Below are 72,089 nucleotides of genomic sequence, written 5' to 3'. Positions count from 1 at the left end.
CTTCCATTCTTTCTACCTCTTTCAACTCTCAACCCCCGCCACCGAGATTTTATGCATCCCATACCATATCCACTCCTGTCCCCCATCTCCTTCTGCAACTAGCTTCTTTTCCCATTCTCTTTCTTCCATTTCTCCTCTCTGCTTATCTTAAGGCTACCTAAAGTTGTACTGATTATTCCCGACACTTAGGAATGAAAAAGTTACTGGTCCCTGAAACAGTTAACCAAGTAGAATTGAGAGAAAGCTATCTTGTTTCTTTGAACAAAAGACCTGACAGGTCCTAGAATGTCTCAATATGTATCACTGTGTATTATTATTGTCCTTCAATAGGTCTGTGTCTTAATTCCTTACAGGACTGTGAGCTCCTTTGGGACAGGACTTTGATCATTAGTATCCCTTCCAGCACTGAGTTCAGCACTCTGCTCATATGGTCAATACATTCAGGAAGTGTGATTTTTTTCTTCTTCTTTTTGGTGAGGAAACTCCTCCCACCAAACCAGATATAACTGTTTATAATATAGTAGCTAAGTCTCAAGAGAGCTGCCTGAGGCTTAGAGGTTAACTGAGTTTGAAGGATTTGAACCCAGGTCTTCCTGATTCCAAATCCAACAACACTATCCTCTCTACCATGCTGCCTCCTGTTTTGCCTGTAATAGGTGCTTAACAAATATTGGTTGAATTATTGGATTGAATCTTTATATCCCCTATGTAGCCTTAATAGCTAGTGCTTTAAGGTCTGCCAAAGACGTTATCTCATTTGATAAAGCAGGTGTTCAGTAAATGCCCATTAAATGAATGAATCACTATTTTAGAGATGGTGAAGCTGAGGCCAAGTCCAGGGCAGAGCTGGGCCTTGAACTCAGTGCTCCTAACTCTGATTCTGGAGCTGCTTTGAAAGACCAGGTGGGCAAATCCAGAAGTCCAGATAACCCAAGTCACTGCTATTGAATGAGGGGGCCTCAAATTAGGAAGGAAGGCACTAGCTAGTCCCCACAGGAAAGGTCTTCTGGATCCAGAGAAAGGGCAAGGTTCATTGAGGAGGGATGAAGGAAGAGAATGGGAGTAAATTGAATTAATTCCAGGTCCAAGACAGAAAAATCATTTGATACACTGATTTGATGTGTTATCTTAGGGGTAAGTCTTTTACCTTCTCTGGACTTTGTTTTCCTCATTTGTAAAAGTAGCAGAGGGGAGCAGACCAGCCAGTCACTAAGGTTTCTTCCAGATCTGGAAACTGACAAAAGACATCAATGTTAGGACTGATGCCAGCAGGAAGGTAGCAGAGTCAGAGAACGGGAGTGCTGGAAGGGATTTTCAAGACTATCGAGCCCAATCTTGCCATTTTACAGATGGGAAAACTGAGGTCCTGAGAGGAAGAAGAACTTGCCCAGGGTCATACAGCCAGGAACCGTAAGAACCATACTGCAGGGTCATGTGTCTGAGTTCCAGTTCTAGCCTTTGGTCTACCATGTGGGCTTCCTTCTATCAAAGCCAGACCTAGCCCTTTTTACTCAATGGTAGAACTGCAGTTTGGGGGGGGGAGGGGTAGATCCACACACCACCATACACAGCTTCATCAAAGTTACATGCAAATGTTCATAGAGAAGTTCTTATTTATTTATTTATTTTGGAGTCATGCCGTCTTTAGCAATCTGGAGAAGTCTGTGGTCCCCTTCTTTCAGTAATGTATTTAAATGCATATGATAAAATACATGCAATTATAAAGAAAACTGATTATGTTGAAATATGGTTATCAAAATATTTTTTAAAAAAAAATAAGTTCCTGGACCTCAGTTCACCAACCCCTGATAAAGAATTAACTGGGTGAGTTAGACTGTTTAATTAAGAGATAGCATGGTGTAGCAGACAGACGTGAAGTCATGAAAACTTGGGCTCAAATCCTGCCTCTTTGACCCTGAACAAATTACTCAATTTCTCTGGGCCTCAGTTTCCTCATCTGTGAAATGAGGATAATAACAGTACACACCCACAGAGTTATAGGGCATTTGCCCTCCAGAGGAGACTTCCTGCAGACATAGCAGAGGAAATTTGGGCATAGAACAGAGCAGGGCATTGAAATCTTCCTCTCTGGAAGTTTTTAGGTCTGGAACAGACCCCCGTTTCCTTGCAGACATTTTGGCCTCACAATTGCCCAGAGGGGTAAGGGCAGCCTGGGATTATAGGATTTAGAACCGGGTGAGACTTTTAGAAACCATCCAGTGCAACCCCCATTTTACAGATACGGGGAAACTGAGGCCCAGAAAGGGACCTAATTTGCACAAGGTCACGCACCCCATTTTGTGGAACACTTCCTCACGCCTGTAGCCAGGTGAAGATCCCAAGAAGCCAACCCGCATGGGAGAACTGAGGGCGGAACCTCAGTCCGGGGAGGCGGACTCTTTCTCCTGTAGGTTGGCCCAGGCCAGGCTGAGAGTCCAGTGAGCGCGTGGATGGGCGGGGCGGCCCCGCCTCTCTCTATAAGAAAGCAGTCGCGGACTGGTTGCCGAGGGAAGACGGGTCGGATCTGATCTTACCCGGGTCTCCACCCCGAGCGGAAAAGCAGCTCTTCCGAGCTGCAGCTTCTGAAGACGGCTCCGGTTGGGTCCTGCGGGGTGACAGACGGGACGGCACGGGCTTCCTTTGTCCTGGCTGCGGCCCCGCGGAGAAGTTTGGTGAAGGTAGCTGTCCTGGGGTCCCGATCGCGGACTGGGACAGGGTCTAACCCCGAGCAGTCCCAGACTGAGCGGGGCTCTCCCTGCAGTCAGGGCTGACCCTCCACCTATCTTTCTGCAGGGTCCCCTATTTCCCCCCGCCCCGCCTCTCTCTCTGTCCCTGAGCCCATGACGGATCCCCTGATGCTCCCCCTGAGCCATGGAGTTCCGGGGCTGCAGCCTCACCGCGTGGGAGTGGGGAATCTGCCCACTGGCCCCCACGTATTCCGGACCCTACCCCCAGCGGCCGACGGCTTCCCTCACCCCTATGCTGGGCCAGGCCTTGAGAACGGTGACCTGCGCCTCCGGTCCAGCTCATCTGTCCAACTGGGATCCCAGCCGTCAGGGCCCGGGACTCTGCTGTACCCGGGTCAGCCCGGACCCTTCCCGGGGCCCCCGCGGCCGCCGCAGCTCGCGGCCAGCTTGCATAGGCAGAAACTCCACCCGTTCTACCAGGGCCACCCTGCGGGGTGTGCCCTGGGTCCGGGGATCCCGCGGTGCTGGCCGGGCCCTCTGGGCCCAGACCTGGCGCCCCCCGCGCTGACCTTGAGCTGTGTGGACGCCGAGCTCATCGACGAGGAGACGCTGACTTCTCTGGAGCAAGAGCTGGGGCTAGACCGGGTGCAGGAGTTGCCCGAGCTCTTCCTGGGCCAGAACGAGTTCGACTGCCTCTGGGACTTTGGGGGCAAACAGCAGGCCGGAGCCGTGAGCTGCTGAGGGCCCCAGGGCTCTGGCTTTTTCGAGGATTTCCCATGTCCTCTCCCTAGCCCAATTCCAATCTCTTAACAGCTTAGCAGCCTTGTCCCTGGATCCTTTCTGGCTGGTATCTGGAGTAAAGAGACTAAAGCTTGGAGGGAGGGGGTCATGTTTGTGGAGAAGCTCCCGCCAGCATTAGCTGTCTGTGTCCCTGGGGTTTAAAAGGTCTGGGTTCATGATTGTGAAGGAGACTCCGTGGCATTTGGAATGCCTATCAGGCTCTCTAGTCTGTCCTTATTTAGGATGGACAAGGGCACAATCAGAATTTGAACCCAGGTCTTCTAGCTCTAAGCTCTTTCCCACCATACCAGACTTCTTGACTATGGGGGCTGTTTGCTGGGGGTGGGAGGGGAATTACAGATGCCTGCCTTTGAACCCTCCCCTGCTGAGCCATTTCAGGCTTAGGGTCTCTACCAGACCTTTCCTTTCCGCCTTCCAAGACTCTCTCCCATCTGGCTGAAAGGACTACGGGCACTTGGCAATATGGATCCCTGTACTTATCTCAGGGGCACGGGCAGGGTGTGCCTGGGTCACTGCCATAGTTGGACTTTTTTCTGCACGCCACTGGCCCCATGCTGGGGCTCTTTGGGGGGATTTCCCAACTCGTGGGTGACTAACTGGCTTAAGGTCACTGCCCTCTTTCTCTGCCTTTGCAAGCCAAAATAAAAGTTTCCTTTTGGGTTTGGAGTCTGCTGACCTTATTTTGGGGGGACCTGCTGTGGGAGCATTTGTCAAAGATCCAGTTTGTTTTACTTTGAGGGGATTTGGGTGAGTGGGGTAAAGGAGAAGTGGAAAGCAGATTCAGAGCTGAGGGGGGTGGTGGCATCGGGTGTAGGGTGTGGGGTAAGGCAGGGCTGGGGCATCAACAGACCATTGGGAACTGCAGATGTCGGCTTCTTTTGAAACTGCCCCAAGTTTTGCAGTTGAAATGGCGCAATCTCACCCAGCTTCCTTCTTGGAGAGAATGGCAGTTGGGCCATGAGCTTGTTCCTGAAAGGTTGAGGCCCTGAGATCGTCCTGGGTTGGTCTGGCTTGGGGTGGAGTTCTGGAGACCGGGAGAACTGCATGGGCAGCTAGCTGGCCACGGCTGCCCCCCTCTGCTCACTGATGGTATTGCTGCTAAGGGGAGGGAGCCAGCTGTCAGAGCAGGGCGACACAGCCCTCCGCAATAGAAATCGCTACATTTCTACAATAAAACCCCCCTTTTTAGTTTGAACTTCTTATTATATTGGTGTTAGGAACTCCCTGGTGAGGAAACTCCCTCCATCATAGTAGATTCACAACTTTTAGTCTTAGACCTGCCTGGCTTGCCTATTTAGCTTGCTTCTGTTTGTAAGACAGGACAGCTAGATCAGTGAGGTGGACAGAGTGTCAAGCCTGGAGTCAGGAAGACCTGAGTTCAAATCCTACCTCAGACATTTACTAGATGTGTGACTCTGGGCAAGTCACTTAACCTTGCTAAGCCTCAGTTTCCTCACCTGTAAGATGGAAGCTGGAGAGGGCTGGAGAAGGAAATGGCAAACCACTCTGGTATTTCTGCTAAGAAAACCCCAAATAGGGTCACAAAGAGTCAGACGTGACCGAAGAACTACTAAACAGCAACAGAACCACCATTGTACAAGACACCATTGTGATCACTGTGCTCCAGATATAGTCTGGCCAGGGCAAAAGACAATACTATCTCCCCATTTTGGATAATATGCCTCTTAGTACAGACTAGGATTGCATTAGGGGTTTTTTTTTGGTTCTCATGTTATACTACAGACGTACATTGAGCTTTCAGTCCACTGAGACACCCAGATCTTTTTCATTATGAACTATTGTCTAGTCACACCTCTCCCTAATGACTAGGAGGTCACTTAAGGCTTTAGAAAGTGGGAAGGGAAAGGAAATGAAAGTCAGGACTCCATGGGTTGAGGGATGAGTAGGGAATGAGGCAGTAGGGTCATTGGTTGAAGATGATTTTGGGGGGGGGGAAATAGGGGTTAAGTGACTTGCACAGGGTCACAGAGCTAGTAAGTGTCAAGTGTCTGGGGCTGGATTTGAACTCAGGTCCTCCTGACTCCAGGGCCAGTGCTCTATCCACTGCGTGACCTAGCTGCAGTTTAAAAAAAAAGTTTAGCAGTAAAGAGGAGATGGGGACAACAGTTTGAGGGACTTGAGGCATGAGAGGCAGCATCATGTAAAGAGAAGCTGGATCTGAAGACTTGAGTTCGGGTCCCAGCTTTGCCATTTGACAGCTACGTGACTTTCAACAAATCCCCTGACCTTTCTGAGCATGTTTTCTCCCTCTGTAAAGTGAGGATAATTCATTGTGAAGATTAAATGAGATAATTGCTAGAATGTGCTTCGTAACCATAAAGCACGGTGTAAAGATCAGTCTATAGGAGTCAGAGCTGGAAGGACTCAAAGGCCTTATTTACCCTCTCCCTCCCCCAATTTTACAGAGAGGTTGTGACTTTCCCCAAGATCACACAGTAAGTAACAGAACCAGCTCATCTGCTTCCCAAACCAGTACTCTTTTCTCTACACTGTGCTGGCCTCCTCATTGGATATGTTAAATTATGTCACTTTTCTCTTTGGGTCTCAGTTTTCTCATCTGTAAATTGAGAGGATTAGACTGGAGAAACTCTAAGCTCCCTCTCAGCTCTGACCTTGTGTGAGATAAAACAGCAACAGTGATTGCATTATCTGCTGGCTTACATGGTCTCAGTGACCGTTGGGACAGGATGGAGAGGGATGGCTTTTGTCAAGTGATGAGGCAACTCTGAGGCAATAGATCTGGTGGGGCCTCTGTGTAGGGACAGCTAACACATCTATTTGGCTCTGGTCCAAGAAACATAATCAATCCATAATCCTTGATGGTATAGTGAAAATGAGCCCCCTCTCCTCCAGGACTGTGCCTTGGCCAAGGGTTCTGGGAGGGGATATATCCTGTCCTTCACAGGCCCCTTCCTAAATGGCCCATCACCCAGGGGCTTTCCTCCTCCAAGCTGCTCAACCCAGGGACCTCTACTCTTTCAGGATTACCCCACCTCTGGACCAAGTCCCATTTATTTCTGGGGTCTAAAGGATCATGGCTAGTGTACCAAGTGTATACCCCTCAAGGTGAGGGGAGCCATTATGACAGAAATAAAGATCTTCAGAGTTGGAAGGGACCTCAGAGGCTAAGAAACCCAACCCTTATCTGAGTAAATATCCCCTTTATAACATTTCTGACAGGGTCAAACATCTACTTGAAGACTTTAAGTGATGGGGAACTCACCACCTTATGAATTTTATCAATACTGGATTATTCCCTCATCTGCTAATATTCACATGCTTCTAAATAGAGCTGGAGGAAATCATAGAAGTTATGTCAGTTGAACCCCATTACAAGTATTTGTTATTGAATGTCAATCCAGCCCTCACGAAAGAAAGTTATTCCTCTGTAATTGATTCTCTGCCCTATTCACAATGACTGTTTTAAACCTTCCCATCTCTCTTCAAGCTTCTCATATCCTACTCCCCTCCCAGCCTTCCCCAATCTCCTCTTAGCTGAGGACTTAGCCTCCTGCCTCACTGAAAAAATGGATGCCATTAGCTGAAAGCTCTCTCTTCTCCCCTCTTCCTAATCCCGCATCCATCTGACATCATGCCTCATATCACCTTCTTCACTCTAGTCTCTGATGAAGAGGTGGCCCTTCCCCTATCCAAGGACAAGCCTTCCAAATGGATCCTTAATCCCATCACCTTGTGTCTTCTGGAGACCCCACCATCATCCCCAGTCTGTCACTAAATCTTCAGTCTCTTCCTAGATATTGGATACTGGCTGCCCCATAGGCATCTCAAAACCAACATACTCAAAACAGAACTAATTTTCTCTACCGCCCTTCTTAACCTCCCTATTATTGTCAAGGCACCACCATCCTCCAAGTCACATAAAACCGTGGTATTTTTTTTTTAACAATGACAAACAGTTTTTATTCAGGCAATGAAACATGAAAAAATATATTAGCACCTATTATAATAATTCCATTTGTGTAAGTACAACTCTTACAAATATTTACCTGACATATAAAAAGGGAAATTATTGTACATATCAAATTTATGTCGATGATCACTACATACACAATGTAATCTTGGTAGGAGTTAAGCAGCTTTCACTCCTCCCTATGGGAGGGTAATCAATCACTCACCATATGGCAGTCATAGGGGCACAGCAAAAGCAGGTGTGCAATTAGGGTGGTCACCTACTGGCACATTTGTTACTATATATGGAAATCTATTGGCAATGTATTCATGCTGACAGCAACCCTGAGGAGCGTACTGGCACCTTTGAGAATTAAAAGGGGCACCTGGATTGTACCACAAGGGAGAGAAGAGTCCAGGTTAGATTGAGTTAAGACTTGGGGGTTGGCTTAGAGTTCTGGTTCTCATGACTACAAGACCATTTGAGTTATCAAGTAAATACAGAAGATTATAGTTATTAGCCTGGGCACTCCTCAAGGGCCTGAACTATCTGAATTTTGTATCTTCCCCAGAACCGACATAGACTTAATACATGTTTGTCAAACTGATTTAAAAATTTGGCTGGCAGAGAACTTCTTTAGAATGGATTTGAGATGCCACTTTAGGCAGAGGGCAATACAGTCTTTAATAGCTCTAAAAATAAAGAATGATTCAAAAATATGAAGACAGCTTGGCTGCATGTCTGGCCTCTGTTGGTGTGGCATTATTCTTGATTCCTCACTCTAACCCCACAAACCTAATCTATTACCAACAACATAAATCCTGTAATTTGCACCTCCACAGCACCTTTCATATTTGCTCCCTTCTCTTTACCCACACAGCCACCATCTTAGTTCAGGCACTCATCACCTCTTGCCTGGGCTATTACAATAGCTCTCTCATTGTTCTCACTGATTCATCTCTCCCTATTCCAATTTATCTTATGTTGAACTGTGTAAGGTTATTTTTCTACATTGTAGGTCTTACCATGTCACCCCCTCCTACTCAGTAAAATGCAGTGGCTCCTTATTATCTCCAGAATCAACTATGAAGTCCTCTGTTGGTTATTTAAGGTTCTTCATAATCTGTCCCCTTTTTAACCTTCTAGTTTATTCACCTTTTCCTCATCTCCATAAATTCTATGATCCAATGATTCTGGCTTACTTGTTGTTTCTCTCAAAAGTCACTCCATCCTCATCCCCATCCCCATCCCCCCCCATCTCCACCTCCATCTTTATTTTCATCTCCATCTCCATCCCCATTCCCATCCCCATCTCCATTTCCATCTTCACCTCCATCTCCATCTCTACCTCCATCTCCACCTCCACCTCTACCTCCATCCCCACCCCCAACTCCATCTCCATCCCCACTTCCATCTCTACCCCTAACTCCACCTCCATCTTCATCTCTGTCTCCATTTCTATCTCCATCTCCATCTTCCTCCCCTCCCCCTCCCCATTCCCACCCCCTCTCCATCCCCACCTCCATCTCCACCCCCAACTCCATCTCCATGCCCATCTCCATCTCCATCCCATCTCTATTTCCATCTCCATCCCTCTCTCCTTCCCCTTCCCCATCCCCCTCCCCATCCCCATTCCCATCTCTACCTCCATCCCCACCTCCATCTCTATCTTCATCTCAGTCTCCATCTCCACTTCCATCCCTTCCTCCATCTTTATCTTCATCTCCATCCCCATCCCCACCCCCATCTCCAACTCCACTTCTATCTCCACTTGCATTCCCACCTACATCTCCATCTCCATCTCCATGTCCAATCCCATTCCCATTTCCATCTTTATGCCTTTGCAAAGGTTTGCTTCATGCAATCTCACCTCACCTCTGCCTCTTAGAATCCCCGGCCTTCTTCAAGATTTAACTCAATTGCCACCTTCTTCAAGAGGTCTTTCCCAGTCCCCCAGGCACCTGATGTTAAAGTTATCTTCCTTCTATTCTGTATATATCTCAAAAAGGCCTGCACGTTACATGCTGTTGTCTCTTCCGTTATAATATGAACTCCTTGAAGCAGTTAGGTGGCACAGTAGATAGTGTGCTGGGCATGGAGTCAGGAAGAATTGAATTCAAATCTGGCCTTGCACACTTACTAGGTATATGACCTTGGGGAAATCACCTAACCTCTATTTACCTCAGTTTCCTTCATTGTAAAATGGAGATAATAATAACACCCACCTCTCAGGGTTGTTATAAGGATCAAATGAGGTAATATTTGTAAGGCATTTAGTAGAGTTCCTGGCACATAGTAAAAACTTAATAAATATTTGTTTCCTTCCTTCCTTGAGGGCAGAATCTATTTTTGTCTTTCCTGCTTCCCAGCCTTACCCTCTACACCACTCCACCCCAACATAGCCCAGAACCAACATCCTGATACCACTGCATCTACCTGCCCCCTGCCACTATGGGCTGAGGACTCACACCACATGGGAGACCTGGGGTTAGCAGGGATGGAACATGATGGCCTCAGAGCGTCATGGGCTATCTCAAGGTTCTTTTTGCCTACTCTCCAAACTGAATTTGCCCCAAGTGCCAGAATTTTGGTTATGACTCTGCTTAGAAGACAGAATATCAGCGCTGGGAGGGCCCTTATAACACAGGATATCAGAGCTGGGAGGGGCGTTAGAACCTAAAATGTCAGATCTGGAAAGGTCCTTAGAGCCAAGAATGTCAGAGGTGGGAGGGGCAGAATGTCAGAGCTGCCTTAGAGATCATCTAGTGCAGCCCTTTCCTTTTACAGAATTCATTACCTCCTAAGCCCTCCCCCCACCTTCCCTATTACTGTATATGGCAACCCTAGCTTCCCAGTCCCTCAGGCTCATAAGCTAGGTGTCATCCTGGGTTCCTCACTCACTCTCACACCCCCATTTGTTGCTAAAGCTTGTCAATTTCATCTTTGCAACATTTCTCCAAAACGCCCCCTTCTGACCGCTGACTCTGCCGCCGCTCTGGTGCAGGTTCCCAATCACCTCACACCTGGAGTATTACACTAGCTACTACATGCCTGGAACGCTCTCCCTCCTCCACCCGACTTCTGACCTCCCCGGCTTCCTTTAAGTCCCAACTAAAGTCCCGCCTTCTACAGGAAGCCTTCCCCAAGCCCTCTTCATTCCAGTACCTTCCCTCTGTTCATTATTTCCCATTTATCCTCTACGTAGCATGCTCTGTTTGCATTTTGTCTTCCTCACTAGCCTGTGAGCTCCTTGAAGGCACGGGCTGTCTATTGCCTCTTTTCGTATCCCCGGTGCTTAGTACACTGCCTGGCACATAGTAGGTAGTTAATAAATGTTTATTGAATGGAATTGAATCACACATGAGGTAAGTGAGGCCCAAAGGGAGGAAATAACCTGCCTGTGAGAGCCGGGGCTAGACCCTAGAGGTGGGGCTTTCGTCTCCTAGTTTGTATAGACCTAAATGACAACATATCAAAAAATCGGGTCACTGTTTTGGCTCTGCTAAATCCACGATTTATTTGAGAATTTCAGAAAGTAACCGCAGGCTTATGGCCAGTCTCCCTGACAAGCAGAGGCCACAGAATCACAGAAGAGGGGTTGATTAATGTTTATTGAGTGCACATTGTGCTCTCAGAGAACGTAAGGGAGAAAAGCGTCCATCTCCAGGATTCTCTGAACTGGCGGGAGAAATAAGATGTAGAGTGGCATTGTGCAGAAGCAGAAAACAGTACGAGCCCTGGCCATAGATTTAGAAGGCCTGGGCTCAATCTACACTCTGACATTGATTTACCTTGGGACCCTGGGCAAATCATTTTATTTCTCTGAGCTTTAGCTTTCTCCTTTGCTTAGCACCTGCCCTCCCTTCACTACTTCCCTTTCCCTGATTCAGGGCAACATGTGGGTCAGCATTCACTAAAAACCAGCTGACAGGTCCTCACCTCTGTGTTTCCCTTCAACAGCCAGCCAGAAGACACATCAGTTCAAAACAAAAGACATTTACTAGATGTCTTAGCAAATAAAGTGATAACTTTAAAAAGTCCCCTTTTGCTCTTGGAAGAGACTGTCTCACAGATTTATGCATACAGATGTAATGCACATACTGATGGAACAGTGTCCATTGAGAGATTCTCTTTCAGACATGTAAGGGCTCCTCAAAATGTCTGCGAGAGACCTTTCCTCTTTCTCCTCCTTGGAGTTGGTCCTAAAGAGAAACTAGAACCATAAGTATCTCACCTCCATGACAGCACCAAGATTGTTTCTTCTTTCCAAGGCTCTTGCATCAACTCTTCCTCTCAGGAAGGTACTCCACTGAGCCAGGATTTTCTCCATCTAATTAGAAAAGTCACATGCAAAATGATCTAGATTTGACTGGAAGCCCTACATGCATATGTGGAATCCAAAACAGAATACAACCCTTCAGAGCAGGTATAACAGGACAGAGGACAGTGGGGCTATCACCTGCCCCTTTTAATATAGTCTAAGGTCATATTAGCCTTGGTTTTTTCTGGGGGGGGTTGTCATCAATTAATAACCTTTTATTAAGCATCTGCTATGTACCAAGCATTCTGCTAGGTAGTGGGAATACAAATCTAAAGAAAGAAACAATCCCTAATCAAAGGAATTTACATTCTAATAATGGAGATAATAAGAATGTTTGTGTGTGGGTTATCCAGGATTATCACTCCCATTTGGTGTTTAAGGAAAATCCAAGGCTGAGAGAACTGAATTTGCAAACCAGATCATTGCTTTTATATACACGTATATCGTGAAGGGAATTATGATTTTCATAATAATCAATATGATGTGCATAATGAATAAACGAATAATTTAGATTTTTCAGAATTGCCTCTTCTATCTTGTGAGTCAGAATTAACAATGCTGCTTGAAATGATCAGTCAAACCCTCGACAATGCTCCCACAGTCACTGCACGTGTACTTTAAGTGAAGTGAATCAGAGATTGTACAACCTGTTCCTGGCACAGAACTCTGGTTCTGTGCCCTGGGGAGTGGGGTAGTGGTAACAACCCCCTCAAACTTGAACACTATTGCTCCCACAGGACTCTAGAATTGTTGTATTGTCCTCCACTTGTGGGCTTGTCATGGGAAACCACTCAGGTCCTGGAAAATAATTGTTTGTGATCCACCTAATGACCTTGGATGGATTAATCTGTACTGCTTGGGTCCAGTGAGTCCGTCAGTTCTCCATCTATTTCACTATACCATCACTTAATCCACTTGCCTCCATTTCATCTCCATAGGAGGAAAGACTATTAAATACTGAATTTTAGGGGTTCTTATAAATGTAACGAGGTCTGCGAATTTGGATGAGAAAAATTATCTTCATTTTTACTGACTTTTAAGTGCAATTTGGAGCAGCACAGTAGAAAGAGGGTCAGGCTCATATCAGAATGGCTCATCTTCATGAATTCAAATCTAGCTTCAGACGCTTACTAGCTGTATGACCCTGGGGCAAGTCACTTAACCCTATTTGCTTCAGTTCTTTATCTGTCAAATGAGCTGGAGAAGGAAATGGCAAACCACTCCAGGTCTTTGCCAAGAAAACCCCAAGTGGGGTCATGAGGAGTCAGACAGGACTAAAGTGACTGAATGACAACCACAAAAACTGTAGTTCAGCATTTCCTTTAATTATTTTAAAAACACAATTCTGAGAAGGCACCCACAGGTTTCACTAGTCTGCCCAAGGCGTCTAGGACACCAAAGGGGTGAAGAATCTCTGATCTGAAGCATTCCCTTCATCTACGTGCCTGGCGTGTCAAAAAGGGAAACAAGGTTAGTCTGATGTGAAGGCCAAGGTGGTGTTTTATGCATGTGAAGTCAGAGAATTAGCCAAGACTCTGACTCCCACCCTGGGGCTTCTTTGCTATGTGAGGTATTAAGGTTATTGTGATTGTCCTTTCCCCTCACCATTTGATATTCTCTCTGTGTCTCTCTATCTCTCTGTCTCTGTCTCTCCTCACTCTCTATCTTTCCTCTCTCTTTTCCTCTGTCTCTGCCTCTCTTTGTTTCTGTCTCCAACTCTGCCTCGTCTTTCTCCCACTCTGTATTTCTATCTGTTTTCTTTCTCTCTGGGAGTCTCTGTCTTTCTCTGTCTCATCAACTCTCTCTGTCTCTGTGTATCCATCCGTCTGTTTCTCTTTGCTCCCTGGTGTTTTCTCTCCCCTGAAGCCTCAGTTTGACTTCCCCTTCATATCAAATACCGGCTGTGAAATGTTGGGAAAGTCCCTCCCCCTCTTTGGTCCTCAGTTTTCTCTTCTGTAGAATAAGAAGATTTGACTAATCTTGACTAAGTGGTCTCTAATCTCTTTACCAGCTCTGACTTTGGTTTTTAAGGTTCCTTCCAGTTCTGATACCACTCATTCTGCATTATTAAGTGTAAGTCCAACTAGGTGGCACAGTGGGCAGAGCATTAGACTTGGAGTTGGGAAGGCTTGAGTTTAAGTCATACCTCAGATACTTCCTTCTTCGCTGTGTGGCCTGGGCAACTCACTTTAATCTCTCTGGGCCTCAGTTTCCTCATCTATAAAATGAGGAGCTTGGACTCCAAGATCCCTTCCTGCTCTAAACCTATGATCCTATGAACATTTTTTAAAAATTTTAAATTTTCATTTTTTATGAACATTTTTCAATCTAAGATCTTTTCCAGCTCCGACATTCTAGGTTAATAATAACACATTCGCATATTTGAAGTTTGCTAATTGCTTTCCTCACAACATTCCTGAGAGGTATAGCAAGGCTCAGAGAGTTAAATTTATAACCCCAAATGTCACATAAAACTGTCAGAGCTTTGGATTCAGAATCAGGACTCTTCTGATTTGAAATCTAATGTGCTTTCCATTAGACTATCCTTCCTTCCATCTCACTATGTGCCTGTGTTCTAGGGCCCCTTCCAGCCTTAACATTCCATGTTCTAAGGTTCCTTCCAGATCTACCTTTCTGTATTTTGGGTCCCTCCCATCTTACGTCCTATGGATATAAGATCCTAGGTCTAGATTTCAAAGGGATGCCAGAGGCCATCTAGTCCAATGCCTCCATTTTACAAATAAGGAAACTGAGGCTTGGGGACATGAAGTGATTTTCAGGGCCTTGCAGGCAGTTTCAAAAGCAGGATCTTTAGATTCTAATGTTCAGTGCTCTTTCCACTGTACCAAGGCTCCCCCTCAATACTGGCATTCTACATACTAAAGCCACTTCCAACTCTGCCAATCTGTATTCTATGGTTCCTTCAATTAATCAACAAGCATTTTTGGGCACCTGTTATGTGCCAGGCCCTGCGATAGGCACTAGAGATACAGACACAGAAATGGAAGAGTCTCTGCCCACAGAGAGCTAACATTCTGTCTTTTGGTTCTCTTGTCTTGTTTTCTCTGTTCTAAAGGTCCCTTTCAGCTCTGATGATCTCTGACTCTATAAATAGATCTCTGCCTTGAATAAAGCATAGAGAATGTTGTGTGGAGACCATATGGAGGAGGAACCGTCCCCCCTGCAGGATGCTGGTCTGGAATTCACAGTCACAGTGCCATTCATTCCCCAGGGATCCCTGGACTCTCCCTTTGTCTCTTCCCTCCATAATGCTAGCTCACAGTGCAGTTGGGTGGGTTTGGTTTGAATTGGTTTTTATAGCTGAGAAAGCATTGGAATGGGGTAGTATAAGTATTATAATCTCAGTTTTACAGACCATATCGGCATTGTGCCATGATGGATTGAAGGCTAGGTTTGGAGTCAGGAAAACCTGGGTTTTCTGATTGGCTGTGTGGCCATGGGCAAGTCATTAACCAATCAGTAGCCCAGGCAACTCTCTAGGACATCATGTTAGAGATAAGTAGTCTCTCTTCGTTAGCTGAAGATGTTTTCCATGCCAAGCATTCCTCACATGGGTGAAATCTCAGGCCTTGTTTGTCACTGTTGTTAAGTTGTTTTTCAGTCTTGTCTGACTCTTCAGGACCCTCTCCCTCTCCTCCTTTTGGGATTTTCTTGGCAAAGATACTGGAGTGGTTTGCCATTTCCTTCTCATTGTACAGATAAGGAAACTGAGGCAAACAGTTAAGTGACTTGTATAAGGTCACACAGCTAGTATGTATCTGAGTCTGGATTTGAGCTCAGGTCTCTGCCCTGTTGACTGAGTTACCTACCTAACTGCCAAACCCCCAGGTCCCACTTAAAAGTTAAAATGAACATTTAAAAAATATATAGATGAATAAAAACTGAGGAAGGAGTAGTCTGCTCAAGGCCACACAGCTAGTAATGTGACAAGGTTGGAACACAAATCCTGGTCATCTAACTCCGAGATAACAATCTTTCTTCTATGAGATTCATTTGAGTGCTTAAAATGGCTGTAATACCAAATATTTCCAGAAGGTGGAAGCAAAGTCCTCCTCGTCTGGGGGCAATCGCCTTCCTATGGTTTGGCAGTTTGCAAAACGGTAATCTCAGAGTATGAAAGAACCGGCAAATGCAACCGCTGAGCCTCTGACAGTGGTATCTCAAAGGCTATGGAGAGTAGGAGAGGTACCACGGGACGGGAAAAGGAATAAGGTCCCGATTTCCCAAATAAGGGAAAAACATAATCTGCATACCATGGATCGGTGACCTTGACTTTAATTTCTTGAAAAATTCTAAAACAAATCTTTAAATGGAAGGTTAGCGGGGCTGTAGGAAAGGAAGGCATCATTACAGAGCCACAAGGGCTTCCGCAAGAGCAGGTCATAGCCGATTGACTTTGTTTCCTTTGGGCAGGGTTACTAAAATGGTCAATGAGAAAGATGCTGTAGAAATAGTTTGCCAAAATTTTAGCAGAGCATTTGATCAAATATGTCTTTGTCGGTTCCTCTAGCTCCTGGCAGTTGAAATTATCATTAAGGGAGGCCCGGTAGTTATCAGTTGCTCTGCTTTTAAGAGAGAAGAAGAGAGGAGAGGAGAGGAGACAGAGCCAGAAAGAGAGCACCTCAGCAGACATTCCCCCCTCTATCATGCCTCAGTTTTGTGACCTGTTTCTCAAACTCATCAGCTATTTCCTGTCTCTTTCCAGGTAGTCTGTTAAAAGTTGATGCTGAGTCATATCTGACTCTTTGTAACCCCATTTGGGCTTTTCTTGGCAAAGATACTGGAGTGCTTTGCCGTTTCCTTTTCCAGCTCATTTTTCAAGATGAGGAACTGAGGCAAACAGGGTGAAGTGACTTGACCAGGGTCACACAGCTAGGAAGTGTTCTGAGGCAGAATCTGAACTCATGAAGATGAGTCTTCCTGATTCTAAGCCCAGCATTCTATCTGCTATACCACCTAGCTGCTCCATGTCTGTTACATACTGATGACAAAATTGCTTCTGCTTCTCCCACCACTGATTTTCATTCAAATAGTCTCCATCATGCTTCTGCCTTTTAGTTCCAATGATTCCTTACCTCAATACACCTTTTTAATATATGATACTCCCCAAACCCACTGCCTTTTCCTTCTCCTTCTTCTAGAGGCAGCTAGGTGCTGGAGTCAGGAAGATCTGAGTTCAAAGCCTGCCTCAGACACTTGGTGGCTCTTGACCATGGGCAAGTCATTTGGCCTTTCTCAGCATCAGTTTCTTCATCTGTAAAATGGGGATCATAATAACCCCAACCTCCCAGGGATGTTGTAAGCCTTAAACAAAAGAGCATATGAAGTCCCTTGCCAACCTTAAAGTAGCAAATAAATGCTGGCTGTTATTATTATGGCATTCTCACAAACACTGTTCCAGTTGTAGGTTTCATCTTTGCAAGTCTTAATGTGGGTCATATTTGCCTCCTGACGCTAAGACTCTAGACCCTCTTGCTTGCTGCCCAATCTTTGAGCGTTTGCACCGTCAGGCCATGAGTTTTACAACTTGTTCCGTTCTCAGATTTTTATCTCTTGTGAATTTCTGGGTGTCCTAACTGCCACTCCTTGTGGTGTCTGGCTTGGAGGATATAGATAGGCAGTTTTTGTTTCTCCCTTCCCTATCTTTAATACTTTTCAAGCCCTTTTAGTTGGATTTCCAAGATGCCAGGCAAATACATTTAAAATAATTTACTCATGCATTTATTCATTTTTACGTGCATTTATTACCTCTCCCACTGTTATTGTTGTTGTTCAGTCGTATCTGACTCTTCGTGACCTCATAGACCATACTGTCCATGGGGTTTTCTTGGCGAAGATACTGGAGGGGTTTGCTATTTCCTTCTCCAGTGGATCAAGGCAAACAAAGGTTAAGTGACTTGCCCAGGGTTACACAGCGAATAAGTGTCTGAGGCTGGGTTTGAACTTGGGTCATCCTGAATCCAGGCCAGTTCTCTATCCCAGGAGCCATCTAGCTGCTCCATATCTCTCCCACTGCCCTGCCCCAAATGAACAATTACAAAAAATAAAATCTTCATAATAATAAATGTTTATAGTCCAGCAAAACAAATTCCCACATTGGCCATGTTCAAAAAATGTATGTCTCATTCTGCATCTTAAGTGTCTTAGAGACTTAAAAGTGAGAGGCATGTTTCAAACACAGTTTTCTGGACTTGTGGTTTATCATCACATTGATCAAAGTTGTAAAGTCTTTCAAAAGTGTTTTTCCTCACAGCATTATATAAGGTGTTCACTTAGTTTTGCTTATTTTGTTCTGTATCAGTTTATAAAGGTCTTCCAAGTTTTTTCTGAAATTGCCCATTTCATAATTTCTTCTTCTAGGAACCCTGGGGTTCCATCTTCTTCCTTGGAGTCTTTAACCCACTTAGAGCCTTGGGGTTCCCCTCTCAGTCTCTGGAAGCCCTGGGGACTCCCTGATTCCTACAGAGCTCCAACTGTCCAATCCTGCCTTCACTTCTTAGCCAAAATTCCCCTTTCACAATGATTGTTCATAAAACTGCTGCTGCCTCAGATGAAGGAAAACCTTTTGGGGAGGAAAGATTAGAAAAGAGGTTGGGCAAGGCCAGGGCTTCCAAGCAGTGATAAGTGGCAAGGTAAGAGAAAAGAAATAGAAAATATTGGACTCCGGGCAGCTAGGCAGCACAGTGGATACAGCACCAGCCGTGGAGTCAGGAGGACCTGAATTCAAATCTGACCTCAGACACATAACACTTACTAGCTGTGTGACTCTGGGCAAGTCACTTAACCCCAATTTAGACTCTACACCAGCTCTACTCTTCTAAACCTGTCCCCTGGTTTAATCCTTCTCCCACCATCCTTGCGCTGCCTCCAGACAGGAACAGATTCCCCAAACAAGAGCCACCATTCAAAGGTCTACCTGCTCCAGATGAAGGTGAGGCCAGAGCAGTGATAGATTCACATATTTTTCTGAATATATATAAGTCACAGGGCAATGGAAGGTGAGGGCAGGTCAGAGTTGGGAGGGAGTTCACCTCAATAGACCACTGCATTATCCAAGAGGGAAAATGAAAGTCAGAGACATTAAGAGACTTGCTGAAGGACACATAGTAAATCAATGGTAGAGCTGTGTAAACTTAGAATTTGGGGTACTGGGCCATAGGTAATATACAGATGATACCATAAACCTCCTTGGGATCTAGTGCTCTCTTTTTGAAATGTTTTTACTTGTGCCTTTTGTTTTTTATATCACCATGATTTTTTCCCAGTATTTCCTCCCTTCCCATCCCAGAGAGCCATCCCATATAATCAAGACAAAAAAGAAAGGAAAAAACCCAGTAAAGATGATCAGTACCTTAAAAAGTCTGCAGATATGTGCACTATGCACTATAGATGGACCTCCCAGCTCAGGGGAGTTGGAAATGTCTTCTGTTTCTTGCTCTTCACAATTTTGCAAAATCCCATTTGAGTTTGTGGATGTGTGGCTATTCTTTCTATTTACCTTGATGCTGTGTTATGTATGTTGTGGTCTTCGCTCTGCTTGCTTCATTCTGCATGCAGGCACTTTCCATGCTTCTCTGAAGTATTTTCAATGTAACCTACTCAAATATTTGATGTAAAGGGCTCTCTGCTGTATTTAGTCTAGCTTGTTGCTGTTTTTTCAGCCATTTTCAGTCATATCCCACCCTTTGTGACTCCGTTTGGGGTTTTCTTGGAAAAAATACTGGAGTGGTTTGTCATTTCCTTCTTCAGCTCATTTTACAGATGAGGAAACTGAAGCAAACAGGGTCAAGAGACTTGCTCAAGGTCACACAGCTAGTAAGTGTCTGAGGTGAGATTTGAACTCAGGTCCTCCTGACTCCAGGGCCTGCGCTCTATCCACTATGCCACTTAGCTGCTCCCAGTGCTGAAGATTTTTAAAAAGACAAAAAGAAAATAAAACTGTCCTTGCCCTTAGGGAATTTATTTTGCATCATAATGAGATTCAAATCTAGCCCTCAAAAGCTCACTATCTGGTAGGGTCATAGGACCTATTCATATATACATTCCATCTTCCCTCATTGGTCAAGTTCTGGAAAAAGAGGGTTACAGGTACTAATTATTCCTGGGGGGGAGGAGGGGAGAACAGTGGGTTGGTTTGTTTTTTTTTTTTTACATTAATACACCTTTCATTCTGTTAGACCTACTCCCTCTCCCTGCTCCCCACACTGGTGGAGTTTTTGGCTGATAAGAGATCAAGAGTAGATGTGGCAAAGGGAGGAAGCTTCATGTGAAGAAGCTTCATGAGAAAGGGATGGTAGGATGAAATATAGTTCCTTTCTAGGGCCAGCTGCTAAGTCTACTCACCTATTGGCCAACCGAGGCCAGAGGCAGTTAGAGGACCTTTCCACTGACAGTTGAAGCCAAGAAAACACTGATTCTTGGGAGTTCAAGATTGCAATGGATCCAAAGGTCCATGTCTTGGGCTGAGCAGAGATTCTTAGTTCAGATTTTCAGTGTTTTTATTTAAACACTGGCCTACTTGAAGTGAGTCAAATATCAGCTGGGCATTCATTTGCATACTTGAAAGGGGATAACCTCAGGGAACTAAAAAATCAGAATGGACATGCTCTTAAACTCCTAGTTTCAGATCAAATACTATTTGGAAGCTTCTGAGGTTAAGTAGATTACAGGCTGTGTAACTGCTATTTTATTATGCATTGTTTTCTTGTAATTGTATACTGTTTATTTACTTATCAATTCTATACCAAGAGAAAAAGCACTATATGCAGTTAAGCATGTCTGCTGGCTTCTGTGGAGAGTCAATTTCCATTACGCCAAGGCCACTTGAACAGTGTTCACTGTAATGTAATAAGTTCAAGAAGGAGGCAAGTTTTGACCAATAGAATGATGACTTAAGAACTAGTCTGATTAGATAAATACACAAATCCATACCCCCTTTGATAAAAATGTTGGAATATATTGCTGAGGTCTAGGCCACTAATTATCTGAGAATCCTAGAGAGTTCAGCACCTATATCCAGTGGCATAGGTTATATATGCGTACACACACATACACACACACACACACACACACACACACACACACACTCACACATGAAATCCAAAATCCACCCCACTGGGTAAAGTCCATCACCAAGTATCCACTCACCTGATTCTGTAGCCTGGAGGGATATCACACTCACCCCAATAGATATAAGTATACACACATGCATAAACACACATGCTCATATGCATATATGTATATGTACATGTATGTATTGTATGTATGTGTATATACATACATATACCTATACATACATATATACATACACACATATACATATATATACATATATAGATATATAGGCATATAGATATATAGATATAGATATATATAGATATAGATATAGATATAGATATAGATATAGATATAGATATAGATATAGATATAGATATAGATATAGATATAGATATAGATATAGATATAGATATAGATATAGATATAGATATAGATATAGATATAGATATAGATATAGATATAGATATAGATATAGATATATACTGGGGTGAAGTGGGTAAGCTAGTAAATGTCTGAGGCCGGATTTGAACTCAGGTCTCCTGACTCCTGACTATTCACTGCATCATCTAGCTGTCCCCTTAAATTGACAACATTTTACAAAATTCTCATAGGTTACATGGCTAGTTTTGGTGCTCTTGTAACAATACAGATCTATTGGCCCCAGGGTCCAGGAGGTCACTGGTCCTTTTTTCCCTTCCCACTAACAGCCTTCTCAACCCTGGGCTTAAGCAGGTACTGAGTATTACAACAGACAGATGCTAGCCCCAGAGGTTACTATGAATAGTCGCAGAAGGGAACAGGAGAGGGAGAGGGAGAGAGAAGGATTCACTCTGTATGTGTGTGTGTGTCAGGGGAAGCCATACCCTATGTTTGAGAGAGGGTAGGGGAGAGCCTGTCCTGTCTGTTAGATCAGAATGAGGGAAAGCCTGACACTATGTGTTTGAAAGGGCAGAGAAGAGCCCACCCTGGGTTTCAGAGAGAAGGAAGGGAGAGCTCCTCCTTTATGTGTCTGGTGTTGGGGGAGGGCAGGGAGAGAGTCTGAGGCCAGTCTAATAACATTCCTTATGCATAAATGTAGTCTTGTTTGCTGTTGTTCAGACATTTCAGTAGACTCTTTGTGACTCCATTTGGGGTTTTCTTGGCGAAGATACTGGAGTGGTTTGCCATCTTCTTCTCTAGCTTGTTTTGTAGATGAGGAAACTGAGGCAAAGTGACTTACCCATGGTCACACAGCTAGTAAGTGTCTAAGGCTGGATTTGAACTCAGGAAGATGAGTCTTTCTGATTCCAAACCCAGTGCTCTATCCACTGTGCCACCTAGCTGCTCCTATGCTTAAAATCCTATAGTGGTCACCCATTGTCTCCCAAGTAAAGTTAAAACACTTTTACTTGGCAGTCAACTTCTTTTTGCAAATCTTCCTACATTTCCAGACTTCTTTTTTTTTTTGACCCATTTAAGAGGCTTTTAATTTAAGTACACAAATGTACAAATAAACCAGCCAGAAGCTTTACATTGAATGCTTGGCTTTCAGTGGCTTCAGAGATTTGGATGAATTGTGCTTGAGGCAGGTGGGACACGTCTCATAGGTGGTGACAGCAGCTCTGTGAATACTCCCAACCCATAGTCCCATGGTCTTATCAAGTTCACACACCTCCTTTTGAAGCTTTTTCTTGCTTTTTGATAAGCATTCTTTTCTGGACAGTGGCTACTTCTTCCATTCGGCTAAGAGTCTTAGGCAGACCTTCAGTGCATGATGGATATACTAAGGCTGTACTTATAGGGCAAGGTGAAAGTTCCATAGGGACCTGTACTGTAGGCATCACTCTGTCAGGAGTCTGAGGAGTTAAAGCTGTGGTTTTCGCTGCTTGGTGAAGCAAGTGATTTCCACAAGCATGAATGCTATTCTCTCAGCTGTGCCCTGGAATTTTAATTACTGTACGGCCTGGGGAAGCAGTAAACAGTCTAATAGACAGGAAACCTGTTTGTTTTTAATGGGCTGTCCTGAGGAGGTGAGGAAGTCCTGATGTTTCCATAGCATCACAAAGTCATATGCCAAAGTCTCACCCTCACTTTCCCTCTTAGGTGGATAGGTGACAGGATTAAATATGCTTACACCAACTACATTTCCTCCTTTCTCAGAGGAGAATAAATCAAATGAGAGAGCTGGGTGCACAACAATAGATGGGGCGCTGATAATTGACCCAGTATCAGTAGCTGGAGGAAACTTGGTTGAGAGCTGGATCGTTGGAAGGGGTTAATAAAAGACGCAATGAATTAGTGGCCTGTCTAGTGGCCTCAGGGACCGGGACAGAAAGATGAACACCTCTGATCTCTCTAAGAAAAAGTGACAGTAGTTCGGAGATATAGGCTACAATGGTCTTATTTGCAGTCCCCACAACTGAGATACACTCTTGACTGCAGGGGAGGGGAGTGGGGAAGGCAGAGGGGCTTAAAGCTGCTCCAACATGAGTCATGGGGATAATGGGCATCTCCTGTACATCCCCTCCCTTTTGCCACCCCTCCTGCCAGCTCCCCCACAACCTAGGCATGCTGAGTGATAGGGACTGCAGGTAGGGTCTCTCAATGCTTCCTGGGGTGTTTTCTGACACCAACTCCTAGTCTCCTTTCCTAAGTGAGGCAACCCTGGGTTGACACACATCCAAATATCCAGGGCTGTATGAACATAAGTGAGTTGGAACTGCTCAGCAAAGCCTATGGGATCCTCCCTGGGGCTGAGTTCTCCAAGCTGCCAGGGCTTGAAATCACAGGTCCTGATCAAGCCATTCTCCTCAGGGATTTTTCCTGGGAGAACTTTGGCTTGCCTTTTGAAAGGGGACTTAGAAGCTGGGGAGCTGGTGGAGTCATTTGGTAAAGGTGGGTATATTTTAGGTAGTCGGGCAGTTTAGGGGTTGTTAAGGAGAAGGTTTTCAAATGATTTAATCCTTTCTTTCACTGATTCTAATTTAAGACCTTTGCTTACCCCAGTATCTATCTATCTATCTATCTATCTATCTATCTATCTATCTATCTATCTATCTACCTATCTGTGTGTATATATGTATATATGTGTGTGTATATATGTCTATATGTATATATATGTATATGTATGTGTAATTACTCTTTAATAAGTACCATTTATCATAGCTGTTCCACTCAAAAGACTGAGTTTCCTTATTCATCAGTGTCTGCCTTAGTTATTCTAATCTGGTTTTATCAAAGCTGCCCCAATAAGGCCAGCAAAGTTTAGGGTCATCACTAGTCAAATCAACCCAATTTGGCAATATGAGGGACACTCAAGGCCATATTTCTTATATGTTGAAAGACACATGTTTGTTAATAGGAACTGCTTCTGTCCCATTTTAAAGGTAAACATTCAAAGATAATAACACCACTTAACTAACAAGTATACATAATACACAAATACAAATACACTCTAAGAGGACATAACAACACAAATATACAACATACAAGTACACAATCAAAAGTATTCCATGCTGTGCTGGCAATTTACTTCACTCTGCATTCATCGCTTGGACAAACATCACTTCATGGTTATTTTTTGGGCCCTCCTCGCTCAGAGTGAACATAAATAGTAACCATTTCTCTTTTGGCCAGCAAACCTGAGGGTCTTCTTTCCCTGTTTGATTTATTTTTTATTTTATTTTTATTTCTATTCATTATTTTTATTCATATTTACTAAATAATTTTATTATTTTTATTACTTATTGATTTTTGGTGTTATTATTTTGATTTTATTTTTATTTATCTGTTTATTTTATTTATTATTATTACTTTTTTTTTTATTAAAGAGATCATCCCTGGACTCAATTCTTAAAAGAGGCCTATTCACTGAATAGTTGTTACCTTACTCAAAGTGAGAACCTGAAAAGACCTTAGTTTAAAAAGCTCAGCATCTCCCACTGCATCCAGGGCCGTCTCCAGTTGTCCTGGTCTAATCTCGACACTGGACCCAGATGGCTCTGGAAGAGAAAGTGAGGCTGGTGACCTTACACAGCCCTTCCTCACTCAAATCAAAGTCGATCACAAGTCGTGTCATCATCTCCTTGACATCATGGTCCTCTTCGAGAACAAATGACAAACATAAAAAAAGCAATTCACTTGAATTGTAAAAGTAAACATTCCACAACTCTAAACAAGCACAAAATTAGAAAGTTAATTTCAAGCAATTTAACCACACACAAAACCAACCCCCAAAGCAACTCTTATGCAAACAATAATAATAATAATAATTTTTCCACATACAGACATAAAACCCACAGTCCATAGCTCAGACTACTTTTATAAAAGAGAGAAGAGGAAAAACTGCAGGTCATAGCCAGCCCTGAATTTTAAGAGAAAAGATAAGCAAAAAAGCCAAATCCATGTGCAAATGGGCCTTATCAGAGTAATCCCAACCAAGAAAAGGTCACAATGAAAGGTGGGCTTGATCAGAGGCTGGGCCCTTAATGGAGTAAGAATGAGCATTGAACCTGCCAGACCAGGTGAGTTTCGACTCTGAAAAAATACAGTGACACCTCTCCCTTTTCCCCAATACTGGAGAGCTCAAGGCTTCATTCCATGTCCACCCCTTAAAAACTTCTGACACCGATGAACGGTTTTTTGGGTTTTTTGCTAGGCAATGGAGTTAAGTGACTTGCCCAGGGTCACACAGCTAGTAAGTGTCAAAAATGTCTGAGGCCATATTTGAACTCAGCTCCTCCTGACTCCAGGGTCTGTGTTCTATCCAGTATGCCACTTAGCTGCCCCAACATTAATTAATATTAACAAGATTTTACTGAGCCAGTCTCTAACCCGAGAATGACAAAACAGCAGGCCAGAGATTAAATGCCAATATCAGGTAGCTGGTTAATTAATTAGTTTGTTCCTCATATTTGAGGAGTTATGGAATCAAACAAAAATAATTCTGTAGTTCAAAAACAACTTGGAATAAATATAAATATATATATTATATATATATATATGCTTATATGTAAATATCTAAAAATAAATATAAATAGATCTAATTTAAATATAACACTCTAGATAATTTCTCCAGTGGTTGTGCTTTAACCATTTGGAGAAAACGAGAGTTGGAAAGACTGAGAAATTTTTTTAAAAAGCCAGCAATGTGAGGAGCAAACTGCACAAGGTCTTGATCTGGGGGTCCCAAAAGCTCTCTGGTTCCTAGAGATCTAGTCATCAGATGCACAGGACACGGGGACTAGAACTGAGTGAATGGCAAAAACTGCTAGTAGTAGCTCCTAGTGACATGAATCGTCAGCTCCTGGGTGTACTCTGGGAGCTCCCCAGAGAAGAGTCCTGGACAGCCTGAGAAGATGGCGGGATGACAGCTTCAGGAGGTAATACTGTATTGTCTGGAATGTTGCAACAGTTTTTCAACCAGAGTCATTGGCCAATTACACAGTTCTTGCCTATGTGGAAACAGGAACGAATTTGGGCTGTATTGACCACATAATCCTCTTCTGTAAAGACATGGTCACCAAGGTGTAGAGGAAAGAATGCGACTCTTTTGCTGAATTTCTTTTTTTTTAGCTCTTTTAGTTATTTTTATTTTTTGTTGTTGTTCATCCCTTGTTTTTGTTGTTTAATCTTTATTTTTTATTAATTTATTTTGATTTATCAACAATCACTTCCATAAGCTTTTGAGTTTTACATTTTTCTCCTCTCCCTCCCCACCTCCCTCCCCAAGACAGTGAGCAATCTGATATAGGCTACACATATACATTCCTATTAAATATATTTTCACATTAGTGATGTTGTAAGGAAGAATTAGAACCAATAGGAGGAACCATCAGAAAGAGGAAATAAAACACAACAGAAGAAGAAAAAAATAGCAAATGGTATGCTTCGATCTGCATTCAAACTCCATAGTTCTTTCTTTGGATGTGGATAGCATTTTCCATCTTGAGGCCTTTGGAGATGTCTTAGATCCTTGCATTGCTGAGAAGGGCTAAGTCTATCAATGTTAGTCATCACCCAACGTGGCTGTTATTGTGTACAACGTTCTCCTGGTTCTGCTCACTTCACTTAGCATCAGTCCATACAAGTCTTTCCAGGTTTTTCTGAAGTCTGCCTGCTCATCATTTCTTATAGCACAATAGCATTCCATTACATTCATATACCACAACTTTCTCAGCCATTCATTCCCCAATTTACGGGCATCCTCTCAATTTCCAATTCTTTGCCACCACAAAAAGAGCCACTTTAAATATTTTTGTGCATCTGGGTCCTTTCCCCATTTGCATGATCTCTTTGGGATGCTGAATTTCTTTTTTTTTGTTTTGTATTTTTTTTTCCTTTTTAAACAATTGGGGTTAAGTGACTTGCCCCAGGGTCACACAGCTAGTTAAGTATCATGTATTTGGTCTGAGGCTAGATTTGAACTCAGGTCCTCCTGACTTCAGGGCTGGTGCTCTATCCACTGTGTCACCTAGCTGCCCCTGCTGAATTTCTTAAATGGTGGCCTTTTTTTGCAGAGATTCAAATAGACTAATCAATGGAAGCCCATTATTTCCAGCACCACTTAAAGCCACTTTAGGAGACAATGAGATTCAAATAGGCAGTCCTGAAATGTCAATGAAATATTGAAACTAACTAGGGCCCCTCTGCCCCTCCACCCTGGCTAAACTATGATGTGCCTAGACCTGTTTGAAACTCTGACCTACGCTGCCCCTTTGCCTTTGCCCCTGGTTACCTCATCTCCCCACCCACGGCAGGTTTTCCTCTATAAGAATCCTTAGCTTCTCCTGGCTAGTGGGTATCTCCCTTAAGTGGCTATCTCCCTTGGGGCCCCCTCTCCCTTGAAGGGGGCTGCCTTCCTTTGCAGGGAGGCCATTTTTCTTGGGGGACTGTCTTAAGGAACTGCTATCTCTTTTAAGGAGCTGCCCCCCCCTTTAAGCTGGGGTCTCCCTTAAGCTGCTGTCACTTTTCCTTACAAGCTTTAGCATCACCTCCATTAAGCTGAAAGTTTCCTAAGGAACTTTGCCCACCTTATTGGTGTCACAATAGCTTTGCCACTTGACTGAAGGACGGTTTGAGTGCATGAATTCATTCCAAGTGATGATATACTATACCTTGACATTTTGGGGTTCTAGCACCCATAAACCCCATCATTATGATACCACAGGTTTCACAACACAGTGGCACCCAATCCTCACATTGGCCAGATTCCCCTGAATAATAATCATTTATCGTGGCACATGTCTTTCCCTTTAGGATAATATTTTGGCTTCCACACAGAACTGACTTTGTTTCCAAATGTTGTCTCAATGTACTCAGACTTTTTGTAGAGTAGCTCCCTCAGCACCATCTTCACAACCTCCCTCTCTCATGATCAAGTCTACCTGCCTCCTACTTCTGGTGCCTTTCCAGACTTCTGACATTACTCCCCTTCAAGTGCCATGGTTTCACGTATGTGGTGGTGGTACCGTCTCAAAGAATTCAGAATCAGACCACTTCTAATCCAAGTATAGGCATTTATTGGAATGATGCCTCCAACAGGCTGAGTTCCCAGAGGAACCAGCAACTTAGTAAGACAAAACCGGGTAAATGTATAGTGTAATGATGCTGATGCCACAACAGAAATTATGAATATTAAAAAGGCAGGAGGGGTTTGTCAAGGGATTAGGGAATGGGAGAGGGATCCCAACCTCAGTGGAACTGTGCATGCGATTACCCACAATACATACAGAAAAACCATTGAGGGAGTATGTATATATGGTAACGATATTATAATAAGCCTCTCTACTTCATAAATTCACCTGAAGGATACCTTTTTTTATTCATTTATTTTGAATTATCAACAATCACTTCCATAAGCTGTTCAGTTTTAAATTTTTCTCCCCCTCCCTCCCCATCTCCTTCCCTTATATGGTGTGTAATCTGATATAGGCTATATATATACATTCCTATTAAACATATTTTCACAGTGATGTTGTAAGGAAGAATTAGAACCAATAGGAGGAACCACCAGAAAGAGGAAACAAAACACAACAGAAGAAAAAAAAAAGCAAATACTATGCTTCAATCTACATTCAAACTCCATAGTTTTTTCTTCTTTGTGTACAGCATTTTCCATCACAAGGCCTTTGGAAAGGTCTTAGATCCTCGTATTACTGAGAAGGGTTAAGTTTATCAATATTAGTCATCACACAATGTGGCTGTTATTGTGTATAACATCCTCCTGGTTCTGCTCACTTCACTCATCATCAGACCATACAAGTCTTTCTAGGTTTTTCTGAAGTCAGCCTGTTCATCATTTCTTATAGCACAATAGCATTCCATTACATTCATATACTACAACTTGTTCAGCCATTCCCCAATTGATGGGCATCCTCTCAATTTCCAATTCTTTGCCACCACAAAAAGAGCTGCTACAAATATTTTTGTACATGTGGGTCATTTTTCCATTTGTATAATCTCTCTGAGATATAGTCCTAGAAGTGCTATTGCTGGGTCAAAGGGTAAGCACATTTTTATAGCTCTTTAGGCATAGTTCCAAATTGCTCTCCAAAATGGTTGGATCATTTCACAACTCCACCAAGAATGCATTAGTATTCCAATTTTCCCACATCTTCTCCAACATTTATCATTTTCCTGTTTTGTCATGTTGGCCATTCTGATAGGTATGGTGTGGTACCTCAGAGTGTTTTGATTTGCATTTCTCTAATCAATAGTGATTTACAGCATTTTTTCATGCAACTATAGATGGCTTTAATTTCATCATCTGAGAACTGCCTCTTCATATCCTTTGACCATTTATCAATTGGGGAATGGCTTGTATTCTTATAAATTTGACTTAATTCTCTATGTATTTTAGAAATGAAGCTCTTATCACTAAAGGATACCTTTTACTATTACTGTGCAGGTGCCTACTTAGGAAAATCCCTTCTATTGTTTTGGGGTCTCCATCCTGCTTGAGCATCCTGGTGGTGCTGCTTTCTGATTGGTTGACTATTATGGTCCTGTCTGAGACTAGATGGATATGGTTGTGGTTGAGTACATGGACACAACTGCTGTTTCTGTTGGAAATATGAGTTCGTGGACACACTTGTTGCTGTAGTGAGCAGTGAGGCATATGAGGAAGTTAGGATATTGAGTGGGAGGGGGCAGTAGCTAGATAGGGGAAGTGGCTGTATTGAGTCTGGGGGCCTGTGGTGTGGTTAAAGTCGGATTATGTGGTTAAATCAGGACATGCCTGTTGTTCAGTGGGGTCCATAAGGAAGTTAGAATATTGGGGCTGGGGGGCAGCTTTATTAGGATTCCAGCACAAGTACTCCTTGCTTTGGGAAAATCAGATTGCTCACCCAGCTGACATGCCCCCAAACCCTGTGCTATCTCACCTTTGTTCCTTTGTTCAGCTTATTAACTGTGGCTGGAATGACTTCCCTCTCCCTCTTGTCTGGCTAAGTTCTTTCACATCTTTTAAAGCCCAACTCAAACCTACCTCTTGAAGGAAGCCTTCTCTGATGCCCCCATTGGATAATGCCTTTCTTTTCTCATCTCACTTGTGATTTTATTTGCACCTAATGCACTCGTGTGTGATTTGCATTGGCATCCCTCTCCTAGACTGGAGAATCCATGAAGGCAGGGATTCTTTTATCTAAGCTAGTTTCTCCCCCAGTACCTTTCACATTCCTCTGCACATGGAAAATAGGATCATAAAATCTCAGCTGGAAGGAACTGCAGAGCCTCCTAGTCCAATCATGACCACAAGAGACCCAAGAAGCCTTTGTTGGAAGAATCTGTGTGAGAGGAAGCCCCTCCCTCCTTACCTTCTTACATTTCTGAGGCCATCTTCTGTCCCCCGATGCTTAGACTGCTAAGACCTTTCATATAACTTCTCCCCCAGGGGGCCTCAGATTTCACTTCTGGCCCCAGCATTACCTAAGAGAGTCTGGGTACAAGGACATTCTTTCCTCTCCCAGCAGAATTTTTGCTGCTTTTACCCTAATAATGGATGGTAGAACCACATGGCAGAGATCATTCAATTTAATCTCCTTATTTAATAGAGTGAAACTGACACACAAAAAAGTGCATGGCATAGTAAGTGCTTTTTTCAGTTTCAGAGTTTGGATATTTCTGATAATCCAATCCCTTCTTTATTCCTGGCTAAGCTAACCATCCGTGGGCTTCCCACACAGCTTTAGGCTGGAGGTGGGGACATGAGGGAACTCTTGATTATCGGTAAGCATCAGGCTTCTAAAGTAATAAAAATGGTAGACAGGGTTTTTTATAATATTTTCCCCCAATTACATGTTAAAACCATTTTTAACATTTGTTGGGTTTTTTAAAGTTCTGAATTCCAAATTCTATCCTTCCCTCCCTCCCTCCCCTCCCCCATCCCTGAGATGATAAGCAGTCTGATGTAGGTTATACATGTGCAATCGCATACAACATTTTCATATTAGCCATTTTGTACAAGAAGACTCAAACAAGAAAGAAAGAAAGAGAAAAAGACAAACTGTGTGCTTTAGTCTGTATATAGACAACATCAGTTTTTTCTCTGGAGGTAGACAGCATTTTTCATCATGAGTCCTTCAGAATTATCTCAGATCATTGCACTGCTGAGAATAGCTAAGTCATTCATAGATGATCATTGTTAGTGTATACAATGTTCTCCTGGTTCTGCTCATTTTGCTTTGCAAAAATGGTAGAGTTGTAACAACAAGAATAGACCAGAAAAAGGACTTATATCCAGCCCCCTTTAGCAAAGAACTAATATCCCTGCTGTCCAGTGAACTCAGCTTCCCTCCACCCACTGCAAGAGGATCAGACATTGTTTCCACAAAACTCATAACACTAGCAAATGAAGTGCCAGAGATAGTGTCTCACCACTCACTTGGTACCCTCTGTGAACCTCTTGCTTCCTTGCTCTGGATACCAAAGGCCCAGCCCTGCTTCCTCACAATCTCTCTCAAGCAGTCTCTCAGTGATTTTATTCTGGCAATTTTAGATCAATGCAGGCAGTTCCTGGTTTGCCTCTGGGATTTCTTGGCTCCAACTGGCAGTTGCTGCATCTGCCCTTTTCTTTTGAGGATGATCTTCCGGTTTGGAAATCCTTTTCCTTAGGATTATTCCTGCACACATTCCCTGGGACCTTTTCCAGTCAGGATAACTTGGGGGGGGGGGAGGCCATCCCAACTCATTTGGAAATGTTACTTAAAAAGCAGAATCAGTTGAGGTAGGCTGTGAAGAACAGGATATAGAAATCACAAGAATCCTATTCCCTACTACCTTCCCTGTCTGCCTCAGCCCATCTCCACAGATGTAGAAGACAGGACCACAGGGAAGGGAAGAGAAGGATGAGACCATTCAGGTGATATACATGTAAGACAGCAACAGCTCTGCAGCTTAGACTCCTTAGAGTCTGAAAAAAACATTCTCATGAGGACAGCCAATTTCTTTTATTTTTTAAAAAATTAAGAAATGTTTATTTTCTCTCCCTCCTACTTCCTTCTCTTAATAAAGAAAAACAACAACAACAACAATGCGTGGTCAAGCAAAAGAAATTCTGGCATTGGCCAAAATGTAAGCTGCATTCCTCATCTTGAGGCCAGCCCATTAGAACCTAAACTCCTGTAGGGAAGAGTCTGATTTTGGCCTGTCTTTGTATTCTAGTGCTTAGCCCGAAGTCCAGAACAGAGTAGGCATCGAATGCTTGCTGATTTGACTCTGACAGGGAGTGGGTAGTGTGGATCATCATTGGTCCTCTGGAATTGTAGTTAGTTATTGCATGGATCAGAGTTCTTAAATTTACCAATGTTATATAAATCGTTCTGGCAAAGTGAGAATTAAGCAACTCCACCTTCTCTCTGTTGTCATTTGCCATTGTCCCACCCACCCCCAATCAATGATTTTATCCCTTTCTTTTACTTCTTTCCCCCAGTAGGGCTGAAATATAAAATGTTTTTCCCTTTGGATTTCATTGCCAGCTTCAGCTTTCTCTGGACTTAGGACTGAAGAAATAATTCTTACATACCATGCCATGCTTTTGTATCACCTTGGTTTCCCAGGAATTTCCTCTCCTTGATTCTGACCTCTGTATATGTCCTTCATAAATCTGAGTTCGTTGGTGAACTGCCTGTGAATCCATATCACACTGTTTTGACAATTCCCCCTTATTTTCTTGCCAGAATTGTTTCTGTTTGTGTCTTCATGATTTCATACTTTCCGTCCTCCCTGAACTGACTTTTTAAAAGAATTTTAGTCCTTGTAATTCTATGTATATAAACCCTTTGAAATCTGATTTCCAAAAATCTAGGGTCTATAGCAGACAATTCTTGTTCTTCCCCACAATGGTATCATCATTTCTGCACCAGGAAGCTGCTCCTACCTTTTAGTGAGAATCAACTCCAAAACATAATTTCCTCTTGTTAATTCCTTAATTTTTTTTTTGATGAGGCAATTGTGGTTAAGTGACTTGCCCAGAGTCACATGGCTAGTAAGTGTCAAGAGTCTGAGGCTAGATTTGAGCTCAGGTCCTCCTGACTCCAAGGTTCAAGCTCTATCCACTGCATCACCTAGCTGCCCCTTTCCTTAATATTTTGAAGGACAGAATTATCACTAAATCTTGAAACTGCCCCTTAAAAATAGGAATGTTGATTTCATGGTCAGGGATGTAGTGAACCTAATGAGAGATGGTAATGTATACATATGTATGTGCACAAATACAGATATGTCTACATACATATATGTTATATATGTATATACGTATTTCCTGAAATTTTATCAAATATATTTTAATGAATAGAATATCTATGTACATGTGCGCATATATTTATAGTTTTCTTCTAAAATCGATTGGTGTGCATGTGTGTGTATTTGTGTATACACACAGATTCCATTTTAAATAGCTGCAATGTAGGAAGGAGAACAGGTAAGATGCTCAGTAATACACGAGAGTCAAAATCAAAGAAAGAAGTCAGTGATAAAACCCATGTTGACAGCTGTCTATACACCAATCAGCTAACAGGTTCTTGGCTTGCCTTCATTGTACTTTCATTCTTCAAAAGAAAGAAGCAGGAAGGCAAACAGTTATTCTGGACTTGATTCTCTCAGGGAGAGGCAAGCAAGGCATTATCTGACATGTAACCTGGATTTTAGAAAACAGATTTCAAATAGTTCACAGAAAGGATAGATATAATCCTGAGGTCTAAGTTTTAATAAAGCAAATCTTCCCAAAGGAATGGAAAGTTCTTCATAATGAAATTCTGAAGGTATAAACAGATACAATTCTGATGAAGAAGAGAATGGACTGGTGACCAAAGAGACTGATATAAATGTATAGGAAAGTCTTTAACCAGTTTAGATTTAGAAAAGACATGGAAACAAGGGCAGGTAATGGAAGATGAATACAGAAGCATGAGATAGTCTTATAAAGGCAAAGTTTTATATATTTTGAGACTGGTAGGTAGGTAAAGGACAACAAAAGGTGGAGTTCAAAAAGCCTTAGTTGGAAAGAGGAAGTTCAAGGAAAGGATAGGGTCACTGCCACAGGTGGATGGTATACTAACAATAGTTGAATGAGAAAAGGCAGGACCTGTCTAGTTTTTGTTCTGTTTCTGTATTTTTTCCTTTCAAAGGGTATGATCCTTAAACTGGTGAGATGACAAAATGGCTAATTAGGGAGTTGAAATCCAAGATAGTTAAAAAGATAGGAGAGCACCTGGCTGCTTCTGATTAGTTCATCATTAGCTAAGTGACATAGTGAATAGAGCACTGGACCTAGATTCAGAAAGAACTGAATTCAGATCCAGTTCCAGGCACTTAATAGGTGTATGGCACTGGGCAAGTTCCTTAACCCATCTGCCTTAATTTTCTCTGCTATGAAATGGGGATCATAATAGCATCTACCTTCCAGGAGTTGTTGTAAGGATCAAATAAGATATTTGTAATGTGCTTTGCAAATCTGAGGTGCTCTATAATTGCTTTTATATGTGAGGGAAGGGAACAAGCATTTATTAAGCCCCTGCTATATGCCAGGCATTATGTCAAGTGCTGTTGTCTATGATGATTATGATTCCTATTTTACAGTTGAGGATAATGAGGCTGACAGAGGTTGAGTGACTTAAGCAGTGTCTCACAGCAAGTGACTGAGGGTGGATCTGAACTCAGGTGTATCCTGACTTCTAGCCCAGTGCTCTATTCACTGTGCCACCTTGCTGATTCTATTGTTATTATTATTACTCTTATCATTATTATTAGAACTAGTGGATGCGATGGCTGAGCTCTGATTTATTACATTTAAAATGATGTGGAGGAGCAGAGATAGTCTACCATTTGTTATATTGCCAAATCCCACCCATTGTTACATCTCAGTTTTCAAATTCACTCAGCATTCTGAGGTGGAATCTCAGAATACAGCAGAAGGGCAGCTTAAGCAATCACTGATAGACCTTCCCACCACTGCCTTTACCAAGTATAATGGCACCTTTACACCCAAGAATGGAATCAAATCCTTCCACAAGATCCCAGAGGCCTGTTAATTGATTAGGGGAATTTCTGTTTAGGAAACGCAGAGAATGCCAGAGCATCCTTCTCATATTCCAGAGACTCTTCCAAATCATTTTTTTTGTCCTACAAACAATTCAAACACAAAAAGTCAGCCAACCTAATGAAGTATATTGGTGTAGTAACTGCACTTCCTTGTCTTTATATGCTGAGAGGACAAAGCTGAGTCACTTAAACCAAACAGCTAAGGCCACTTGCAAAGCTCAGCTGCTATTCATATCCTCAGTGCTGAATCAGGTTCTAGCCCTTAGCAGCAACACTGGTGCTGACCATGGTGCTGATAACTACTGTAAACAACAGTAGTTACAGTCTCTTTCTGTCCATCTGCAAATTTTTTTGGGGGGCGGTGTTGGGCAACGGGGTGAAGTGACTTGCCTAGGGTCACACAGCTAGTAAGTGTTATGTGTCTGAGGCCGAATTTGAACTCAGATCCTCCTGAATGCTGGGCCAGTGCTCTATCCAGTGCTCTATCCTAGCTGCCCCTCTTTCTCTCTGTCTCTCTCTCTGTCTCTGTCTCTGTCTCTCTCTCACTGTCTCTCTCCTTTTCTCCCTCCTTCCTTTTTTCTCCTTGGGAAGAAGATTGTGATTTGGCCTTCTTACATGGACTTGTAATTTCATTGTTGTCAAGTGAGGACTATCCCTCTACCAATGCAAGTTTGCATGCTGGTAACTATCCTATAAGTTAATCTTAGAGATTTGAATGGAGGGTGAGTGTTTGGAGAACATGGGACTGAGAGGTTAAATGTTTTGCTGAGGATTATGTCAGCATGAAACAGTCAATACAACAAAATGGAAGTCTTTAATCAGGGCAGGTGGGTTGCAGCTCAGGACGCTACATAGCAAGTAGTGGGGTACCCAAGGAAGAGGTTGGGAATGGAGTTTCTATAGGGTACTAAGGCAGAAAGAATGACTAGGCTACAGGTGGGAGGGGCTGGGCATATCACTGTTTCACAAGATAAGTTGTTTTATATAAAAAGCAAAAGTCCATAAAGAGAGCTTGGGAATCTCTGGAGGAGAGTTTGGGAGATCTACAAAATGATCAGAGGCTGGAAGTGACAATGTCTGGTCAGTCCCAGGCAATTCATTGGCCTGGAAATGGAGACCAGGGCAGCTTCAGTCAGTTCCTAGTCAGTTGTGTTTGTCAGTTACAAAGCTGATACGTATCAGAGGTGAAATTTAAATCCTGATGGACTTCAGTCCAAGGCTAACCTTCCAGACAATGTGGGGAATAAGTATGTAGTTCCTACTATGTGCCAGGCACTGTGATAAGAGCTTTTGAAAAATGTAATCTCATTTGGTCCTCGCAACAATCCTGTGAGGTGAGTGCTATAATAATACCCACTTTACAGCTGTGGAGGCTGAGGCAAAGAGTGGTTAACTGATTTGCCTAGAGTCACATAGCTAGTGTCTGAGGTAGGATTTGAACTTAGCTTTTCCTGAATCCAGGCCCAGTATTTTATCCACTGTACTGCCAGCTGCCTCATTGCTTCCTGATGCAATTGAAATCAAGGTAAATTGAGGCACAAAGTTCTGAACATGATCAGTTTATTAATAAAGTATGAATTTATTAATAGAGACAGTCAACAACTACTAAGCTAAGCCAGAGGCACTAAGTGAAGACTGCCAGGGTCTTTTAGAACAATTAGCAAGATGACAGAGAGAAATCTCAATTAACATAGGTATCTTTTTCTGACTGGCAATCAATGACATAGTCAGAATTGAGATTAAATCATGTGTAACTGCCCTTTTGAAACCCCCTTAAGCAAGACAGATGATTCAAATCACGAGCAAAGAGAACAGTCTTCAGGAGATGGGGAGTTGCTACAATAGTTTAAGTTGATGAGATCTGACCTCTAGGTTAACCAAATTTCTCTGGAAAGTTGGTGATCAGTGGAGTTACAAAGGCAAGTTTCTCTGGGATCTGGGTGAAGTTTATATGGGAAAGCAACCATGAAAGAGAATATTAAATATAACTTGACTAAGCCTCAAAAATAGAATTAAAATCAATTTTCAGTTTTAGATTTCTCTGGGCCATACTATGGCATAGGATTCCATTCTGCAAGCTAGCCACACTTCCTCTCCTCACATGAACCTGGGAAAACTGACTTGCTCCAGCAAGGGTGTGAATGTTCTTCTATTAAAAATAATCATTCTAATGTGGTTGTCAGCATGTTTATAACCTCTGAATATTGGTCATCCTTCTCCTTTATTGTTGTCTATTCTACACAACTATGGACTCAAATGGTTCATTGTAATAGAGCCCATCACTTAATTTCCCACAACTTTTCTTTCTCTCCTCTTGAAAAATTCATTAGTAGTAATAGTCATTTCAGTTATTCCCTTTATTCCTGTTTATTCTTTCTGATTTATCCCAGGAGATAAAGATGAATGTCGCACTTTCCCTTCTTGCTGCTTGTCACTCTATGGCACAAGCTTAGGTTAAGTGTCTTGATTTCTCGGGACGTCTCTTCATCTTTGTAAATGGGATCCCCTGTACTTCCAGGTTCACAGAATGGCAGCCCTATAAGGATCAGCCCCTCTTCTAGTGTTACCTTGATTCAAAGCTCTGGCTGTTTCATGAGATGTCAGTATAAGTTCAATACTTCTCACAGAATTTAGGGCTAGGAGGGTCCTTATGTATAATCTAATTACATTCCCCTATTTTACAGATATATCCCAGAAAAGTTGTAAGTCTCAGAAAGTGTTGACAATAAGATGCTGATTTTATAGATGGGACAGGAAAAAGATACTGAAGTTAGTTACTACCCAGAGTCTGCTGAGGACTCCAAGCTGCTAAGAGATTGGACTGGGTGACCCTGCAAAAGTGTGCATCTCTACCGCTCTTTGTCACTGAGGAATTATCTCAAAGTCCCTCCTCTCCTCAGTACTCTGTCAACTGTGAGGGTGATAAGAGTTTCCTGGCACAGATAATTGGGTGGGCAAAAGGAAAGGAATGAAAGAAGGAAAAATATTTTTCTCAGCTTGAGCAACTAATAGCCATGTGGGTGTAGAAGAGTGTGTCTGATTACTCTCACTTAAAACTCACGTATATTAATTAACATCATAGTAACCTATATGTTGCTGATCTCAATCGTTGGGTCCAGGAAGAGAGAAATTAAAAGAGCAAATTAAGCTGAGGGATGGGAGTAGCAATTGTAACAATCACTCTTATGAATATTATTTATTCATCTTTTAGATCTTGACCTCAGGAAACCACACACTTCACAAAGGCAAACTTGCTTTCCTGTAGAAAAGTGAAAAGCTAAAAAATAGCTAGTCACCCTAGGTGGTGGGGGAAAGAAATTAGGGGGCAAGGAACTGGGACTGGGAGATGGAGTGGATGGGGGGGAGGGCAGTGTCGAACAGCTAGCTTTCTGAACGCCATCTACTGGCCAGAGTGGGAGATTATAAGCTGCTAAAAGATTGAGAGTGCTGCTCAGTCCCCACAGAGAGGGAACAGTTTGAATCTATTTACAGGTACTACACTCTGAGGGCCACTGGGAGGGCAGTGAATAGTGTGCTGGGCCTGGAGTCAGGAAGACCTGAGTTAAAATTTGATCTCAGACACTCACTGTCCCTGTGACCCTGGGCAAGTCACCTAACCCTGTTTCCCTCAGTTTCTTCAACTGTAAAATGAGCTGCAGAAGGAAATGACAAAATACTCCAGTAACTTTACAAAGATAACTCGAAATGGGGTCATCAAGAGTTGAACATGACCAAAAAATGACTAAACAACAATCCAGACCCCCTCATTGGATTTTAACCTATGTGACAACTGTCACTTTGTATGTATAAAGGAAACAGTATGAATTGAGCCAACAAACAAAAGTGGACAATCTAATATATATTTATTATATTATGTAGAAGGCACTAGGTGAGGCACTGTCATCATAGGAGAAAAGAAACACCGGGGCTTGGGGCACCTTTCTGGAGGGAGAAGGGCAGGAATTTGGGGAGATTAAACACGTAATATTTACTTTTCTTAGTGGCCTGAACATATCTTAGAAAATGAGACCTGAAAGCTAACTTTGAGATCATCCTATCTTGATTTTACAGTTGAGGCTTTGAAGCCAGAGAGGGTAAATGACTTGTCCAGAGTCACACAGCTAATAAATCATGGTGCTGGAATGGAATACAGTTTTCTGATTCCAAATTCAGTGCTCTGTGCAGATTGCAAATAGATTGCATTTACTTCAGCCTGACCTCTCCTCCTTCTCTGCTCTACCTCAACCCCAATTTCAGTCAAGACTTCTTTTTAACTCTCAGAGATTACTTTTTATGTCATGATACATGATCAAACAGGCCTCTTAGTGTGACTTAGGAAACCTCAAAAGTTCTCAGCATTTACCATTCCCCTTTCTTTCACAGGCTTGTCACACTGAACCCTCCATGGTGAACATCTCTTCCTGGAGTTTAAGGCAGGGGGTTCAGAAGGTCTCTGTGAAAATAAATCTGTATTACATGGGAGTGGAGAGATATACACCTAGCCACCCTCAAGATATTTGCACAAGATTTGGATTTTAAATTAATTTGCTGTTACCCAGTAAGGCATAAGGCTCTAAGGGGCAGGGAAATGGGGTAAGAAAAGTTTGTGGGGAAAGCGTAGGGAGTAATTGGAGGGTAAGTGAGGGAAAGGTCTCATGAAAGCTCTGGGGGTCAAGCCAGAGTAGTTTCTCACTCTAGCTCTACAGAAATTCCTTCTGACCCCCACCCCCTAGCAATGTATATATGTGTGGGAGAAGGCAGATTACTAGGTCAAAGACTCTGCCTGGTGACCCAGGGGAAGGTGGTATCTTCTGGTCAGAGCTCTAGGGACAGCCCCTTCCCATCTTCAGCATATCTCAGTGGCATTAGGGAGTTTGACCAGGCCCAACTTTGCCTCTTGAAAGGGGTAGCTGGAGGACTATCTGTTCAGATCCACATTCCCAGCCCTACACTTCTACTCACTGTAGCTCAGATGGAGTGGTGAAAGTCATCTCAGGCTGTGTAAAACCATTGAAGTTGGAACTTAAGGTGTGAGTGTAGGCCCCCATGTCTTCAAAGATCAGCCAGTCACCCACATGAAGCTCAGGCAGCAAGATGTCTGTTGGACCCAGACGGTCAAAGGCATCACATGTGGGACCCCATAGAGTGGAGGGGTAAAGAAGTGGCTTGCAACTGAAGCTCTACACAAGATGAGAAGTAGAGGAGGAGGGTTCGGCTAAATAAAGTGACTCGGCTCAATCCACCTCCATCTCCTATTCCCTACTATTCTTTCTGTCTTAGATCATGCTGATCTCTATTTCTAAAATGCCTTCCCTCTCCTTTTTACCCTGCTGAATTCCTATTCACTTTCACTGTTGGATTCTCACTTTAGAAGTCAACTCAAAGACCACCCCCACCAGACTTTCTCCTTTAATTTCCACCCCACCCCAATTGTCATCCCCTCATGAATGTATTAGGTAATATTCCATAGTACAGTTATTTTTTTGTTTTGTTTTTAGGCAATTGGGGTTAAGTGACTTGACAGCTAGTAAGTGTCAAGTGTTTGGTCTGAGGCTGGATTTGAACTCAGGTCCTCCTGACTTCAGGGCTGGTGCTCTATCCACTGCGCCACCTAGCTGCCCTGATAGTACAGTTATTTTTTAAAAAACTTATCTCCCTACCAGATTTTGAGCTTCATGAAGGCAGGGTCTTTGTCTTACTAAAATTTTACATCTTCCTCAATACAATGAGCATAGGATCCATAACAGTGCATACTTACTTAATGTTTGTTGAATGAATGAATGAACAAACAAACAAATCAAGAGTGGAAGGATGCAAATTCAAAGAGACCATAGTTGGGTGTGCTAGAGCCAGGTACATTGTGAATGCTACAATGCATCCCATAATATATGCTTTATATTTGCTATACTCCTTTTCATAATTTCTATTAAGCATATGCTCACTGTTCAGGATTTTTATAACTGTAAAATTTGTAAATATTTGGCTTTATGTTCCTCAACTGTTAAGAACTCTCTTTCCAAAAGATACACTTTCAAAGATTATCCTACACCTATGGTTAAACCACTTGATTTGGTATATGCCCAGAGTTGTGGACAAGCCACTTAAGCTCTGTCAGACTCAGTTTGTAAAGCATGTCCTTCACTAAATCTCACTACTTATATGTCAGTTTTGTGCAGAGGCTTCTTTTTCTTCTGGTATCTCAGCTAACTTACTAGAAAATCACTCATGTAAAGGGCAATTGCTGCTAAATGTGGGGAAAATATAGGCAGTTGAATCTGATCAATTCCCTTTTTTCAAACATTTCTATGGTATCTCCTAAACAACGTTAGTCTGCTGTGTCTAAGCTAGGTTGGCAGCAAGGATATAGAGGCACCAGCTATATTCTGGTCACCTTGGAAGCCATCAGACTACACTCTTCCCCATCCCCAAGCTCAGAGTAGAGAAATTCAGTGGTGAGTTGTGAGTAGAGGCTGAGGGTGGATGATCAAGATTACATCTGAGGGCCCACACTGACCTGAAAATCTTAGGGAACTTGCTCTTCAATGACTGAATTCCTTAGGAAATATAGCCCTGTCCAGCTGACTTGTTCTATTCTAGGAGTTTCCATATAGCTTTCCCCTGCCCTACCTCCAGAGCTGTCAAAATCAGTTCCCCATCTTGCCTTCACCACGTGAGGTATCCTTGTTTCTTTCTCTCTCAGCATAAGTCCAAAAGAGGTGTAAATACCATCATTGACATAGTACATCAGTCTTCGGCCACCTTCAGGAGAAAGAAAACAGCTTAGTCAGAAGGGTATTTGGGACTAGTGATGATGGAATCCTAATAAAGCTGTCCTCAGACTCAATATAGCCACTGCCACTAGCCAGCCATTGCCCCCAGATCCGATTCACATATTTGAACAGGCGTGTTCTTGTACTCAACCACAATCACGTCATCCATTTAACCCAAGACACAATACCTAACTATCCGTCTTGGCCAGACAAGATCACAATAGCTAGCCAATCAGAAAGCAGCACGACCAGGATGTTTGACCATGGAACCATAAAAGGAATTCCTAACCCTATTACCTAATCTCTTAATAAACCCCTCCTGTTTTTTTAATATTAATCACATTCCCATATTCCATGTAAATTTTGATTATGTAATCAGCATCATGTACTCCATAAAATTGTCTGTCTTGCCTCACTGAAATGGCTAATTCCTCTAAGGAACTTAGCCCCTCACCAGAGGGTGAAACCTTAAAAACACAATGAATCTCTCTAACTGACTCAGAGTTGGCCTGAGTCTTTGAGATTCCTTGAGACATCCCAATGCATCACAACCTGACCTCAGCAGTGAGGCTTATCATGATTGTCCCAAGGCTCTCTTCCCTTTTAGGCTTTTCCATTCTCCTGCTAGGCTGTGAGTTCTCCAGCACTGGAGTTCTGCAAGCAGATGCTGGAGAATTGTTCATAATACAAGTACTCACTGAGAGCCTTCCTGGTACAGAGCTTGGTGCTAGGCACTGGAGAAATATAAAATTTGCTTAAAACAATCCTTTCTATGCTATATAATCAGCCTGGAGAAGTGCTTGGATCAAGATTATACAGGGTGTTAAATCCTACAGATTAGAGTTTGTATTTTATCCTAAAGACAATAGGGAGCCACTGAAGGTTCTTGAGCAAAGGATATTCATCTCATAGATGATGTTTCAATTCTTCCTTCACGGCTTTGCATGAATCATCTCCCATGTCTACAATGCAATCACTTATTCTCATCACTTCTCCCTCTCAGAATCCCTAGCTTCCTTCAAAGCACAACTCAGATGCCACCTACTACATAAGCTCTTCCATAATCTGTGAAATTGTTAGCATTCTCTCCCTCTTGTAATTGCTTTATGTGACTTTTTAGATATTTTGTATTTACTTGTCGGCTTGTATTTACCAGGTCCCTTCCCCACCCCACCCCCAACCCCAGTGGAATATCAGCTCCTTGAGGACAAGGATTGTTTTGTTTTTGTCTTTGTAGCATATTAGACACAATTTGTCGGGACAATAGAATAGATTATTTGGAAGGGAATAATATGAAATAGAGCTGGAAAGGTAAGGTAGCAGCTGCTTGGGAGAGCCTTGAATACTAAGCAGAGGATTGTGAACTTTACGTGGAAGGTAGGATCCTGGCAGCCTGGAAAGGACCAATTAGAGGGGGCAGCAGTATGGTAGAGTGGGAGGAGCATTGTTCCGGAGTCAGAAGAAGGAGGCTCCAAGCAACCCTCCAGCTGTGTAACCTTGAACAAAGCCTCCCTGGATTTCACCTTCCTCATCTGTAAAATGAAGATTCATTCCAGCTCTACCTGTGAGCCGATGTGCTCAACTAGAAAAGAGTGAAGGGGGGCAGAATTTTTAGATGGCTACTGACGTAGTTGGGCCAATGATAGCAAGAGCCAATGTCAACATGGCAGTCACGAGAAATAAAAGGAGTATTCGGAGGTGAATTTGGCAGAATTTAATAACTAACCGGATATGAGAGGAGGGAGAGGATAAGGGAAAAGTCAAGCATAAGCCTAAGGCAGTGATCCTGAGCTATTATGTGAATGGTGGCACTAGACGAAATAGGAATGTGAGAAGGAAAAGGAGGTGTTTTCAGAGAAAGGTTGGACTAGATACATCTGAGATTAGTTGCATGGTGCTATGACTGTGGAGTCAGTTTGTCCCTTGGCCACTCTAAGGACCAAGTCCAAAGACCACAAGCTGGTTGAGGAAGTTATCCCAGCCCAACATGATCTGCACAATAGCCTGGCATACCTTGTTCCACCACTTCCTTTTTGCCAATGACATTGAGGGCAACAGTGCACACTTTAGCGCCATAGAAGCGACCAGGTTCAGCTATGATCTCCACTCCACTGCCTTCTGGGAAATACTGGTCCAAAGCTCTGTTGATCACAGCTGCCATCTGCAGCAAAGAGAATGGTCTCCATCAATACAGACCACCACTCCTTTCCAGCCAAGCCAACGATCATGGCCCCACTTATGCAATGACCCCAGTGACTGTTTCTGTCTCCTGCGTAGTATTCCCTTGTCTCGCGTGGATGTTACTGGGGGATCTGCACTGTGATATGCCACTCAGATATCTCACATCTCTCAGGATTTGTCACCTTTCTCCTTAGATATTAGAACTGTTCCATGCAGATCAACCGTAGGGGCTAGCATTCTTCAGTTTACCATCAGGCACTCCACCAACACATGAGTACACACCAAGCTTTTACCTGCCTCCAAGATTTTGCTCATGCTGTGTCCTTCCCCTATCTTTCTCCCCTAAATACAGGGAAGGTTTTTCCTCATCCTCTCTGTCTTCAAGGCCCAACTTACACGGAACTTCTTCCAGGAAAGTTTCCTGAGGTCAGAGTGACACAGTCCAACCTTTGGATCTTCTCTGTGTATGGGAGGCTGGTTATCCTACTAAGTATATGAACTTCTCAAGGGCAGGGCCTGGGTCTGCTACTTCTCTGAGGTCAGGGATTGAGTCTATTCTTTCTTTCTCTGTTCTTCCAGCACAGTATAAGTTTCTCAATAGCAGAGATAGGATCTTCATCTCGGATATCTCCCCCAGGTTAAGGTCTGGGTCTATTCTTCCTCTTCTTTCTCCAGACTCTGAACTCCCTGAGGTCAAGGACAAGGTCTCAATTTTTTTTTCTCACTCCCATCTCAAGCACCAGCTAAGCTCAGGACTGAGCACATAGTACCCGGAGTCATTGTGCAGGTGGTAGAGAGAGTGTTTAATGAGTTGACATTTTTGTGAGCAACTCTTCAGAGCTATTCCATTTGGGAGATAATGCTATACTCCATTCATTATAGACCATAATGCCTTCTCCAAAGCCATAAATTGTGAAGACAACCTTGAGTTCTGAAAGGCCCTGAGAGTAAAGCCAACTGCTGTCAGGTCCTAACTGACTGGGAGGCTTTCACGTATGGAACCAAGGGTGAACTATACATTTGTTGCACAAGGACTAGCCTGGCTATACTCAGAGAGGCCCATTATCAATACCTCTGGTATTCAAGAATTTTGATTGTTGAAAAGGGCAGAAAGTGAAGACTATAAGGTAAAGGCAAACAGCCCTCAGAACTCCCTCAGTTGCAGTGATCACAAGGGATTTCAAACGACTGGCAAAAAATACTCCTGCCTCTTGGAAAAAAGCAGAGGAGAGGGAGAAAGATAGGTGCAGAATGAAGCATGTGTTCTTAAACAATGACCAATATTTTAAGTAAGGCCTCTAGGTACCTAGGGCATATATCATTGAAAAAATAGAGATAGATTTTTTAAAAGATAGAGATTTTTTGAAAGATCATCCATAAAGCTTTTTTTTTTTAGTTAAGTGCTAAGATTGCATCTGGGAATGTGCCTCTCCCACCCCCATCGGCTGAGCCCACTCTCCTGCTCTCAGCTGTTTTGCCTGGCTTCTCCCTCCAGCCTTGGATGTTGGCTACTCACCTCTTCAAACACAGGCTCAAAGTTCTTCTTGCCTGGGAAGCCCCCTCCAATATCTAGGAGGCTCATTGGGTGTCCAATCTGGAGGCCCAGGTCAAACACGTGTCGGGCATCTGCAATGGCCTGGCCGAAGCTCTGTGGGGTCTGGCAGCCAGAACCCACGTGGAAACTGAGTGGAGCCAAGCATGCTGTTAGCATGGAGGAAATGCACAGGCACACACGTGAAGACACATGGGTGCAAACGTGCTTGTTCACCCATAAGCATAGAAAGGTTCCCACACAGACACAAATAAATGCATATACAGACATACACAGAGACATATACTGATGCTTTAGAAATATTTTTCTGTTTGCAAAATCCTTTATAGTTTGCAAATTCTCACAATTCTCTGTGAGGAGGACAAGGCAGATTATTGTGTTTAGTTGACAGAGTACAGACTGAGGCCCAGAGAAAGGCAGAGATTTGCCCAAGGTCAGGTCAAGGTCATTGACCCAGTAAGTCAATAGCACAGCCCAGCTCAAACCCAGGCCTTCTGGCTCCTAGTCTAGGCCTCTTCCCTTTTCAGCACGCAGGGAGAAGGAGGAGTACCTCAAAGCAGACTCACCAGATTCCAACTACAGTCACTCCCAAGTCCTTGGCAGTGTTCAGCAGATGGCCACAGTAGTCCAGGGAAGCCCCAAACTTGGCACTCAAGGGAAACAGGCTCTTGCTATCCTGGGTCCAAAGTCTGAGGACCAACCTGCCAAGGAATAACATTTCTCTTGTGCCTTAATACGGTTTACTAAGGCAAGTAGTGCAAATATCATCATCCCCTCTTGCCGGTGGCCCTTAGGGGCGAGGCAACTTACCCAAAGCTGTATAACTAACGTTAGAGACAGAATTTGAACTCAGGTCTGAGTCCAGGGTTAGTGCTCTTTCTAATGCCTCACACTACTTCTACAGAATGGGAAGCCACTGACCAAGGGAGGCCTGTGGCCCCTGGAGTCTCTCCTAGACACCTCTATTCCTCACCACTCCATCTTCACTTTTCTTCATTTCCCAGACACTGGTGAGTCAGCCTAGCCGCTGATTCCTCCTAGATCTTATGCCCAACTTCTAGGAACTACAGGCTACTTCCCCTGGTACTGAACTCCTACCTCAGACCCCAGTGTCTAGGTCATTGTTTTATCTTCCCCATCTGCATCCTTCCTGGATCCTCTGCCTCATTGCTCTAAGACCTTTGCTGGTCACTTTCCATTATACCTTACTGTCCATGGACAGTGTATCACCTGTTATTGATTGGGACTTCATAGTAGGCCTTGTCGCCCATAGCAGATTTCTGCCTGTTACCTATGTCTAGTCCTCCCTGATGCTGTGCTCCATCTGTCACCTGCCCCTGGATCTCCTTGATGTCCAGTGATTAGGCACATATACTTTTTACCTATCTATCTTACCATCTATCAATCTTATTCATTCATCCACTCCTTTATTATTACTAACAACAACAATAATAACAGCTATTATGGATACATAAAGCTTTAAGGTTTGCAAAGCACTTTTCATATGTTGTATCATTTGATCCTCACAACAACCCTCAGCAGGCAAATTCTAGTATTATCCCCATGTTAGAAATGAGGGAGCTGAAAGTAATGAGGCAACTTTCTCCCTTTATTATGTCTCCTGCTTTTCAGGTCTGTCTGGAGTCTGGGTTAAGACCATCTCTGTCCATCCCATGACACCATTGCCCGGAACCTGACACTAAAGTGGTGTTCAGGTTTCTTCTGCTACCCTTACCTGGCAGTGGGATGAAACTTGGCGACCTTGGCAAGCTCCTCCTCACTGTCAAAAGTCATCAGCTGCACCCCATGGCTGGCAGCATATTGTATGTGAGAGATCTGCTTGCAAGGATTGGCATAGATGATGCGGGTCGGGGCAACTCCCATGCTCAGAATCTGTTCCAGCTCCCCCTAATGGCAGTACAGAAGAGATTATCCCTCTAGAGGCTACACCTTTCTCACATCCTCATCCTGGGAGCTCATTATAACTCAGTGGAGCATTTCCACCCCTAGCCCAAGCTCCCAAGGGCCCTGGAAAACCCAGGGAAAAAGAATTGGGTACAGCCATGAGCTTCTGGACATTTAGATTCTACTCTATCTCCCATTCCTTCCCACTCCATTTAGAAAACACTAGTCCCTTAGAAGTAATTTTGAAATTTACTGGAGGGAGATAGATGGATTTAATACTCCCTGGATGCGAGCTCCCAAGGAGTTCTTAGGGGCTCCTGGGGAGCTGGGGAAGAGGAAGAAAGGAGAAGTGTCCAAAATGTTCCCAGTATCTCCTTGTCCAAACATATGTACAAATATATGCTCCCTCCACTGGTAGCCTCCCCTTCATACTTTTAATCTCTCCTATTGCTCTAGACAGACTCTGTTGGAGGTGTTACCAATGGGAAGAGGAAAGGAAAGATGTGGCCCTCCTTTTTCTGTAAGCATGTTGCCCATGTTCTGATTTCCTTCCAACCCCATGGACCCACAGCCTGACTTCTTTTATAGTTCTCCTTTGCCCCCAACCTCTCTGTTCAACCCGGAGCTGCTCAGTCTTTCAAAATCCCTTTTCCTTCTGGCCTTCATGAGTCTCCTGTCTTCTTATCATGCACACCCACCCCCAGGGGCCTCCTTGGAGCTCACCCGACTTGCACAGTCAAAGCCAGTGCCCAGGTTGGACAGCACCTTCAACACACTGGGGCTATTATTGCACTTCACAGCAAAGAAAGGGGCCACACGGGGCATGGCCTTCAGGAATAGCCGGTGCTGCTCAGCCAGAACTCCCAGGTCAGCCACCATGAAGGCATCTCTCTCATCCTGTGGAAGAAAGGGCAGGGTAGAGTCATCTCTGATGGGAGAAGGAAGAACTTTCCTGACCCTGGAAATCTGCATTCTGCTTACTCCAAATCTCAATTAATTCAAGCTGTCCCTTGGAGTTGTGAAGAAGAAGCCATTGGCAATCAAACACGATGTGGTTGACAGAGACCTGGCCTGGGAATTAGGAGGTCTCTGTTCAAATTGAGGTTCTGACACTTTGTAGCTACATGACCTTCATTAAGTCACTGAATTTCTCACAGCCTCAATTTTCTCATTTTGTAAACTGAATAGAGAGAGAATCACTTATACTACCAAAGTGGAAGACTTTAGATTTATTTCCATTACATTTTATCCTATTTGATTCATCCCAACAGTTTAGTCTATAAATATCTTTTTGAATCCTGAATTTGTCTTCCAGTGGTTTTCACTTTCTGCCACCTGTAAATTTGTTATGCCTACCATCAATGCCTTTATCCAATCGTTGTTAAACACTGTTAAACAGCACAGGGCCAAGTCCATATCTCTAGAGCACTGAGCTGAAGACCTGCCAAATAAACACCTCTTTGACCTTGTTAGTGACTATTCTTTGGGTCCAGGCATTCAACCATTTTTTAATTCATCTAATTGCACTATCATATATGCTGCATCTCCCATTTTTTTCCACAAAAAAACCATGGGATTTTTATCAAAAGCTTCACCAAAATCTAGGTAAGCTCTATCTTCAAAATTTCCCTGATTACTACCTGTGCAAAAAGGAAATGAAGTTAGTATGGCAAGCCCAAGATCATTCTTTCCCACAGAGAACAGAGAAGTGCAATGAATGTATTATCTGTAAGTTCAAACCTTCATACATTACCATCATTCCATCCATCTGGAACAGTTATCCTCTCAATCCCTCAATCCTTCAATCCCTCTTTTTTCTCCAATATAACTTTGGAAACATCCCAAAATAATTTGTTCATTCTTGCCTCACCAGTCTAAGCTCCTTCTGAATTTTATCAGAATTCCAGACACATTCTTACAGGACCAAGTCATGCCTTTATATTCATCTGCTATTACTTGCCCTTTCTTCCAGTTAGTTGGTGCAGAGAACAGAGCTCTGGACCTAGATAAGGATGACTCACGTTCAAATCCAGTCTCAGACACTTGCTAGCTGTGTAACTATGGGTGAGTCTCTGTCTGCCTCAATTTTCTCATGTTGTAAAAGAACGTTAATGATAGCAACTGTCTAATAGGGTTGTTGTGAAGATCAAATGATACGATATTAGTAAATTTCTTTGCAAATATTAAAGTGTTATATAGATGCTGTTATTATTATTGTTGTCTTGGGTTTATATTTTAAAAGTCTATTTTAGTTGGGGAGTACCCTGAGAATCTATATTGTTCTCCCCACATATGTCCCTTGGCCCTAGAAAGTCAAAAGTCTCCCTTCAATCCTGGAGAGCTTGGGGACCTCCTTTAACCCTGGGAGTTCAGGGATCTTTATCCATCAGCCCCTGGGAATTTTAGTGTGCTCTCCTCAGCCACTGAGGACTTTGAATTCTCTAATCAGCTCTTGAGAGCCTTTGTGATTTCATCTTCTAAGAGGACTAGGGTTGCCCCATCAAACTCTGGGAACTCAGGTCTCCCAATACCCACAAGCAGCATTCTCCAACGCTGCCCTCACCTCTTGGCTTCTGTGGCAGCACTGATCCCTTTGGACTAGGAAGTGGGGAAACTGCTGGGGAAGGAGGGACATGGTCAAATGTGGGGATTTGTTTTTATTGAATACACATATTTGTAACGGGCATTTTGTTTTTCTTGCTTTCTCAATGTGGAGGATAGGGGAAATGGGAGGGAGAGAAGCTGGATTTTTGTTTGAAAATAAAATAAAACAGAATTTTTAAAAAGATAATAGAATTTCTTAGCTGGAAGGCATATTAAAAAAGCATGTTGGAGTTGGGAAAGACAATGTTAAAGCTGAAAGGGCCCTTAGAAGATGGAATTTGATTCAAGTCCTGGTCCAGGCATCAGCTCATCGTGTGCCTCTAGGCAAGTCATTTGACATCTCAAAACCTCAATTTTGATCATTCACAGATAAAACTGTATCTCTAACATGCAAAAAAAGATAGAATTTGAGAACCCAAGGAATTTTGGAACAGAAAACACAGAATGTCATCTTGGAGAGGTACTAGAAAGTAGAATATAAAGGGTCTTAATAAAAAAAAAAGCCCACGGAGCATAGACTGTCAAAGCTGGAAGGTACCTTACAACATAGAACATTAGAGATGAGAGAGATGTTAAAACTTAAGACAATTAGGACTAAGAAGGATCTTAGAACATAGAATGTCAGCAGGAAGGATCCACAGCATTTCATCAACCTCTTCACTTGCTCACTTTGGAAACTGAGCCTCACAGTGGAGGTTAATCATCCCAGGTTACACAGAGTTATTGGGAGAGCTGGAATGAGCCCAGGCACTCTGGCTCTCATCTTTATTTCCTGTTGTCAAATGGCCAACAGGTTGAGTCCTTCCAGAAATAAGTCTCTCCTTTCCTGACTTACCAACAGCCTCAGAACCAGTGTGTCAGCTTCTCTTACCGAGTCTGATAGTTGCTGGATTTTTTTGTGGACAAGCTTCCAAGCAGAGGCTCCTGGCTCTAGGCAGATCACCTGCTCTTCTAGTTCTCCGGGGCTTCCAACCTTCTTAGGAGTCTGAATGCAGGATTCTGGTTCCTCAGAGAGGATTTGAACAGAGGTTCTGGAAAGAGATGGCCATAAAATGTCTGCCCTCTGGCTCAACCTAACACCCCATCTCAATCCCTCCCTCCATAATCTGGCACTCAACTTCACCTCCCTCCCTCTCTGGAAATAATGTTCTCCACTGGATTACAAGATTTGGAGATGGGAAAAACTTTAGAGATGATCTAATCTGATCTTTCATTTTGCCAACGAGGAGCCAAGACACAGAGAGCTGAACATTTGGGCTCTTTCTTAGCTTTGCTCTATGGAGCTATCCCTGACAATGGGATAGCCCTTTTACATTCAAAAGCCATTTCATATACATGAAAGTAAAATGGAAAGTTCCCACAATCCCAGCTTCTCAGTCACCTGCTGCTTCCCTTTGGCCCTGGGGATCAAAAGGCTCCCTTCAATTCTAGAGAGCCTGGGGATCCCTTTCAGCCTCAGGCATCACTATCCCTCAGCCCCTAAGGATTTTAGTATACTCTCCTCCAGCCAAAAGACTTTGAATTCCTTGCCATTAGCCCTTGAGAACCCTTATGTCTTCGTCTTCTAAGAGCACTAGGGTTACCCCATCAATCTCCCCGTACCCATACAAGCATTGTTACCCAATGCGGCCCTCACCTCTTAGACAACATTCTTCTGTGGCAGCACTGATCTCTGTGGACTAGGAAGTGGAGAAACTGTTGCGTCTGGTGGAAGCAAACCTTTTGGGAAGGAAATGATAGAATCCAGGCAAGGCAAGGCTAGTGCTTCCAGGCAGTGAATGAGTGATGAGAGGAGACTATATAAGGAATTTGCCCCACCCACTTTTTGTCTATCACAATACATATCTTACCCTCTTGCCCTTTACTCTAAACACCTTCCCTTTCTCCCTACAACAATCACTCACCGTCCCAGATTCCCCAAAAGAAAGTCACCATGGAAAGGTCTATTTTGTTCCAGAGTGGTGACACCTTCACTCACTTTTCTGAACACAAATCAGTCACAGAAGAAGGATAGGCAATGACAAGGCAGACTTCAGGAAGGAACTCAGAGATCTTCTCAGCTAGCACTTCACAGAATCTGAGCTTCAGAGAAATTAAGAAACTTGTCCAAGGGCACACAACAAATTGGTGACTGGAACTTGACCAATGAAATAGGAAGTGGTTTTTGCCAACAGGTGGGAGGTGAACCACTTTCAATGTTTAACCTATGTAGTGTGACTTCAGAGCTAGAGATCATGAATTTAGAGCTGGAAATAACATTTGGTATCATTTAGTACAATTTCCCCATTTTACAGCTGGGGAAACTGAGGCCCAGAAAAGGTAATTAACTTGCCCACAGTCACACATGTAATAAGATGTGAAGCCAGATTTCAAATGCAGGTCCTTTGCCTCCAAATCCAGTGCTCTTTTTACATATACATATATGTGTCTATTCATATATACACACATAAGTGTGTCTACATACAAATGCAGGGAGAGACACAGACAGAGACAGAGACACAGAGAGAGACTGAGACAGAGAGATTATTATGTCTGTCTGTGTTTTCCATTTTTCCATCTATAGGAGACCCTTTCGCCTTAAAGTCTCCATCAGCAGAGTGCCCATCCTTTCCTTCTCTGTGCCTCTTCTGCTGGATGAAATAATTTTTCCAATAGCTGTCTGATTTAAGGAGCCTTCCCACAGTTGGGGCTTGGAGAGCATCAGCCTTCTTTCTCACTTTTTTTTTTGCCCATGTGTTCAGAATCTCTAATTAGGTAATACCTTTGCAAGTAGAGCAAACTTTAATTAAAGTACCTACTATGTGCCATTGTCTTTGGAATTACAGATTCAAATACAAAACCAGATAGCTCCTGCCTCCAAGAAATTTGTAGAAGAATGAAAGGGTAGGATGAATTTGCACCATCTCATACCAATTTATTTAGTTTTTTTTTTGCTATGTCTATTGAAATCAATTTTGTATTGTGTGGTACAAATTCACCAATCTGGACTTTTCATTTAAATTCTTTGCATGCTGTGCTCAGGGAAAGATATTGTAGGATCCAGACTGGGAAAAAGCTATAATATATAGTAAGAAGTGAAAAGCCATTAACTTAAACTCTGTGAAAGGTAGAAGCCCAGACATGGTGACCTGTTAAAAATCATAAGTTAGATACTGAGTCATAATTTAGACACTGAGTCCTAACTCAGATAATGAGTAAAAGCCGGTAAAAGCCATAGCAAAAGTACAGTATACAATCCTGTGTTTGGTAACATTGGGTAATCACCTGGATGTCTGGGAATCAGGTTCAATCCTAAGTATAAACTAAAATATTAACCAAAATATTAACAAAGCAGGAAAACCCCAAATATCCACCAATCAGCAGTGAAACACCCCATAACTCCTCCTTCCTTTATCTGATTTCTATAATTCCCACTGGGCTTTCTTGGAGTCTTTAGTGGGGATCCACTGAACTGTCTGACAGCCACTCTAGATAGCCTCTGTTTGTGAATAATTATAATGATTGATTAAACTCCTATAATCTATCTGGAGTTCCTTGGCCTCTTTCTGTGTTATGAAAACACCCCATGGTTACGGGGGAGATGCAGGATTCCCCGGCCAGGGAAATTCCAGACCTTATAATTGGCTTAGTTGTCAGGATTCCCTTACAACATGAAATTGAGAAATTTAAGACTTTATCCTATAGGAATGCTCAAGGCATGACTGTCTAGTCTTTCTCATGTTCTGCCAACCCGTACTAGGTTTTTCTTTTATGTCTGTACTCTGGCCAAGGAAATGGCAGCACTAGCTTATGTACCTTAATTAAAAATGCTTTGTTGCTAAAAAAAAAAAATGCTATCCATCATCTGAGCCTTCAGTGAATCATAATCTTTTTGCAGGTGGAGGGTCTTGCCTCGATGTTGATGGCTGGTGATGGATCAGGGTGGTAGTTGCTGATTCACTTGAACATTTAGATGCCATTGTAGGGTTATTAATTGGCCTAATTTCAATATTGTTGTCTCTCAGGGAATAGGGAGGCCCAAGGAAGAGAAGAGAAGAGAGAGAGAGAGAGAGAGAGAGAGAGAGAGAGAGAGAGAGAGAGAGAGAGAGAGGGGGGTAACTGTCTAGATGGTGGAGCAGTCAAAACACACACAACATTTATCAATTAAGTTCTTATATATTGTCTTATATGGGTATGGTTCATGGTGCCCCAAAACAACTACAATAGTAACATCAAAGATCATTGACCACCATAACAGATATAATAATAATGAAAAAGTTTGAAATATTACAAGAATTACCAAAATGTGACACAGAGACATGATGTGAACACATGCTGTTGGAAAAATTACTCCATACATTTGCTCAATATAGGGTTGCTACAAACCTTTAATGTGTAAAAAAACAAACAAACCAAAAAAACCCCCAGTATCTTTGAAGTACATTAAAGCAAAGTACAAAAAAAAAAACCCTGCGGTATTCCTACTAGGAGGTAAACTTTTGTTTGGGATGCTGACTGTATCTTCCTAAGAAGGATGTGGACATGCCAATTGAACATCTCCACATTCCCTTTTTCTAGGTATTTGTCAACTCATTCTTATTTCCCTGAGGATGAGTGATTAGGTTGGGGATGAATTGGTTGATTCCAGCTGTTGGGGGTCAAAGCCACCTCCCACAAACTAACAATACAGTGGTAACCTTGAAAGGTTGATCCAGTGAGCTGAGCATGGTCCATAAGAGAGAGCCCTAAGATGAGATCTCAGGATAGGGGAAAGCCTATATAGCGACAAAGCCATTCACAGGGAGCCTTGTCACAAGGCAAATTCATGGTCACCTTGAGACAAAGACATTTCTCAGTTTCACATAGCCTCAACCATGTGTCTTAGAGTTAGACAGAACTTTTGAAACCATTTAAATCAAACCCCTCATAAAACTAAAGGTCATCAAAAGCCATGAAAAATTCCCCAAAGATAAATAAGCACTAATGTCATCATATAGCTCATTAACAAAAAATTGTTCTATAGTATATCTGGACATTGAACCATATTAAGCTTCAACTAAAAGTCTAAAGTGTCCATGGAAATTAACATCCACAATGTCACATGTATCTAATGGCTTGACTACTTCCTTTCCTAGATTCATTTTAGTAATGAGTTTTACATTAACTTTTTTTTGAAGAGTAATTACAGTAAATCTGTTCTCTGAGTCTACACATATCAGTTTCCCTTTTCTTCATTTCTTCATTTCTTCATTCTTCATTAACAATTTTTTAAAAGACTTTTGCCCAGATTTCTATCTGAGTATAAGCACTATTTCACTAGCTTCTTAACTGATTGTATAACCTGCAGGATCCCAACTCTTCCATCCATTTTACCCACTGCTATTTAAATCTACTAAAAATCATTCAACAAGCTTTTATTAAATAGCTATTATACAACTAGGCACTGTGCAAGGTAAATGATGGTGATATAAAAACCAAAATGAAACTTCCTGCCGTGAAGAAATTTTCATTCTTTGGAGGGAGACAACATTTACATTAATACATACATATACATATACATATACATATACATATACATATACATATACATATACATATACATATACATATACATATACATATACATATACATATACATATACATATACATATACATATACATATACATATACATATACATATACATACATATGTAAATGAGAGGTCCTTGAAAGCTTAGGACATTATCATGAAAAAGGGATGAAAAAAGCAAATGAGAACAGTATCCTAGTGTTTGATAAATCCAAAGATCCCAGAAATTGGCATAAGAACTCACAGAAATTGATGGTAAGACTCGAAAGTAGTTGGAAAGAAACTAGCTATAGATCAACATATTTAATAACTATACAAAGATAAAGTGCAAGTGCTTACATCATTTAGACATTGAGGATGACACCAAGTGAATTGGAGGATCAAAGAAGAAATTACCTTTCACATCTATGGATGAGGAAGAATTCATGACTAAACAAGGGATACAGAGGATCACAGAAGGTAAAATGTACAATTTTGATTATGTGAAATTTTAAAAGTTTTGCTTAAAAAAATCAATGCAGTTAAAATGAGAAGAGGAGTAGTTAACTGGGGAAATATTTATAACAAGTTTCTCTGGGGAAAAAATCACCCTCCTTCCCTCCTTCCTTCCAGCTTCTAGCCCTGTCTGAAGCCTGCAGAGAAATAACTAGGGTAGGAATTCTACACCAAAAGACCCAAAATTCTAGACCAAAAGGGAGTCTTTTGTCCCTCTCAATAGCCTAAACTGTCCCTGAGATCCCAGAATAACACAGTGCTCAAACCCCAAGAAAGCAGCATCCCTTCCCACCAGAAGTGTACAGAGTCACCCCTAACATCAAGTCTGAAGTCAGAAAGTAGTCATAAGAATGAGCAAACAATAAAAGAATTCTACCATATAAAATTATTGTGGTAACAGGGCCACAAGACAGGAATCCAAAAAAGAGAATGACTCCAAACAAAACATCTATAAACAAAGCTTCAAAGAAAAAAACACGGCCGAGGCCCAAATTCAACTAAAATTCCTGGGAGAGATGAAACAAGAATTAAAGAGAGAGTTGAAATGTTTTTTTAATTAAATCAAGGTTCTAGAGTGCAAAAAGGAAGAGAATTGAGTGCTATGAAGGAAAGAATTTGAAAGGGAATGAACATCTTGGCACAAGAAGTACAAAACTTTGCCCAAGCAACAAAATCCCTCAAAATTAAAATGGATCCAATGTAAGCCAATCACTCCATGAGACACCAAGAAATTCTACAACAAAACCAAAAGACGGAAAAATAGAAGAAAATGCAAGGTATCTCACAGTAAAAAATAACTCACTTGGAAAACACACTGAGGAGAAAAAATTAAGAATCATTGGACTACCTGAAAGCCATGACCAAAAGAGGAGTCTAGACATCCTATTTCCAGAAATCTTAAAAGAAAACTGCCCAGTTGTTTTAGAACTGGAGGGCAAAGTGGAAATAGAATCTCCCAGTTACCTCTTGAAAGAAATCTGGAAATGCAGCTCTCAGGAATATGATAGCCAAAATCCAGAGCTCCTATGTAAATAATAATAATGATGATGATTATGATAATAATACTGTAAGCGGCCAGAAATAAAAAGTTCAAACACTAAGGAATCACAGTCAGGATCACTTATGATTTAGCAAACTTCACCATAAAAAGACAGAGAGCTTGGAATATGATATTCTAGATAAGCTTGCAGCCAAGAATAACTTACTGAGAAAATTGAATATAATACTACAGGGGGAAAATGGATGTTTAGTGAAATAGAGGACTTCCAAGTACTCCTAATGAAAAGATTAGAGATGGGGGGGGATTGAAGTTCAAACAGAGGAGTTAAGAGAAACCTAAAAAAGTAAACATGAATAAACAATCATAAGGAACTAAACAGAGATAAATTACTTACATTCAAATGGGGGGGCAATACATGTGTCCCTTCTGAACCTTATTATCATCAGGGATAATAGGGGAGTCTGATTAAACAAGAGTTTCTCTTATGTTCTGATAATCTTAAGAAAAGAATGGTAAAAAAGAAGAGTAATACACTGAGGGAGGAAGGGAAAGGAAGGTTGAGGAAAACTATCTCACATAATCAGAGCATGATAGTAGCCATGTATACAAAGAAGGAGGAAGGTTTGGGGAGTGGAGCAACTGAAATCTAAACCTCACTTTCATCTGAACTGATCAAAAGAAGAAAGAACACACACACACACACACACACACACACACACACACACACACATACACACACAGGTATAGAAAAACATTTTACTCAATAGGAAAACAGGGAGGAAAGAGAAGAAGTGAGAAGGATGAATTGGGGGGAGGGAATAAATCTTAAGCAAAACAAATTCCAAGGATGTACAAAAATATTTATAGTTCTTTTTGAGGTGATAAAGAATTGAAATCTGAGTGGGTGCCTTTCATTTGGGAAATGGGTGAACAAGTTATGGCATGTGAATGTGATGTAATGCTACTGGGCTGTAAGAAATGATGAATAAGATGATTTCAGACAAACCTGGAAACACTTGACCTGATACAAAGTGAACTAAAAAGAACCAAGAGGACAACTTGTACGATAATAGCAACATGATAAGTACAAAGAATAAACTTTGAGGAACTCTGAACAGAGTAATGAGCAACCACAATTCTAGAGTAGTAATAAGGAAACATGTGACCCATCTCCTGACAAAGAAGAGAAAGATTCAGAGCAAAGAATGAGATACATTTTTTAGGACGCGGCCAATCTGAAGCTTGTTTTGCTTGACCATGCGTATGTATAACAGTTTTTGTTTTTCTTTCATTCTCATTGTGTGGGAGGGTTGGGATGGGAGGGACAGAAGGATTTTTGTGGATTAGAAAAATATTTTTAACAAGGTTTATGGAAGTTCGGGAGCACAATGGATAGATCACTGGATCTGAAGTCAAGAAGGCCTGAGTTTACATCTAGCCTCAGACACTTAACTACATCTATAAGCCTGGGTAAATCACTTAACCTCTGTCTGCTTCAGTTTCCCCATCTATAAAATGGAGATAATAATAGCACCTCCCTACCTACCAGAGTTTTTGTGAGAATGAAATGAGAAATATTTGTAAAGTGCTACATAGATACTAATTATTATTATTAAGAGCCATTCCCCACTTGACAAATGGTCAAAGCATATGAACAGGCAGTTTTCAGAAGAAAACAATCTGAACTATCAATAGTCAACCAGTTAGTCAATAAGCATTTATTAAATGCCTACTAAGTGCCAGACACTGTGCTAAGCTCTGGCAATACAAAAAAAAAGGCAAGAGGCAGTCCCTGCCTTCAAGGAGCTCACAATCTAATTGGAGAGACAACAAGCAAACAAATATGTGGGAATAAGCTATCTATAAGATAAATAGGAAATAATTAACAGAGAGAAGGCATTAGAATTAAAAGTGATTGAGAGAGGGAGGCTTCTTGGAGAAGATGAGATTTTAGTTGGGACTTGAAGGAAGCCAGGGAAGCCAGGAGGCAGAGATAAGGAGGAAGATCATTCAGGGCTTGGGAGAACAGCCAGAGAAAATGCCTGGAGCTAAGAGATGGAGTGTATTGTTTGTCAAACAGCAAGAATATCAATGTCACTGAATTGAAGAGTAGTCATGTGAAAAAAATTACCCAAATCACTAATAATTAGCGAAATGCAACCAAATTAAAGCAACCCTCAGATTCTACCTTCCACATTGGCAAAGTTAACAAAAGAGGAAAATGAGAAATGTTAGAGGGATTTTGGGAAAGCAGACACTGGTTACAGAGTTGTGAGCTGAGCAATAAAATGGATTCTGTTGAGATTCTCAGTATTGATTGTCAATGATTCCATAAGGAAATAAGAAATATGAGTGTAGCAATGTTAAGGGACAGCTAGATGGTGCAGTGGATAAAGCACTGGGACTGGAGTCAGGAAAACTCATCTTCTTGGGTTCAAATCTGGTCTCATATACTCACTGGCTATCTGATCCTGGACAAGTCACTTACCCCTGTTTGCCTCAGTTTCCTAACCTGTAAAAGTGAACTGGAGAAGGAAGGGGCAAACCACTTCAGTATCTTTGCCAAGAAAACCCCAAATGGGGTCACAAAGAGTCAGACATGATTGAAATGACCGAACCACATTAAGGGAATGATGTGGTGATCAATGCTGCTCAATCACTCCTTTTCTACCTTTCTACCAATTCATTGTCCAGGTGGTTTTTTTTCCAGTATTAATGTTCCTTCTCCGTTCTGGGAAGTAATATAAAAAGACCTTGAATTCCCTTTAACTTTTTGTTAGCTCTGAGGCAGTAGCTAGCCTTCTATCTGTACGTCCAATTTGACTCTCATCATCCTACCTCTGACTGTCCAGGAATGGATCTCCTTGATTTAGTTGCTGTCCTTCATCCAAAATGACATCACTATACTGAAGTCAAGGCATAGTGTGTCCAATTGTGGTTAATCAGAGCAACATAAGCTCAGAAAGCTCTATCACAGGTTAGGCACAAATAAGTCCATATTTCCTATTTCTTTTGTTTCTAAGAAACGAACTGTCTCACCTGTTTTTCTGAAACTGACCAACAAAAACCATCTTTAGAGTTGCATGTGTCCAGAATCGAAAATCTTCTTGTGACAAAAAAGAAAAATGGTTAAAAACAACTGACAGTGTCTATGTCTGACAAAATATGAAATATTCTGCCAAGGACTCCACTGTTTCTCTGCCAAGAAAAGGTGAATATCTTTTGCTATTTGTTCCCTGATATCATTATTGATTTATCAGGTAAGTGATGTTTGCTTTACTTTGAACAAATTTTTTCTCTACAGAGGATTTTTATAATTGTGGGGAAATTGAGGCAATTACTTTTAATTTTTATAAAAGAAATTTGTATTAGTATCTTTTTTAATATCATCCCCATTTCCCAATATATTTCTGCATCCCCTCCCTTAAAGAGCCATCAAAGAACAACATCAAAGAATAAAAAGGAAGGGGGAACAGGTTCAGCGAAACTAACTAGCCTATCTAAAGAGTAGAATCTTATGTACAGTGCTCTACACCTACAATTCCCCACCTCTGCAAAGAAGAGAGAGAAGCTTCTTCATATCCCTTCGGGTGAGCCAAACTTAGTCATTATAATTTCACATTGGTCAGTTTTAATTGTTCTCTTACTGTTTTTTCAATTTGCATTATTGTAGTCATGGTATATATCGTTTTCTTGGTTCTGCTTATGTCAATTTGCATCAGTTCATGTAAGTCTTCTGATGCTCCTCTGTATTCATCATATTCATTATTTCTTACAGCATAGTACAATTTTCACTGCATTCATACACTACAGTTGTTTATTCATTTACACTGTTGTAGTCATTGCATATATTGTTTTTCTGGTACGGCTTATTTCTGCACCAATTCATGCAAATCTCGCCATGCTTCTCTCAGTTCCTTGTCATTTATTACTGCACAATAATATTCCACAATTTACAAATACCTACGTGAGATCTCTTGGCTGATCTCTCTTCTTCACTCCCACTGCCAAAATCCTAGCTGACTCTCTCAACTCTTCCTGTCTACACTACTATAATAACCTCTTAATTGACCTCCAGTTTCCTCCAATCCATGCTATATATGTTGTCAAAACATCTTCCTAAGCACTTAGCATAGTGCCTAGCACATGGTAGGTGCTTCATAAATGATTGTTGATTAACTGATTGGTCCTAAGGCACAAGTCTGATCACATCATTTTTCTGCTTGAAAATGTCAGTGGCTCCCCATAACCTACTGATGAATACATTCGTGATTCTAGTGTAAAACACCCCCCCTATAATCTGACTCTAACCTATCTTTTCAGCCCTAACTAACCCTTCCCTCCTTCATGTACTCTATATTCCAACCAAAATTCCCTTTTCCTCATCCCCCAATTCATTCCTAGTCTTATCTTGCTCTCTCTTCTTTGTACCGTTATTCCCCTAGAATGTATGTGCCAGTTCAATCATCTACTAGAGTCACGCCTTTCTGTCAAGGCTCAACTTAAATACCACCTCCTCCCAGAAGCCTCTTCAGATTTCTCTACCCCTGCACTCCCCACATCACACAATTTTCCTGACCCTCCTCCACTTACTTTATTCTGTGTCTCCTTCATCTCTACTCCTAATTAGATTGTACAATCCTTGATAGTAGGGGTTGTGTCATATCTATATTCGTACAACGAGAATCATGCATAGACCATTGCATCTAATAGATGCTTAATAATGTTGAATTAGAGAATCATTAATGTTAGCGCCTTGTACTTGCTATGTCCTTAGACAAGTCACTAATTCTACCAATTCTGTTTCTTTCTTTGTAGAATGGAAATAATAGTCCCTTCATTGTTATTTTCTTTTTTAAATAAATTTCTCTCTTTTTTAATGAGCAAATCTTTACTTTCTCTCTTCACCTCCCCATTTCTCGCCCTGGAGAAAAAGGAAGAACAAAACCCTTGTGACAGATACGAATAGTCAAACAAAACAAATTCATGCATTGATCATAGACAAAAATCTATGCTTCATTCTGCATCATGAGTCCATTACCCCTCAGTCAGGGGTAATAATGTGTTTTCTCTTCTGTCCTCTGGAATCATGGTTGGCCATTCCATTGATCAGAGTTCTTAAGTCTTTTAAAGTTGTTTTTCTTTACAATATTGTCATTATTGTATAAATTATTCTCCTAGTTTTGTTCATTCCATTCTGTATCAGTTCATACAAATCTTCCCAGGTTTCTCTGAAACCATCTCTTTCATCATTTCTTCCTTCTTTCCTTCCTGCTTTCTGTTGAGAAAAGAGAGACAATGTAATAAAGGGAAAGTTATCTGACCCTCCATACCTAAGACCAACATATAGCCTATGTTAGGGGTGGACTTGCCACCAATACCCTGTCTGGATAAAATGAGGCACTCAAAAGTCATTGAACAGTTTTTTTCTAAATGGAGTTTACTTTGCATTAATACAGGAAGGATATGCAATAAGGACATAATTGTATTTAATTTCTCTGGAAACAGCCCCACTCTTCTCCATATGGAAATGTGTGACTCCAATGTGGTAAATCACATGGATTTTTAGGAATCCACCAAGTTAGAGAGACTCCAACTCCATATGGGTGGGGCTTTTTATGCTCTGAGGTGACCAGGTTGCCATCAAAGGAGGCAGTATTCAATTGAATTGTAGGGACAGCTTTGTTGACCTTTAGGAAAAACTAATCCCTGTTGCAAAAAAATGGGGGAACCCTGGCCATACAGCATTCCATCCCTATGGTGGAAAGGCTCAAGGATCTTATGGAGGACCTTCTTCCATTGAGCTGTTTTGAGGCTTTTACTGGACGTTTTCCTGTAACAGTCAATACCAAGAGTTACCAAAAAAGAAAAAGAAAGAGACAAAATGTGGAGGAGGACAAAAAATGAGAAATTCTATACTTTTTCTTCCCTTCCCTGCTTTGGAAAATCTGAGCTTCCAATCTCAATAATCTAGTTCAAGTAGGTCTCAATACAAGGCAGCGATGATGAACCAGAGCAGCACCGGTAATGTCAGGGACACAGCTCAAATTATGATAATTCTGGCCTAGTTAACAATCCGCCATGCTTCAGGATCATCTGCAGTAAAGGGTCATAAACTTCTATTGCTAAATGGAAATGGAATATTAAAATCACACTTGCTTGAGTCCCTGTGATGTTAGTGCCCTTTACCAATAAGTGGTGACTATTCCAGAGCCTTCATTCCAGACCCTGGAATCCTGCATCTTCTACTGGTCCCCTCAGATGACTCCACATACCTTGGATAGTTCCAATAACTCATTCCCAGAGTGGACTGAAGGGCAGCATTTTGGGGAGGCATCTTGCTTTCTAACAACATGGAGGATGTGAAATTGTTGTTATACAACTATGATGGATGTGTATTTACTTGAAATAAAGGGGATCCTCTAACTGACTTGGTGATAATTTTGATTCCCTGGATGGGGACAAGAGGAAGTACTTCTTTAGTTTTTATTTAGACAACCCCTCCATAGATCCTCCTAAGGGGATAAAGATTTAGTAATATTCCCCTAATTTGGCTCTCAGAGAAGGGTGGGTGATCCAGGGAATATTGAGTGGGTGGTGGTATTGAGAGAATCTCAGTATCAACTTAGATAAATTGCAGACAAATTGCATGCAAGAGGCTGGGCATACAAATATGAAAAGAAAGATAGTCCGACTTCAAGGAGCTTAAGATCTAGTGAAAGGAGAAAACAAAAGAAAGTTGAAGGGGAGAGGAGAGGGAAGGGAGGGAAGAAGACTTCCTATGCTGGTGGAGGAGCCAATGAAGTCCCAAATGAGTGCTTCCAGAGAATTCAAAGAGGTGCACAATGACTGCAGTCAGATGGGAAATGAGATGACTGAATAACAACTGCTAGTCAAAGGTAGAACCACTGGATGATGGTGCAGTGGATAGAGTGCCAGACCTGGAGTCAGGAGACTCCTCTTCTGCAGCTCAAATTTGGCCTCATACACTTACTACCTATATGACCCTGGGCAAGTCACTTGACCCTGTTTGCCCATTTCCTAATCTGTAAACATGAGCTAGAGAAGGAAATGGCAAACCACTCCAGTATCTTTGCCAAGAAAATCTTAAATGGGGTCATGAAGAGTTGGACATAATTGAAACAACTAAACAGAGCAATAACAACAAAAATTCCAAAGTGGGAGTGGCTGCTTTGGGGAACTTGGAGCTCCAGAAGCCTGATAGCCTCTTATTCTGGCCACCTTTTGGTGACTGTTAAAAACTCCACTCTGCTTGCTCTTTACACACAGAGACATCTAGAAACATGAACTTTTCAGAATGATAAGAGACCATGGGGAGAGACTACTGGACAGCCTGCCTTATATCTTCAAGGGCTAAAGCTTGTTCTGGACCCCACTTGTAAGAAGCAGACTTGTGGGTGACTCAGCAAATAAGGACTTTCAGGAAACCCAGGTAAGGAAATGTGAGTTGTCCAAAATTTGAAGAGTCTAATAGGGTCCTAGACTTCTTCTTAGACCATGGAGAAGCAATTATCAGTAGCATGTTCCAGATTATGACTGGAATTCTCTGTGGTTTCCCTACCCATTGTATTCACAAAAACTTGACTGAGTGGATTGAACCTTGGATTTCCTTAGGGTTGATTTTTCATCTCTTATCCTTCAAATCTGGTAGGCTTCTTTCAGATCTCTGTCCACCATCATGTAGCCTTATGAGGGAGAGTTCAGGTAATTTTCAACAAGGATAGTGAAGGTATGTTGGACACCTCCCTAGGTGAGAGCAAACCGCTTTTGAATAGTTTCAGCCACAGAAATCTAGAAGAAAAGCATTGACAAAGTTGATAATCCCATACCATTCACCCTGAGCCTGTGCCACATGGCCTATAGCAATGAAGAGGCCCAGAACATCTGTAATTATGGGCATGACTATTTTGTTCAGATACCTGTGGTCTATCATAGGCTGCTAGGTGCTAGCTGCCTTCCTCCAGGTGACAGAGTTGTTGTAAGGAGAGCTAGTATAGCAAAATACTCCAGCTTCCTTCATCTGCCTCTTCAGAGAAGAAATATCACCTCCTTGGGGACCTAGTATTGTGTGGTGCTGACTACATGGAATGGTTCAGGTAACCCTAAGAGTATGGCAGAAACTAGGCATAGACCAAAATCTCACACAATATACCAAAATAAAGTCAAAATGGTAGTGGCTTAGTATTTCACATTCATTTCTCCAGTAATCTAATAGATATGATTTATAATTTGAGAGTCTCACTAAATCTCTTTCTCCCCTCTTTTTGGTTAAAAAATCAAACAATCGATTTGATTACTAATGTAAAACAAACATCACTAAAAACATACCTCATTCCTTACCTAATCTCATTGCTCAAGAATACCATTGTCTAGGACTGGGTCCTAGACAGAACACACTGGGTCACAACCCACATGTCCCCAGAAGAATGTCCCCAAGCTATAATTTCAGATAAATTAGGATGTTTTGCAAAGATCCTAGAGCACATCAATAATCATCTCCCCTCAGACCACAATGGAGATGCTGCAGGGTCATGTGTCCAAGAGCCCTAGAAATAGCAGTGCCTCCTACACCACCAGGCTTGCTTTTACCCAAACTCCCACAGCCATCATCAAGAGGAGTAATCCCTGTGGAAAACAGACCTGCCATCCTTACCACCACCAATACCAAACACTGACCAGCCGCCGTTGGTAGGCAAGTAAGTTCCAAAGTTCCTGGAACAGCAATGCCTCCCAGACACCGATCCTGTTCCTAGCCAACATCCTAGCGCTATCATCCAAAGCAGCAATGCTTTTAAACAAGGGCAGCTAGGTGGCTTTGGATGTAGCCGTTTTGACTTCCTTGTCTTTTCTGAGTTTGTATCGATCTTCCTTGTCACCGCAGTAGCTTTCCATGGTCCGGATCTTTTCTGTTGTTTGTTCATTTTCTAGCCTACTTATTGACTTTTAACTCTTTGCTAAAGTGGGCTCTGCTTCCACAGTGGAGGGGAAACTGTTCCAAGCTTTAGGGGTTTTTTGTGCAACTGTTTTTCAGAGCTAATTTTGTGGACCTGTAAGTTTTCAGTTCTTCCAAGGTAGTAGGATCTTAGGAGAGATGTGTTTACTACTCTCCTTGCCTATTCTTTGGTCTATGATTGATCACAAGCACTAGTTTCAGCCCTGGAACTATGACTGAGGTTCCAGCTCCCCTGTAGTCATGAGCTATGGTGCACTAGTGCTCCTCCTCACCCTGGGAGTGAGACCCAGGGACCCCATAATTTCCTTCTGGACAGTTGTCAGACTTTGCTGTCTGTGGGCTGAGTAGTCTAGAAGCCACTACTGCTGCCACTGGGTCAGTCTCCCTCAAGGCCTCCTGCTGGTTTGCTGGGGATCGGTCTGTGTTCTAGACTGTGCCCCACTCTCATCCTGGTACAACAGACCTTTCCTGATGACCTTCTAAGTTGTCTTCGGCTGGGAAACTGTTTCACCTCATCCTTTTGTGGGTTCTGCTGCTGCAGAATTTGTTTTGAGTCATTATTTAAAGTTGTTTGGAGAGGAATTTGAGAGAGCTCAGGTGAGTGTCTGATTTTTCTCCTCCATCTTGACTCTGTCTCTCATGAAGTTTTTTTTTAAAGTATGAAGGAGACTTAGGCATGTTCATACATAGCATGAGATCAACCAGTAGATAGGGAGAGATGGAATGTTAATGTCTAAGAGTAGGAGAAATCTGCTAAGAAAGAGAGAAGAGGTCATGGATACATGTGGAGGGACTTGCCTTGGTATGGTTAACAGCCACCTTTTTGTCATAGATTTGAATAAAGAAGGAGATAGATGGAGGTCAAAGGCAGGATTTAAAAAGACCCATGCAGGCCTCAGAGAAGAATAACACTTCTCTCCCTTCATTTCTTTTAAGAGTGAGAAGGCTACAGGTGTGGAACATTGCATATATTGTCAGATTTTTTTGACTTATTGTTCAGTTTTGTGAATTTTTTTCTCTTCCTTTCTTAAAAACATCTTTATGGGGATAGATCTCTGGAAGGACAAAGGGGATATAGGAAGAAATTTGGGTGATATGAAAACAAAAGATATTACTAAAATGTTTAAGTCCATGTGAAGACCCAAGGTTTCCCTCACTTCCCCACTTTCCCCTGGAAGCAAGGCAGAGATTAGCTTTTGGTGCCTAAGGGAGGTGGGACCCAACCTCAGAGGAAAATAACCTCTCTTTTTTCAGTGAAGTGGGATGAAGAATTTTTACTGAGAAGGTGGAGATAAAAGGTATTTTTAAGAAGCTTGAGGGGAAGAAGAGAAGGTTTGGAACAGCCAATGTGATAAGTGGAATAATCAATTAGGATGAGTAAAGCAATTGCCTTGCTATAGCGAAGGCTCAATTGAGATTAGGTAACATAAACGTGTACTGAATCCAGTAGGCATGATGGGGTGACTCCCTCTACCTCATAAGTTAATAGGAGCAAAAAAGGTAGATATTGGAAGTAATTTAAGGTTAGTTTTTGGCAAAGTATGGTCAGTGGATAGGATGAGGAGATTTAAGAATATAGCGTGGAGTGGAATTGGTTCATTAAGGGTTTGGAGCTCACAATAGGACAAAGGATAGGTTGGGGTGGTAAAGTATAGGGAAAGATGGAGTGATAGCATCTTATGATCAGATAAAAGAATTTGGAATTAATTAAACATGGAAATGGAACACTTAGATGTGATTGCAAGATCAAAGAGGGTATACACAGGCATTAAGCAGGATTGGGAAAGACTTCCTTGTAGGAGGTAAGATTGGGACCTGAACAAAGCCAGAAGTCAGAAGATGCAGATGAGGAGGTCGATCATTCCAGGCATGGGGGGGGGGACAATCAGGGAAAAGCTGTCTTCTAGTATTTCAGTGGCTATCCTGTGAAAAACAATTTAGTAATAGGTTTGACATTAACCCTCTTGCAGGCTTTTTATGGTAGACGTATTTTATGAGGCTAAGGGTTACAAATTTTCATTTGCCTCTTCTACCATAACAAAAATAATGTTTTTGTTCATTGATATTTTTATCACATCATACCCATACTACTTTAAAAGTTTCCTAACTTGTCTCCCCACCAGCAGGACCTCCCTCCTCTTATCCATCTTATCCACCGCTGTTTAATGGGAACAAAAAGGCGGTGTGGTTTGGTGAGAAGAGCACCAGATGTGAAGTCATGGGTTGTAAGGTTCATACCTTGATTCTATTACTTACCATGTGACCTTGGACAAAATAGTCTCCTTCTCTAAGGCTAGGATTTCTTTTTTTTCCTTTATTTATCTATCTACCTATTTAGTTTTTGTTTTAAACATTCACTTTTAAAAGATTTAGAGTTCTAAATTTTTCCCCTCCCCAAGATGGCATGTAATCTGATCTAGGCTATACATGTACAATCATGTTAAATGTATTTTCACATTAATCATGTTGTAAAGAAGAATCAGAACCAAAGGGGATAATTTTGACAAAGAAAAAAAAAGAATAGTATGCTTTGATCTGCATTCTGCATCTAGGATTTCTGAGGGGATTGTATTAGCACTAGATAATCTCTCAAGTGCCTTCCAGACCTAAATCTATACTCCTGTGATTCTTTGATATCCAAGGTCCTTCTGCTTTAAACATTATATCACAGCCTTTAATAATCATCAGAAGTGTGAATGGGGCTTTGCATCAAGTACTGGTATCTGAACGTGTTTGCTTTTCTTCCATAGGGGTTGCAGCTGTGGTACATGAGGGCTTAGTTCCACAGTGTCCCCTTTTACAGTGTTTTCCCCCACAGGAACCACCTTCTCTTTCAGTAAAATTGTGCCTGTGTTTGATGACTCCTTTGAAGTGATTTACTCAGCTGACTCAGCTTTTTGCTACATGTGAAAAAATACCTACTTGTAGCTCTATCATCAATGTTCTAAGGTTCCTTCCAGATTTAAATCTTCTGATTTCTTCTATCTCCCACCATTTCCTCCTAGAATGTCTCCGGCTTACCGTATCTCCTTCGAGGCATCTGCTTCTCCTGGGCACCAGAGGCTAATCTCTGCTTTGATCGCTTAGGCAGATGAAATATGTAAAGGGAGTTCTCTTCATGGACTTAAAAATTTTTTTCATTGACATCTTTTGTTTTTATGTCGCCTACATTTCTTTCTATATCCTTTCTCCTGGGCAACTAGCTAGCTCAGTGGAGAGAGTGCTGGGCCTAGAGCCAAGAAGACTTATCTTCCTGAGTTCAAACCTGGCCTCAGACACTTACCAGCAGTGTGACCCTGGGCAAATCACTGAACCCTGTTCACCTCACTTTCCTCATCTGTAAAATGAGCTGGAGAAGGAAATGACAAACCATTCCAGTATCTTTGCCAAGAAAACTCCAGATGGGGTCACAAAGAGTCAGGCATGACTGAAACAACTGAACAACAACAATAAATCCTCTCTCCTACCCCTTCATGACCCAACCAATATAATGAAGATTTCTTCAAAAAGAAAAGGAAAAAAAATAACCAAAACTGATCAACACATTGAAAAAAAAACTTACAATATATGAGATATTCTACGCCCATGGATGCCCCACCTAGGAAAAGGAGTGGAGAGAGTTATCTTCTCATATCTCTTCTCTGTATGTCATATAGAGAGGGGGATAATACTACATTCAAGGACCCATTAATTCCCTCATGCAGTGCATTCATGTCCAACTAGTTCTGGGTGAGGCCTTCAAGGCCAGGGTGGGGAAGTATAAATCCTCAAGGATGTTGAGCAGTGAGGCCCTTTAGCATATCAGGAGACAGTGGTATGTAGTAGAAAGGATTCTGGATTAAAAGTGATGAGGCTTGGGATCAGTTCCAGTCCTGATATTTAATATTCTGGCCAGTCACTAAATTCAAATGTGGATGTTTCTTTCTTTTCTTTTCTTTCTTTTTTTTTTTTTTTGTAATGTGGATCTTAATATTTCTTAAGATAATTTCTTAATTTCCTATTTCGTAAGATAATTTCTTAAGACATTTCTTAAGATAATTATGAAACAAACGCTCTGTAAAACTTCCTGTTGTAATAGCAATGTGTATTATTGGTACTAACATATGCAGAAAGATTCTCTACCTCCTCCAAGTCTATGTGACCCATACTCACCTGAATTTGATTCCTGACCTTTGTCCTGACTCTCTGTGTGACTTGGGGCAAGTCACTCAGCCTGTTCCTTCATCTGTAATGATGGAAGTAAAAATAGCACCTACCTCTTAGGGGTATTGAAAGGATCAGCTGAGATAATACCGGCAAAAGTGCCTGGCAAACCTTAAAATGCTATCTATTGTCATTATTATTAACAAAGAAAAACACTTAAGGAAAACAATCAGTGCCATCTGACAACGCCTGAAATATCTTAACCAAGTGGGCCATAGACTTTTCTGCCAAAAGAAGGAAGACCAGTCAGTTGGCCAATAAGCATTTATTAAGCACTTACTATGTTCTAGAAAGAGAATCTAGGAGATTCAGTGGATAGTGTACTGGCCCTGGAGTCATGAAGACTCCTGTTCTTGGATTCAAATCTGGCCTCAGACACTTACCAGCTGCATAACCCTTTTTTTCTATATATTTTGTTCTCTTTTTTATTAAAGTTATTCCTATTTTTCTCCTTGCCTCTTACCTTTCACTAACTGCTCCATTTAATTGCAAGCTCCTTCAGAGTAGAGGTTTTGTAATATCTCCAGCATCACCACAATACTTTGTACATAAAAAGGTTTTAATAATTTTAAATTACAGTGCTTGTCCAAGACCCTAACCGCATTGGCGTAGTGACATTCCAGGCCTTCATCGATTTCATGTCCCGTGAGACAGCTGACACAGACACAGCTGACCAAGTCATGGCTTCCTTCAAGATCCTGGCTGGGGACAAGAAGTATATCACCTTGGATGAGCTACGCTGGGAGCTCCCACCTGAGCAAGCAGAACACTGCATTGCACGGATGGCCCCTGCACAGGCCCAGATGCAGTGCCTGGTGCTCTGGACTACATGTCCTTCTCCACAGCCCTCTATGGCGAAAGTGACCTTTAACCTACTCCTAGACCCCCTCCCACACAAGCCCCCTTCTTTTATTACCGTACAAACTCCCAGACTCTACCAGGGTTCTTCTTCCTGTCCAGATGCACCTTTCTTTCTGTATGCAATGCAAGTCCCCCCAGCTCTGCCTCCTTTGTTGGACTGTCCTCCACTTCCTCCTTTCCTCTTCCTCCCCCTCTAAACCCTAAAGTTTTGGGGTCAACTCACAGGTTCCCATTATCTTCAGGGATGGGACAGACATTAATTGAACCTTCCCACCCTCTGAAAGTGGTAACAGTTTACAAAACTATTTTCTGCAAAAAAGAAAAAAAATGTTTTAAAAAAATGTTTTTGGACAAGTCACAATAATCCCACTGAAATTCAGTTTCTTGTCTTTTGATTGAATGAGAGATAACTAACAATCCTTGTCCTGACACTTTCTGCAAATGAAAAGCCTACAGAAATGGAAACTAATGCTTAATGACATCTGTTGGATATTGGGCCTGGTGCTACTAAGAGATCCAGGAGAAACCAAGCCTCTGTGGTTTCTGAGGATCTAGCTTATCTAAACTTTGTAGATCTCCCATCATCCTTCATAGACCTGTGAATCATAGAATCTTAGAGTTGGAAATTACTTTAATGTCCATCTGGTAATCTGATACTA

General features: G+C 42.1%; 2 protein-coding genes and 1 pseudogene across 3 annotated transcripts; 1 reads left to right on the top strand and 2 right to left on the bottom strand.

The window, feature by feature from the left end:
* Window positions 1-2,492: 2,492 nt before the first annotated feature.
* On the top strand, window positions 2,493-4,154 carry CITED4 (Cbp/p300 interacting transactivator with Glu/Asp rich carboxy-terminal domain 4). The gene is made up of 2 exons (XM_020983462.2): window positions 2,493-2,678; window positions 2,794-4,154. The coding sequence occupies exon 2, from the start codon at window positions 2,841-2,843 to the stop codon at window positions 3,426-3,428; it is 588 nt and encodes a 195-aa protein (XP_020839121.1). The 5' UTR covers window positions 2,493-2,678; window positions 2,794-2,840; the 3' UTR covers window positions 3,429-4,154.
* Window positions 4,155-26,039: 21,885 nt separating this feature from the next.
* On the bottom strand, window positions 26,040-28,148 carry LOC110206021 (dynactin subunit 5-like; annotated as a pseudogene).
* An 11,031-nt stretch (window positions 28,149-39,179) lies between these two features.
* Window positions 39,180-52,421, bottom strand: LOC110206237 (antizyme inhibitor 2-like). 2 transcript variants are annotated; one of them, XM_020983463.2, is made up of 11 exons: window positions 52,326-52,421; window positions 51,984-52,066; window positions 51,219-51,378; window positions 48,467-48,640; window positions 47,574-47,746; window positions 46,405-46,539; window positions 45,803-45,968; window positions 44,119-44,266; window positions 41,997-42,094; window positions 40,298-40,515; window positions 39,180-39,788 (listed from the first exon to the last, which is right to left on the bottom strand). In XM_020983463.2, the coding sequence occupies exons 2-11, from the start codon at window positions 51,995-51,997 to the stop codon at window positions 39,764-39,766; spliced, it is 1,311 nt and encodes a 436-aa protein (XP_020839122.1). In that variant the 5' UTR covers window positions 51,998-52,066; window positions 52,326-52,421; the 3' UTR covers window positions 39,180-39,763. The 2 variants fall into 2 exon arrangements, with proteins under 2 accessions (XP_020839122.1, XP_020839123.1); XM_020983464.2 differs by having other exon boundaries at window positions 52,252-52,335.
* Between the last annotated feature and the right edge of the window lie 19,668 nt (window positions 52,422-72,089).

The sequence above is a fragment of the Phascolarctos cinereus genome, unplaced genomic scaffold (assembly GCF_003287225.1).
Source record: "Phascolarctos cinereus isolate Bilbo 61053 unplaced genomic scaffold, phaCin_HiC Scaffold_726;HRSCAF=1367, whole genome shotgun sequence".
NCBI classification, from domain to species: domain Eukaryota; kingdom Metazoa; phylum Chordata; class Mammalia; order Diprotodontia; family Phascolarctidae; genus Phascolarctos; species Phascolarctos cinereus.
The sequence above is the reverse complement of the archived record's forward strand: the minus strand, read 5'-3'. Positions and strand labels throughout refer to the sequence as shown.

Excerpts from the sequence above, each read along its gene's own strand:
- LOC110206237 (XM_020983463.2), bottom strand. Across the intron at positions 42,095-44,118 it reads AAAGGAAGTGGTGGAACAAG|GTGGCCGAAGACTGATGTAC; the intron begins GTATGCCAGGCT and ends TTTCTCCTGAAG. Across the intron at positions 40,516-41,996 it reads GGATACCTCACGTGGTGAAG|AGCTTCAGTTGCAAGCCACT; the intron begins GCAAGATGGGGA and ends CATCTTGTGTAG.
- CITED4 (XM_020983462.2), top strand. The coding sequence starts at position 2,841 with ATGACGGATCCCCTGATGCTCCCCCTGAGCCATGGAGTTCCGGGGCTG.